The 72,089-nt window shown below is 34.4% G+C and overlaps 1 protein-coding gene and 1 long non-coding RNA gene across 2 annotated transcripts; both read left to right on the plus strand.

Moving 5' to 3' along the window:
* The first annotated feature begins 16,381 nt into the window (after positions 1-16,381).
* Positions 16,382-17,038, plus strand: LOC138340307 (uncharacterized). The gene has a single exon (XM_069292019.1). The coding sequence runs from the start codon at positions 16,382-16,384 to the stop codon at positions 17,036-17,038; it is 657 nt and encodes a 218-aa protein (XP_069148120.1).
* A 49,931-nt stretch (positions 17,039-66,969) lies between these two features.
* On the plus strand, positions 66,970-68,914 carry LOC104645156 (uncharacterized). The gene is made up of 3 exons (XR_011213456.1): positions 66,970-67,985; positions 68,065-68,545; positions 68,631-68,914. It is a non-coding gene; the product is annotated as an uncharacterized lncRNA (long non-coding RNA).
* Positions 68,915-72,089: the final 3,175 nt, after the last annotated feature.

The following is a 72,089-nucleotide window of genomic DNA, read 5'->3' on the forward strand; positions in this document are numbered from 1 at the left end:
CGTTATTCTATTCACCCAGGGTCAATGAAAACGTATCATGACCTCAAATGCTTATACTGGTGATATGACCATGAAAAAGGACATAGCGGAGTTTGTTGCTCAGCGCCCGAATTGTCAACAAGTCAAGATCGAACATCAAAAGCCTGGTGGATTATTACAGGAGATAGAGATCCCGACTTGGAAATAGGAGATGATTAATATGGACTTCATTACAAGCTTACCTCGCACTCAACGGAAGTATGACTCTATATGGATATTATAGATAGGCTGATGAAATTGGCCCATTTTCTTCCAGTCAGGACTACTTATTCGGCTGAAGATTATGCGAGGTTATATGTCAGGGAGAGTGCGAGGTTATATGTCAGGGAGATAGTGAGAGTTCATGGGGTTCCCATGTCCATTATATCAGACAGAGGAGCTCAATTTATAGCCAACTTTTGGAGATCGATTCAGATGGGATTGGGGACACAGGTGAACCTTAGCACAGTATTTCACCCTCAGACTGATGGGCAGGCTGAGCGTACTATTCAGACATTAGAAGATATGTTGCAGGCCTGTATTATTGACTTCAAAGGTAGCTGGGATGACCACTTGCCGCTCATTGAGTTTGCCTATAATAATAGCTAGCATTCTAGTATCCAGATGGCATCGTACGAGGCCTTATATGGGAGGAAGTCCAACTCACCTGTTGGTTGGTTTGATGTTGGCGATACTAAGTTAAAAGGCCCGGATATGATTCAGCAAGTTGTTGACAAGGTGAAGCTTATTCAAGAAAGATTATTAGCAGCCCAGAGTCGACAGAAGTCATATACAGATAATCGACGTCGAGATTTGGAGTTTCAGATTGGTGACTGGGTATTTCTTAAGGTATCACCCATGAAGGGTGTGATGAGATTCGGCAGGAAGGGGAAGATCACTTCGAGATACATAAGGCCTTATCAGATTGTTTGTAGGATAGGCAAGGTTTCCTATGAGTTGGATCTACCATCTGATTTGGAGACGGTACATCCAGTCTTCCATGTATCGATGCTACGTAAATGTATTGTTATCCTTCTAGAGTATTCCCTTTAGATGATGTTCAGGTAATAGAGGAGTTGTAATATGAAGAGAAACCCGTAGCTATACTTGATCGCCACGTTAGAAGGTTACATACTAAGGATGTGGCTTCCGTCAAAGTGTAATGGCAAAATAATAATAAAAAGGAGATGATTTGGGAAGTGGAAGACGAAATGAAGAATAAGTATCCTTACTTGTTCCCCGTACCTGCAGGTAATTCAATTCCTAGCTTGACTATATTGATTGATAAACGAGATTATGTAGTAAGTTGTGACTCTGTGAGACATCTGTAAGTTACGAAATGCAGGTTGATAGTTATAATTGTTAGACAGACCTCGCTGGAATTTTTTCTGTAAGACGCTAACTTAACATTCGAGGACGAATGTTCCTAAAGAGGGGAAAATGTTATGCCTCGTATTTTTATACGTAGTGCGCGTCATGAACTAGTAGATGTAAGTCCGAGGAATGAGATTTTATTTTAAGTTCCAAGTGATTAAAGAAATATTAGACAAGGATGTTAATTACAAAGTGATATTAAGTATGATTTGGCTAATGTAAGTGCCATTAACTTTAAGTGAGAGATTAATTAGTGGCTGATTAGGATTAAATTAATCTAGTGGGCCCCACCACTCAAGGCAAATTAAAAGAAATTAGATTGGGAGCTGGCCTTAGTGGGGCACGTGTAGAGGGTGGCTGCCTCCACTTCATATTATAAATGAGGTAGTGAAATGCATTTAAAGCATATCATATTTTTCACCACTTGGCTTAGGCAGCCATGGAAATGGAGAAAACCAACCATGCAACTCTTGACCAGCAGCTGCAAATAATTTGGTTAGTAATCTCTTTGCTTGGTGTGTTAGTTCCTTAGAATGCCTTTGTTAATTAGTCATTAGTGTTAAGAAGGGGGCGTGACCAGTAGCTTAGGAAATTTTTTTTAGTTATTGAATGTGTAAAGTATGAACGGAAACCATAATCGGATTATTAGTGGTGTCATGTTAGTGTTTGGGCTGTTTTGATTAAAGCAAACTGCGGGAATTCTATTTTGGTGTTATGTATATGTTAATGTGATTATGGGTATATACTCTAAAGGATGAATACGATAAGGTAGGTGTGTTACGAACTATAAAATGAGTTATCGCTCGTTGTGTCGTTGCTTCGTTACTATGGTTGCCGAGACGGAACTTTTTTTTGGGTGGGGGGGTTGTTTAATATGATTCATTGGGTTATATGCGTTATTGGTATTGCTGTGGATAATTTGGGTTGGTGTCGGATTGGGGCGAAGTAAGGAAAATAGGGGAAGTGCTACCGAATTTTCGTTAGATTGTTAGCTAGCTTACAATAAGTAGTAAAGCGCGACGTTTATCTAATTGTGGCACGATTGTTTCTTGTTATAGATTAATAGCTTGAGTAGTAAATATTGGACGTGCGGCTCGACTATACGGTATGTAACGCTATCCTTTCTTTCGTTGTTTGACATGACTTTTAAAAATGAGCGAATAATGGACAGGTTTGATACTTACTTCTACAGCGTCTAGGTGACGTATATTCTTGTTTCCACAACTAATCCTCTATGTATCGGCTATGTATAAGTCTATGGTGATATCTCATATCTATGGTAGTGCTTCTTAGAGTCATTGAGGTTTTACATTTTCATATCGTATTAAAGGTTCATAATCTTGATAAAATGTTTATCTTTGGTAATACTCCTTACTGGTTCACGTTGATTGTTCTGTTGAGTTATAAGAAATGACTTTAATTGCATATGGTTGCTCATAATATTCTGCTCGTGCATAGAGTCATTTATCATTTCACCGAGTCCCGGGCCGGGTAATGTTCGTGCGGAGTTTCTTGCATATGTCGTCGAGTCTCTCACTAGAGGGTCGGGTATGTATATTATATATATGATTGGTGATGTGGATGGTTATGATGATGATGATGACGGAGATGATGTGATGACTATTTCACCGAGTCCCTCAATAGAGGGTCGGGTACGTATGATGTATATATATGATGATTATTTTGTCGAGTCCCTTACTAGGGACGTTGGGCACCTTATATGTTAAAGATATGCATGATTTTCACTTAAAAGGTACATGTCTAGCGATATCTTGTTTCGACTTATCATGTTGGTATCCTGTCATCTTTACCTTATGCTTTACATACTCAGTACATTGTCCGTACTGACCCCCTTTCTCGGGGGGCTTGCGTTTCATGCCCGCAGGTGTAGACGCACAGTTCGGTGATCCTCCCGCCTAGGATATCTACTCTACTGATTGGGAGAGCTCCAATGTTCCGGAGCATGTCGTTTTGGTACATAAATTTTTGTGTAGTCTTTTGCTTGTCTATTGGTATGGCGGGGCCCTGTCCCGTCGAGTTTCACTACTATACTCTTACAGGTCTGTAGACATTATGTGGGTTGCATACATATGTTTTGGATAATGGTTTGGACATGGTTTGTTTGGGATGTCCGCTTGTACAGGGGAAGCCTTGTCGGCTGCGTACATCATTGTGTATTATGTAGTGGCAGCCTTGTCAGCTTCCGTATGCTATTTTGCTTTGGATAGTGGCGGTCTTGTCGGCTCACGTGTGTTGTTACGGTTGAATGGTTATGACTCCTTGTGAGACAGGTCCACTTTATATATATATGATGTTGGGGTTGTCTTGATTTGATTAAATTCCGTATTGTCTTAGTTTCAGTTGGTTATACTTAGCAGGTTTGCATGTGAGTGTCCAAAACGGGCACTAGTCATGGCCCATCGGGTTGGGTCGTGACAGATGATATGGTATTGCTAGGTGTCTCATCACATTTGGCTAACAGGTCTTCCATGACTATTTATGAGCAGACGATGTTTTGAAGGTTGAAGATGTTTAATCTTTCGACCTATACGGGTTACTTGAATGAGTATGAATATGAATTTATTGTTACCTTCAATGGGAGATTGCAAAACCCTAGATTGGTTGAATCTTGTTGAATTGATTACACGATGTTCCAAATAACAAGTCGTACCAAGCAGTGATGGAGGGATTATATTAAAATTAAGTCAATTAGATCATCTCCACTATCATGTTTCTAGATAAGTTTGTTTCATGATATGAGAGGCAGAGATAGAGGGTTGAACTTGAGTGTTTACAGCAAGATGGTATGTCAATCGCATAGTTTGAGGTTATATTTCATGCCTCGACTAGGCACACTTTTATGATACTTCTTACCGAGACTGAGAGAGTGAGAAGGTTTGTTAAGAGTCCGATTATTTTGATTCATATGGAAATTTCTCAGGTTACCGTTTCTGGTGTTCCATTTCAGAAAGTAGTAGATGTTGCTAAAGAGTTGCAAATGATTCGACGTAAGGGATATGAGCAGTGTGACGGCAAGAGGACCCATCATTCATGTCACTTTGGTACTGCTTCTCCTAAATGTTGAGGTTACTCGAGGAGAGGTTATTACTTTTAGTCTAACAAACTCATTCATGTTGTGATACTAGTGTCTAAAGGTGATTATATTGGGCATAGTTCTTCTAGTTTGATACATACTTCACACCTTCAAGACCTATATAGGTCATGGGGGGCATTGCGATTACTTAGGTTTCTCTCATCATCCTACGTCTCATATTTATCATAGTACCCTTATTTAATATTTTCTTAAATTAAAGTTTGGAATTAATGAACATAAATTATTTTCTAGGCTAATAATTTTCAAGTGTAAAATAGGAAGAATAGAGTCATTTATGCATTGATTTTGTAGTTTGACAAGTCTTAAAGAACATCTATTTTTAATAAAGACAACATGTTTTATAGGAATGAAGGGAGTATTTTTCTATTCATTTTTACCATATATTTCAACACTACTTAATTTCTTGACTATTAATTCTCCTAATTTAATCATCCATCTTAGGGCTCCTTAATAACTAGTCCTCTTAAAACTTCTTAGCATATGTTTTAGGGCTATCTAATTATTACTCTCTTTGTTCACTTTTACTTATCATGTTGCACTTTTGAAAAATCAGTTTGACTAATTTTTAAAGTTAAATTTAGATACGTTAATTTAATTATTTTTAAAAAAAAATAGATGTTCAAAAATATAAAAGTACTATAAATTCTTACTTTTTGGACATCAATATGATTAAAATATATATCGTAAAATATTGATAAAAGTTTTTATGATTTGACTTTTAAAAAAAAAGGATTAATTGTGGAAGGAGAGTAATTTTCTCACTACTTCTTACCATATATTTTAGGACTACTTAATTATTAATTTTCTTAAATAGTTCATTCCATATATTTTAAGACTACTTAATTATTAAGTTTTCTTATACTCTTACAATATGATTTTTATATTTCTATACCATACAATTTAACACTCCTTAATTTCTTATTTCTCCTAATACTTTTTATCATATACTAGTGAATTCATCCGTATATAAATTACTTAAATACTATTATAAATACTAGTGAAGTATTTATAAATTACTATGACAATATATTTATCTAATATTATATTTAGGATATTTAATATATGTAAATCTAATTTCCGTTTCGTAATATTTTTCAACAATTTATCCTTACATAAAGAAATATATAAAATAAACAATAATATCTTGCTATAAATGAGCACGGACATACAATTTGATTCAACAGAGGAAAAACATAAGAAAATTACCTGTGATGTATATATTTTTTTAAAAGTGAAAGAACACAATAATTATTCTCAAACTGTATTAAAAAAATCAGATACGTATATTATTTATCAAAGTAAAAAGAAAATTAAAGAAAGGGTAAGGTATTTTGAGTTTGTTAATTTTAATTAATATAATTTATATATAAAATGAGTAATAATAACCATCAAACAATAAATAATGGTTTAGTAGTGAAAATTCCTACGCACTTATGTCAATCAAAAATAAATATAAGTAATATATGTTGTGCGCACATAATTTCTTTAAGAATAATCTCATTCTCCCTTCCTCACTCCCGTTACTTTATATTTATCAATTTTCATGTCATGCCATGATTTTTGATAGTTCAAAGAACTTAAACATAATAAAAATCAATAAAATTATGTTTCAATCATTAATTTCTCGTACGCAGTCAATTATGCATTCTAAAACTCCATCAATAGTTAGCAGACTTTAAACATAATTAAGCTACTCATATGACCAAAAGGAAACTAATTATAAATTTAAACATGGTTAGTACTTATAGTAGAATTCAAATCATAATTGAGATAAATTCATGAGTGTAACGACCTGTTAGTCGTTTTGAGCAGTAGAGTTTATTTCTGGTAATTACAGTCTGAGTCGACGGATCCCACGACGGACCGTCATGGGCACGACGGACCGTCGAGGGTGTCGTTCCAAAACACTTAGAATTCTGAAAAATTGGATACTGAGAACAACTCTCTGAACTTCGCGACGACATGGCAGGCCGGACCGTCGTGGGCACGACGGACTGTCACAGGCCCTTCAGTAAATTTCAGTCTCTGAACTCTGTGACGACTCAGCAGGACGGACCGTCGCAGGCACGACGGCCCGTCACAGACTGCGTGACCCTGACTGGGTCGGATTCCTGTTAAATATTTTAAAGGGCGTTTTGGACTATTCCTGCTTATAATTATAAAGTTAGTGGTTTAATGTTAATAATTTAATCACTTGGGGGTTAAAAGAGAGAACCTTGAAACAAGTAGTGGGGTATTTTATCATCTTTTATACTTAATTATATGCTAATTAGGGTAAAAGAAAGAGGGTTTGAATAAGAAAAAGAAAAAGAACAGAGAGAGAGGGAGAAACGATCAATTGAGAGAGAGGAAGAACGCAGCTTTGGGAAAGTAGATTGCTTCACTTCAATTCTTCGGTGGAGGTAGGTTATGGTTTTTATGCTATTTCATAGTAAACTCCCAATAGCGAATGATATGTATTGGGTAGTATTGTAAAACCCTTCTATATGCTTAATTGTGTCTTTTCATGATGTGACGATATAATTGTGATGAAATAAGTATGATGAAGCTATTGAATCCTAAATCTTGAAAACCTCTTGTTAATGATGATGCCTTGGTATAAAACAAGGCTTGATGAACTAAAAGAATGAGGTTAAGGGATCGGGTGTCACGAACCGACACGTAGTATTAGGGGGATCGGGTGTCACGAACCGACACGTAGTATTAGGGGGATCGGGTGTCACGAACCGACACGTAGTATTAGGGGATCGGAGTGTCACGTTCCGACACAAGAGGAATAAAGAGAGGAATCTTGAATTATGGTAATATACTCAGATTTAATGAACCTATTTCCCAAATGAGTATGGTATAGAGGCTTGCGTCCTAATGGGTGTACTTGGCGTTATTATCAATGATTCTTGTACTTGTTATTGCTACCTGTTGAGTATTGTAGTTGATTTTATGATATTATCTGATATATATTGTTTTCTATTTTGAGTTGATCGATGATATCTACTAAGTACTCGTGTTTTGTACTGACCCCTACTTGTATGTTTTTTTTTTGTTCATTGTGGAGTGCAGCAAACGTACCATCATCTTCAATTCAACCGCAACTCTAGCCAGTCTTCATCATGTCAGATTTCAGGGTGAGCTAAAGCTTCTACCTTTGACTGGATCTTCTTCTTCATGTCTTGATGCCTTGAAGTTGTGGCATAGACTAGCTATTATTTATGTTTAGTTTCTTAGATACTCTTAGCTTTAGTAATTTGAGGATAGATGTTCTTGTGATGATGACTTCCAGATTTTGGGGATAATAATAAGTGTTTGAGTTTTAGAAGTTATTAATCTATTTTTATTAATGAGTTTTAAGTCTTCCGCATTGTATTTTGTTTATTATGGTTAAATGTTGGGGTTTAGATTGGTTGGTTCGCTCACATAGGAGGATAAATGTGGGTCCCACTCACGGCTCAATTTGGGTCGTGACAAACTTCGTATCAGAGCCTTAGGTTCGTTGGTCTCATCACACAAGAACGAGTCTAGTAGAGTCTTAAGGAACGGTAGGGGGACGCCTTTACTTTTCTATGAGAGGCTATAAGACTTTAGGAAAATTCCATTCTTTCTTTCTTTCGTGCTATTACTTGGATCCAATTGGTATCTAGGTGATACAAATTGGTATCTGACCATCTTCACTCTATTTTGCAGATGGTTAGAACTAGAGCAACCACTACGCCAACACCAGCACCGGCAGGACAGAGTGCGTCTGGGCCAGCCACTGGGGATGTAGCTCGAAGAGGAGCAGTGACAAGGGGTCGTGGTAGAGGTCGTGGGAGGACGTCCTCTAGAGGAAGAGGACAAGCATCTAGCCCATCTGGTACTAGGGTGGTGACTCCTCCACCGACTGAGGAAGTAGTACGAGAGGGTGAGGAAGGGGAGAATGAACAAGTGCAGAATGAGGAATTACCACCCCAACCTACCCCAGAGATGATCAATCAGGTTCTTGCTTATCTTAGCGGGTTATCTGATCAAGGCCAGATGCGTCCAGTGTTTTCTACACCAGCACCTCAGGTTCCGAAGGTACAACATGCAGCTAGTGTGGCTCCCCGCATGGATGCCTCATTGGAAATAGGCACGTTTCCTCGGTTGACTACAGGGCCTATAATGACAAGTGATCAGCATGAACTTTTCAGTAAGTTCTTGAAATTGAAACCCCCAGTCTTCAAGGGTGCTGAATCTGAGGATGCCTATGATTTTCTGGTTGATTGTCATGAGCTACTACACAATATAGGTATAGTAGAACGATTTGGCGTTGAGTTTGTGACTTATCAGTTTCAAGGGAACGCCAAAATGTGGTGGCGGTCACATGTTGAGTGTCAACCAACAGAGGCACCACCTATGACTTGGGCATCATTCTCTAGCTTATTTATGGAGAAGTATATACCCCGTACTTTGAGGGATAGGTAGAGAGATGAGTTCTTGAGCCTAGAGCAAGGTAGGATGTCGGTTACTGCGTATGAGGCTAAGTTTCGCGCATTATCCAGGTATGCCACCCAGCTTTGTTTCAGTCCACAAGAGAGGATTCGCCGTTTTGTGAAGGGGTTGAGGTCAGATTTGCGGATTTCAGCCTTACAGGTAGCGGCTACAGTGAAATCCTTTCAGGAAGTGGTAGACTTCGTGATAGAGGTGGAGGGAGTGAAGCCGGATGACTTCACCTTGGCATCGACATCTAAAAGGTTTCGTAAGGGAGGTGAGTTTAATGGTTCTTACTCCAGAGGGCAGGGTTCAGGAGGTTATCCAGCCCGACCTATTCAGTTTTCACTACAGGCTGTAGTTGAGGGTCCACCGCAGACCGGTGAACATTTTCTGAGTTTGGAAGTTATCCCCAGACTCAGTCGTTCTCACAAGGACCTATGCTTGAATCCAGAGAATGGTATGGATGTGGAGAGACTAGACATATTAGGAGGAATTGTCCAAAACCGAGTTACAGACCCCCAATAATCAGAGGTAGAGGTGGTCATGGAAGAGGCCGTTATTCAGAAGGACGTGGTGGACGAGGTAATGGTGGTCACCAGAACGGCCGGGGTAACGGGCAAACTGGAACTACTGCAGCACAACATGGTAGAGGCAACGGGCAGACAGGTGATAGGGCCCATTGTTATGCTTTCCCTGGGAGGTCTAAAGCGGAGACATCTGATGTTGTCATCATATGTAATATTTTGTTTAGTGATTGCATGGCTTCTGTATTGTTTGATCCTGGATCCACATTTTCTTATGTATCTTCCTCATTTGCTAATGGTCTTAATTTACATTGTGAATTGCTTGACATGCCTATTCGTGTTTCTACTCCGGTGGGTGAGTCTGTGATAGTTGAAAAGGTGTATAGGTCTTGTCTTGTGACTTTTGTGGGGAGCAATACTCATGTAGACTTGGTTATCTTAGAAATGGTTTACTTCGATGTAATTCTGGGTATGACTTGGCTTTCCCCAAATTTTGCAATCTTGGATTGTAATGCTAAAACTGTAACGTTAGCCAAGCCTGGGACAGATCCGTTAGTGTGGGAGGGTGACTACACTTCCAATCCGGTTCGTATCGTCTCCTTTCTTCATGCTAAGAGAATGGTTAGTAAGGGTTGTTTAGCTTTCTTGGCACACCTCAGGGATGATACTACCCAAGTACCTTCAATTGAGTCGGTTTCGATAGTCCGCAAGTTTTTAGATGTGTTTCCTGCAGACCTTACTGGTATGCCACCGGATAGAGATATTGCCTTCTGCATCGATCTTGAACCGGGTACTCGTCCCATTTCTATACCCCCTTATAGAATGGCTCCCGCTTAGTTAAGGGAGTTAAAGGCCCAACTTCAAGATTTGTTGAGCAAAGGCTTCATTAGACCAAGTGCATCCCCTTGGGATGCTCCTGTTTTGTTTGTGAAGAAGAAGGATGGAAGCTTTCGGATGTGCATAGACTACAGACAACTGAATAAGGTAACGGTTAAGAACAAGTATCCTCTTCCTCTCATTGATGATTTGTTCGATCAGTTACAAGGCGCTTGTACCTTCTCAAAAATCTACTTGAGATCTGGTTATCATCAATTGAAAATACGGGCAGCAGATGTGCCCACGACTGCTTTTCGGACCAGGTATGGGCATTATGAGTTCTTAGTAATGTCTTTTGGGCTTACGAATGCCCCTGCTGCTTTCATGAGCTTGATGAATGGGATTTTTAAGCCATGTCTGGATCTCTTTGTCATTGTATTCATTGATGATATACTGGTATACTCAAAGAGGAAGAAAGAACATGAGGACCACTTGAGAATTGTGTTGGAAATGTTGAGGGAGAGAAAGCTTTATGCCAAATTCTCTAAGTGTGAGTTTTGGCTAGATTCAGTGTCCTTCTTAGGGAACGTAGTTTCTAAGGATGGAGTGATGGTGGATCCATCTAAGATTGAAACAGTGAGGAATTGGGTAAGACCTACTAATGTGTCAGAAGTAAGGAGCTTTGTTGGTTTAGCTAGCTACTACCGCCGATTTGTCAAGGGGTTCTCTTCTATTGCTTCCCAATTGACAAGCTTGACTAAGCAGAATGTTCCATTTGTATGGTCGGACGAGTGCGAATAAAGCTTTCAGAAACTCAAGACTTTGTTGACTACTGCACCCATTCTCACCTTGCCAGTGGAAGGTAAGAACTTCATTGTTTATTGTGATGCATCTTATTCGGGTTTGGGTGCAGTGCTAATTCAAGATAAGAACGTAATTGCTTATGCTTCAAGGCAATTAAAGATGCACGAACGCAATTACCCGACCCATGATTTGGAGTTGGCCGCGGTAGTATTTGCATTAAAGCAATGGAGGCACTATCTATATGGGATTAAGTGTGAAGTCTATACGGATCATTGTAGCCTACAGTATGTTTTTACTCAGAAAGATTTGAACTTGAGACAGAGGAGATAGATGGAATTACTGAAGGACTACGATATCACTATCTTGTATCATCCGGGAAAAGCTAATGTTGTGGCAGATGCTTTAAGTAGAAAGGCAGGGAGCATGGGAAGTCTAGCCCATATGCAAGTTTCAAGATGCCCATTGGCTAGAGAGGTCCAGATTCTGGCTAATGACTTAATGAGGCTAGAAATAAATGAGAAGGGAGGATTTTTGGCCTGTGTGGAGGCGAGATCTTCCTTTCTTGACAAGATTAAGTGAAATCAGTTTAATGATGAGAAGTTGATTCGGATTCGAGATAAGGTGTTGCGAGGAGAGGCTAAAGAAGCAAAAATCGATGAGGAAGGTGTTTTGAGAATTAAGGGAAGGGTATGTGTATCCCGCGTCGATGATTTGATTCACACTATTCTTACAGAGGCTCATAGCTCAAGGTATTCTATACATCCGGGTGCAACCAAGATGTATCGTGATATAAAGCAACATTTTTGGTGGAGTAGGATGAAGCGTGACATTGTTGAGTTTGTTGCTCAATGCCCGAATTGTCAGCAAGTAAAGTATGAACACTAGAGGCCCGGAGGAACACTTCAGAGAATGCTCATTCCTGAATGGAAGTGGGAGAGAATTGCAATGGACTTCGTGGTTGGTCTTCCAAAGACATTGGGGAAGTTTGACTCTATTTGGGTAATTGTGGACAGATTAACTAAGTCTGCTCACTTCATCCCGGTCAAGGTGACCTACAATGCAGAGAAGTTAGCCAGACTCGACATCTCAGAAATTGTTCGATTGCATGGAGTTCCACTTTCCATCATATCATATAGAGGTAAGCAGTTTACTTCTAAGTTTTGGAGAACATTGCATGCTGAATTAGGTACTAGGTTGGACCTTAGTACTGCATTTCACCCTCAGACCGATGGTCAGTCTAAGCGAACAATTTAGGTGTTGGAAGATATGCTTCGTGCATGTGTGATAGAATTTGGGGGTCATTGGGATAACTTCTTACCCTTAGCGGAGTTTTCATACAATAATAGCTATCACTCAAGTATTGATATGGCTTCTTTCGAAGCATTGTATGGGAGGAGATGTAGGTCTCCCATTGGTTGGTTTGATGCATTTGAGGTTAGACCTTGGGGTACTGATATTTTGAGGGATTCATTAGAGAAGGTGAAATCTATTCAAGAAAAGCTTTTAGCGGCTCAAAGCAGGCAAAAGGAATATGCAGATCGAAAGGTTAGAGACTTGGAGTTCATGGAGGGTGAGCAAGTCTTGCTGAAGGTTTCGCCCATGAAAGGGGTGATGAGGTTTGGAAAAAGAGGTAAGCTAAGCCCGAGGTATATTGGACCATTTGAAGTACTTAAGCGAGTAGGGGAGGTGGCTTATGAATTAGCCTTGCCACTAGCACTCTCAGGAGTGCACCCGGTATTTCATGTGTCTATGCTGAAAAGGTACCATGGGGATGGAAAATACATCATTCGTTGGGATTCAGTTCTGCTTGATTAGAATTTGTCTTATGAGGAGGAGCCTGTTGCTATTTTAGATAGAGAAGTCCGCAAGTTGAGGTCGAGGGAGATTGCATCCATTAAGGTTCAATGGAAGAATCGGCCGGTTGAAGAGTCCACTTGGGAGAAGGAGGCTGATATGCAAGAAAGATACCCACATCTGTTTACAGATTCGAACACTCCTTTTCGCCTTTGTTTTTCTTCTCATGATCGTTCGGGGATGAACGATGGGTAAATTGGTATCTATTGTAACGACCTGTTAGTCGTTTTGAGCAGTAGAGTTTATTTCTGGTAATTACAGTCTGAGTCGACGGATCCCACGACGGACCATCATGGGCACGACGGACCGTCGAGGGTGTGTCATTCCAAAACACTTAGAATTCTGAAAAATTGGGTACTGAGAAAAACTCTCAGAACTTCGCGACGACATGGCAAGACGGACCGTCGTGGGCACGATGGACCGTCACAGGCCCTTCAGTAAATTTCAGTCTCTGAACTCTGTGACGACTCAGCAGGACGGACCGTCGCAGGCACGATGGCCCATCACAGATTGCGTGACCCTGACTGGGTCGGATTCCTGTTAAATATTTTAAGGGGCGTTTTGGACTATTCCTGCTTATAATTATAAAGTTAGTGGTTTAATGTTAATAATTTAATCACTTGGGGGTTAAAAGAGAGAACCTTGAAATAAGTAGTGGGGTATTTTATCATCTTTTATACTTAATTATATGCTAATTAGGGTAAAAGAAAGAGGGTTTGAATAAGAAAAAGAAAAAGAACAGAGAGAGAGGGAGAAACGATCGATTGAGAGAGAGGAAGAACGCAGCTTTGGGAAAGTAGATTGCTTCACTTCAATTCTTCGGTGGAGGTAGGTTATGGTTTTTATGCTATTTCATAGTAAACTCTCAATAGCGAATGATATGTATTGGGTAGTATTGTAAAACCCTTCTATATGCTTAATTGTGTGTTTGCATGATGTGACGATATAATTGTGATGAAATAAGTATGATGAAGCTATTGAATCCTAAATCTTGAAAACCTCTTGTTAATGATGATGCCTTGGTATAAAACAAGGCTTGATGAACTAAAAGAATGAGGTTAAGGGATCGGGTGTCACGAACCGACACGTAGTATTAGGGGGATCGGGTGTCACGAACCGACACGTAGTATTAGGGGGATCGGGTGTCACGAAATGACATGTATTATTAGGGGATCGGAGTGTCACCTTCCGACACAAGAGGAATAAAGAGAGGGAATCTTGAATTATGGTAATATACTCAGATTTAATGAACCTATTTCCCAAATGAGTATGGTATAGAGGCTTGCGTCCTAATGGGTGTACTTGGCGTTATTATCAATGATTCTTGTACTTGTTGCTGCTACCTGTTGAGTATTGTAGTTGATTTTATGGTATTATCTGATATATACTGTTTTCTATTTTGAGTTAACCGATGATATCTACTCAGTACTCGTGTTTTGTACTGACCCCTACTTGTATGTTTTCCTTTTGTTCATTCTGGAGTGCAGCAAACGTACCGTCATCTTCAATTCAACCGCAACTCTAGCCAGTCTTCATCACATCAGATTTCAGGGTGAGCTAAAGCTTCTACCTTGGACTGGATCTTCTTCTTCATGTCTTGATGCCTTGAAGTTGTGGCATAGACTAGCTATTATTTATGTTTAGTTTCTTAGATACTCTTAGCTTTAGTAATTTGAGGATAGATGTTCTTGTGATGATGACTTCCAGATTTTGGGGATAATAATAAGTGTTTGAGTTTTAGAAGTTATTAATCTATTTTTATTAATGAGTTTTAAGTCTTCCGCATTGTATTCTGTTTATTATGGTTAAATGTTGGGGTTTATATTGGTTGGTTCGCTCACATAGGAGGATAAATGTGGGTGCCACTCACGGCTTAATTTGGATCGTGACAATGAGAAAGTAATATCTCTTTAAGATCTACTCCATTTTAAAAGTATTAATTTGAATTAAAAGAAATTTTAAACTTACAACAATCATATAAGTTAAACTTAAAAAGTTATGATAGTAATATATAAAAAATGAAAGAATGAAATACATATATCATTACAATTTTAATCATAAAAATAGAAGGAAAAATGAAATCAAGTGTGAGCTCTTGTCGATATCCACTTCACAAGTTTATCACTGTTCAAGAGTTTTCTTCTTTTTACTCAAGTCAAACAAAATTATGAGTATAATACATTAGTGGAAATAAATGATAACTTTGAATCGGATCTTAAAAAATAAAAATTAAATTTATATAGAAAAAAAGGAGACATATCATAAGGTGTCTTATCTTTTATGTTAAATATTTAATAGTTATGATTATGAAAAATTAAAAATTATGAGAATTATAAATATTATAATAGAAAATACTGAGCATATGAGTTATGACTTATAATGGTATAAAAATATAAAAGCAAATATGATGAGAAATCATAAGTAAAGAAAATATATAAATATATCATATCAATTGTATTAATCGATATATTACTTGAGCTTAATTAATTTATTACTATTGTATTTAATAAATTAAAAGAGAAAATATACTAAAAATTTAGGAAAAAAAGATAAACATTATTATTGGCTATAAAGTTTTTATAATTTGACATGTGAAGAGTCTTAATGTAAGTGTTTCTTCATTAATAAAATATGAATTTGTTATAAATAAATAAGTTATTATTTTTCTTAAATAGTCCTTACCATATATATTAAGACATTCTAATTATTAAGTTTTTAAATACTCTTACCATATAATTTTTCTATTTCTCTTGTCATATGTTTTAGCATTTCTTATTTTCTTATTTCTCCTGATATATATGTCTTATTATAGATTTTAAGATTCCTTAATTATTAATTTTTTCTAATATTTGTAGCCATATATTTTTAAAACTCCTTAATTATTCATTGTTCTAAAATTCCTTGCCATATACATTTGAAGGCTTCTTAGTAATAAATTAATCTAATGTCCCTTGCATATATTTATGGATCCTTAGTTATTAATTGTTATAATGCTCCTTGTCATATATTTTAAAACTTCTTAGTTATCAATTGTTTTAGTATTTCTTGCCGTATATTTTAAAACTCCTTTGGATTATATAACAAATGGTGATCAATTAAATAAAATCATATTACATGAAATTTAAAAAAAAGACTTAAAAGAGAAAGGAAATTTTAATAAACAAAAAAGGGAACTTATTTAATAAAGCTAAATGATGTAATACATGACAAGTAATTATATAAAGAAAAAGCATAAATTGACGCTTAAAACAATTTTGGCCTTTTACAAAAGAACTTATAGAGAAATATATTTAATATAACTTTTCAAGTTGATAGATATTCTAGAAGCACATGTGTAATTCCATAAGGGAAGCACACTTTCACAATCCTATAAATAAAATCCAGCAGCAGCTCAACAGAAGAAAATAAACAATTCTCTTCACTCGAAATGAAAGAAAATGAATATTTGTGCCTCAGTTTCAACAATATTGGATTTTCATCAGATATCGCTGCAAAGATCACTGATGAATTTCAGGCGGAGGAGAATCATAGCGAAGAAGATTTTGAATTCTCTTTAGTCTCTAATAAATCGAATAAATTCATCCATGACGATCAGAAAAAAGTGCAGCAATCAATTTTCCCTCTTTTCAATCGGAATCTATTGCTAAGCGATTCAGATTTGAAGGATAAATCAATTTTGATTCCTAAGAAGGATTTGTTTCTAAAAAATAGTGAATCAACATCATCGTCGGAGGCAGATGAAGTGGAGATGATACCTGCCGGAACTTACTCTATGAGGAAGCCGAAGATAAGCGAGTCATCGCCAGGGAAATGCAAAAAGAGTAACTCAACTGGATTAGTATCGAAGCGATGGCCGAGGATTCGAGATCTGTTATGGAGGAGTAATAGTGAAGGAAAGGAAGAGGATAGTTTTGTATTTTTCAAACCAAAAAAGGCAATAGAAAACAAAACAGGAAAAGCAAAAATAAAAAATTCCAGTGAGGTTGTGAAGATGGCCGAAAAATTGAAGCAGACGAAAACCAACGAAAGAAAAAAGGGTTTATCGGCGGTGTCTGCAGTGCGTTATGTTAAGAATAAGAGATAATCATATTTACCTTATAAGAAAGAGCTAATAGAATTTTTTACTATTGGTTTGAGTAGAAGTTATCGGTCATTCTAACATGCAAATGCTTCTTTGCATATATTGCTATAGAGTTTTTTACATTCAAATGCTTCTTAGCTATAGAGTTTTGTCATGTTCCAGCATAGGATTTTATCACCAACCATTTTGAAATGGATGTTCCTTTTTTTATATGAAATTAAAAAGAAAAATAGAAAAATAAATTAAAATGAATAAAGTAATATACTGATATAAAAATATATGTAGTATTGCTTTATATTTTCATTCTAATTGAAATTGTAATTAATTATGTTGTATTATTTATTTTCTCCAAATTACTGTATCTGTTCATTTTTACTTTTCATTAATTTTTTAAATAGATTTTTATTTTTATTTGTCAGTTTTAAATGTCAAGAAAAAAGACAATTATTTTTTTTCATGTTTTACCCTTAAAAATTAAATCATATTCTTCATATCATTTTTCAAAACTCAAAAACTACATATTAATAACTCGGTCCACTTTTAATTGTCATATTTCTTTGTTAGAGTCAAATGATAGCAACTTTGACTAAGATTTTGCGTTTTATTTTTTCATCATACTAATTATCAAAATAAAAAAATAGAATTTATAGTGCTTTTATATAGTTTTTTAATATCTATATTGTTTATTTAAAATATGAAATTAATGTAATCTAATCTAACTTTGAAAGTAAAATTCACTTTTGAAAAACACAACGTGACAATTATAATTAAGTAGACATATGAAGTAATTAATAGGGTCAAATAGTATGGTAAAATACTTATATCAATAATTATTTTCTTAATAATTGTGAGCCAAATCAAACAATAACAAGTAAAAATAAAGGAAACAAGTGCATCGAAAAATGTTATTTGTACATCCGGTGATTATACTAAAAAGTCAAAGTTGGATTCCTAGTTAGGTTATGAAATGAAAAATTAACATTTCTAAGTTATTATGAGAATCTTCCTACTTTATTCTTGTTTCTCTTAAGTAAGGTCCTTATGTAAGTGGAAATGAATTGATGGCAGCCTAATTTTACTAACTATTTGCATTTACTAAGTACAAAATTACTTTGAAATACTTACATATAGTAATCCCAAAAATATGAATACGCCACATCAGCTATCAGAAGTTCTCTATTTTGTTTTATTATATGACTCCTTCTTGTTAAATATATATATTCCAAATAATTTTAGATTTTTGAATTTAGAAGATCTTTAAATTTAAAAAGATAGTCTTAAAAACGCTCTTTAAAAACTTAGTTGCCAAACCCTAGAAGTTTGAATTCTACGACCGGAATAGGGATTTGGAATTTGTTGTTGTTGGGAAATTCTCATATGAATGGCTTGATATTCACGAATTGCAAAAGATTATTCATAAACAATGTGAATTGAAGGGGGATGTGAACGCAGCGCTATTATGCAATCGATGTGTATTACATAAGGCATCGAGGATGGAAGACTATCTTAACCTTTATCAAAACCCATCTTTTACACAGCTCACAGAAACGACTATTGCCTAATGCAGACCTTTAAATGAGATTCTTTGTTTGACCCAACGGAAGAAACATCAATAGAGATTGCATTAATATCGCTATCAGCTCTACAATGATCAAAATTTCATTGGAAAAGAAACAATTTTCTCATTGGTTGTTACAGTTGGAAAGCCATTCCAAGTTGATATGGCTACTAATAACAACAAAACGAGACCATGTCACGTGAGAGTAAAGGTGAAAGTAGACCTTTTGGGTGAGTTTTCCAAGAGAGTCAATGTGGAATCAAGAAAAAGACAAGGGAAATTGTGGCTAAATCGATTACCATCAAATATAACTATCTCCCTAAATATTGGAGAAACTATAAACTATATAATGTATAATGAAAAGAAATGTTTTGTATCACATCCAAAATTATATCCAAAGAAGGAAGGGGTGAGGAAAATGAGGAAGATAAGAGTTAAAATAACAACAAAGAGATCAATACAGGACATGACTGAAAATATCAATAAGATAAGAAAATAAAGAGATCTATAACTAAGACATACAAAAGAATTATGAATAAGCAGAAAGAGCTATGAAGCTACTGGTAAGGGCAAAACCACAATAAATAGTATAGCAAAACCACAAATATGTACATGACGATAGACAAACTCTTATTCTGAAGTATTAGATTAGTTAGGTCACAAAATTCTTTTGAACGATTAATTAATCTGAAGAAAAGAAATAAATCTGCATTCATTTCCCTTATAGAAGTTTAAAGGTCCTCAACAAAATATATACATATAGAAGAAAACTCGAAATGACAAATGTTATGACATAGCTCTTCCAAAATTTAGATGTGCAAGATCATGTTGATGGATATAGACCAACTCAAACTTCACCCCACTTTATTACCACCTTAATGCTTTAAGATACATTGATTCATATGCTAGGACTCCTCGAAAGAATGACTAATGAAAAAATACTTTGTCACCTCTAATGGCTCACACACTTGTTTTGAAGGTTAGACTCCATATCAAATAGTTGCTTCAAGTTCTCAGAATCCGGGGTTTCAATCGACTGCTATTATAGCTCCTCGATTATATAATATGATATTGTTAGGTGTTGCATCACATTTGGCTAACATGCCTTCCATAACTATTTATAAGCAAAAGATGTTTGAAGGGTTAAAGATGGTGAATATTTTCATCTATACGGATGACTTGAATGAGGATGCATCTGAATTTATAGCCTGTAATGAAAGACTGCATGACCTTAGATGTGAGTCTTATGGAATTGACTACACGATGTTTCAGATGACTGACCTTATATACCAAGCAGTGATGGAAAAATTATATTAATAGTATTTCAGCTGGATCACCTCCACCACCATGTTTCTAAATAAGTTTGTTTCACGTTATGAGAGGGAGAGAAAAAGAGTCGAGTTCGAGGATTTGCAGCAAGATGATATGTCAATCGCGAAGTATGAGGTTAAATTTCATGCTTCTGCTGGGAATGCTTTATTGATCCTTCTCATTGAGACTCAGAGAATGAGAAGTTTTCCTAAGGGTCTAATTATTTCGATTCATTTGGGAGTTTCTCAGGTTACAACTTCTCATGTTTCATTTCAAAAACTGGTAGACGCTGCCAAAGAGTTGGAAATGATTCGATGTGAGGGATTTGAACAACATAAGGCCAATATGGCCCATCATTTAGTTCATTTGGTTGGTGCTCCTCCTAAGAGCCGAGGTTACTCATGGAGAGGTTGTCACTCGTAGTACCTATGATGCCGCGATACCAGCTGTTGAGGCTGATTATATTAGGCATAGTTCGTTTAGTTTGATACATACTTCACATGCTTCATCTTTCTAGACCTGTAGGTCGGATACACACTTCACATGCTTGATCTTCTAGACATGTAGGTCGTGGAGGGCATTATGGTCATTCAAGTTCTTTTCATCAGCATATGTCTCATATTTACTGTTGTACCCTTATTTAATATTTTTCGTAAAGTCTAGTTTTCAATCAATGAACAAGAATTAATTTATTTTGAGTAATTAATTACTTTTACCAATAGACATGAATTATTTTCTTAGTTTTTCCATGTTCGTTGAATGTATATTTTATATGCTAATAACTTTTAAGGAAAATTTGGAAGAATAAATTCATTTATTCATTGATTTTGTGAAAGGATAAATACTGAAAAATACCTAATTTTAGTAAAGACGACATGTAAATAGGAATGGAGAAAGTATTTTTCTATTCTTTTACCCATATATATTAACACTACTTAATTCCTTAACTACTAATTCTCCTAACACTCTTTTCGTTCAATTTTATTTGTCAAACTTGACTTGACACACCAATTGAGAAAATAATTATTGATAATGTATTTTATCAAATTATTTCTATTAAATGATGTCTTGAAAAATGATTTGAAAAATAAGTATTTAATATTGACGGTAAAACATGAAAAAAATATTATATTTTTTTGATATCTCAAAAGTGACAATAGAAACCAAAAAAATCTATTTCATAAATAAGTGACTAGTAAAAATGAATGTAAGAGTCCTTCTTACCATCTATTATAAGACTGCTTAATTATTAGTTCTCTCAAAATTTCTAACCATATATTTTAGGACTCCTTAATTATTTGTTCTCTTAAAACATCTTACCATATGTTTTAGTACTATTTAGTTATTAAGTTTCTTAAAGAGTTCTTACCACATATTTTAAGAGTATTTAGTTATTAATTTTCTTAAATAATTCTTACCAATATATTTTAAGACTATTTAATTAAGTTTTTTAATATTATTTACCAAATAATTTTTTTTTATTTCTTTTACCATATTACCATATAATTTTTCTATTTTTGTACATGTATTCCTTACATGAAATGATATAAAAGGGAAAGGAAATGTGATAAACAAAAAACGAAACTTATTTAATAGAGCTAAATGATGTAATACATGACAAAAGAAAATGGCAAAGTAATAATAAATATATAAATATAAAAAGAAGCAACTACCAAGAAATGTATTATCAACTTTCCAACTTCACACTAAAACCTTCAGAAGTGACGTGTGCAATGATGGAGCCCTCCAGTCTCTTTTTCCATCAATGGAAGTGCACCAATATATAATACCCAGCAGCAGATAAGAGAACAAACCATTCTCTTTCCCTCAAAATGAACCGCAAAACAAATATGAAGGAAGTTGGAGTAGATAAATTGTTGTGCCTCAGTTTCAATAATTTTGTACTTTTATCAGATATCGCTGTAAAAATCTGAGTTCAGGTGGAGGAGAATCGTAGCAAAGAAGATTTTAAATTCTCTTTTAACTTCTAAGAATTCGGATAAATCAATCGTGAAATTAATCTATGACAGTCAAAGTAAAGTTCAGAAGCCAAATTTTCTCTCTTTTTAATCGCAATGTATTTCTAAACGATTCAAATTTGAAGGATGTTTATAAATCAATTCTTATTCCGTTGAAAAGTCGAAGGCAAAAGAATTGGAGACGATAACTGCCTAAACTTACTTTATGTGGAAGCCGAAGATATGCAAGTCATTATCAGGAAAATGCAACAAGAGTAAATCAACAGGATTTGTATCGAAGCGATGACCAAGGATCCAAAATCTGTTACGGATCCAAAATCTGTTACGGAAGAGGACAGTTTTGTATTTCTCACACCAAAAAAGACAATAGTACAGAAAAAGCAAAATCAAAAAGTTTCAGTGAGGTGGTGAAGGCAGCAAGAAAATTGAAACAGACAGAAGTGAGGGGAGGAGAGAAAGGTTTGTCGCCGGCGGTGGCTTCTCAGCAAACACTGTATTATGTACGAAATAGAGCAGATAAAGAAGGTAATAAGAATAATAGAAAATCATATTTATCTTGCAGGAAAGAATTAATTGGATTTTTTGCTATTGGCTGCCTTGAGTAGAAGTTATCGGTCATTCTAACGTGCAAATGCTTCTAAGCATAGATTGCTATAGAGTTTTTTACATGCAAATACCTCTTAGCTATAGAGTTTTTTCTTGTTCTATTATAAGATTTTATCACCAACCATTTCGAAATTGATGTTCCTTTTTCTTATTCTGAAATTAAAAAGATTTTGATAACTCCCTCTGTGTTGGAAGTTGAGTTTCATTTTTTTTGAGACACATTTAGTTTTTCCTAAGTCAATGATTGAGAATTTTCGCACATAATTTTCAAAAAATTTCAAATTGAATTTATATATTTGTAACCTCAATAAAAAATTTAATTAGAAAACTAGCCACTTTAAGAAATAAAACACTTCCTAACAAAGACGACTCCATATACAAGGAGCCTCAAATTCGAAACCTCTTAATTAAGGATGAAACAGTATTTATCAATCCACCATAGATGGAGTATAAGTTACTCTCCACCTGTTGCTTTTTAATTAGTCACAATTACTTGTACTAATATTTTAAGATATATTCAATATAGGGTGTGTTTGGTATGAAGGAAAATATTTTTTCTCGAAAACAAGTAAATTTATGATTTATTTTCTCATGTTTGATTGCTGAGTAATATTTTTAGAAAATGATTTTTAGTGTTTGATATATGAATGAAAAATATTTTTGATAAATATCTTTTATTTCTACTAGAGTAGAAAATAATTTTTGTAATTGAAATTATTTTCTTTACAAAAATAGTTTTTTTGGGAGGGGGGATGGAAGGGGGGGAGGTAGGGGGTGAAAAAATAAAAATTTAAAGTTGAAAATATTTTTAAAAAATAAAATTACTTTTTTTGGGTGGGGAGCTGATAGGGGGTGATAGGGGGGAGGGTATGATTGAAATAACAATTTTTGACGTTGTGAATATATTTTTGGGTGGTGGTAGAGGGAGAGGATAGGAGTGAAATAACAATTTTGACGTTGAAAATATATTTTTAAAATAAAACTTCATTTTATTTTGGGAGTTAGGGGTGGGCGTCGAGGTAGGGATGAAAAAATAAAAATTTGAAGTTGAAAATATTTTTTAAAAACAAACTTAATTTTTTTTGTGGGGGGTGGGGAAGAGGAGGAGGGGTGTTGTTGAAAAAAATAAAAATTTACAGTTGAAAAACATTTTTAAAAATAAAATTATTTTTTGGATAGGGGAGGGGGGGGGGGCTGGTACGGGGTGGCGGGGGAGGAGGCTAGGGGTGAAAAATAAACATTTGAAGTTGAAATTTTTTTTTAAAAGCAAATTGAAAATTTACTTTGGGAGGTGGGGTGCGTTGAGTGGGGAGGTCAAGGGTGTCATGACCCGAGTCTACACCCTGGACGTGGCCGACACTCAAGAACCATTGTTGGTCCCCAAGCGAACCCTCATCCTGGTTGACTACAAGCGGGAGACTAACTTAAGCATGCAAAAGCTTAAAACTGAAATAAAAGTTCCTAAAACTTAAATATAAACTTTAACTCAAAAGACAAACTATGTATGGTCAAATATATATAACTCGCCACAAAAAGACAACTTTAGTCTTTAAAATATTTAATAAAATAAATGATTAATACAGACTCCTCAACTATAATGACTCTTTGAATTCTCTAACTCTTAAAGATGGAAGTCTGGACAAGACCCACGACATACTGACTAAACTTAACGTAAATGAAATCCTCCCAAAATAAAGAGGCTCACCATGGCTAACTCTAACTCTGAAATGTATCAACGAAGCTTCTGTTGATGATTCTGAATACTTGTGTCTTCATCATGAGAAGATGCAGGCCAAATGGCTCAGTACGTGAAATGTACGAGCATATAAGGGGAATTCTAAAGTATAATATAAGCTTGAAACTTGAACAGAAAGAAAACATACCTACCTCTTTTCAACTCAACTAAAATAAAGAATAAAATACTCAACTCAAAGATTAGATACTAAACTTCAAGATATGATAATCGACTCAATGAAATACAGATTAACTCAAGATACTCAACTACTGATACTCAACTAAACTCATTTAAATATAAATTCGTTTAAAAGAAGTGCAATATAAAGAAAAACTGTTTAAAAACATGATGCTAACTCAAGATAAAAATATCATAAAAACATATCATGCTCCCTCTCAAAATCTATTTGTGCAATGCATGAATGAAGTTCTCATACCCCATTCATACTAAAAAGAACCCCTTGAGGAATCATGTAATTAATACTATAGGAGTTTCTCTAACCGACAACCACTACTATGAGCTTAAGTGGAGATACATTGTCTCACCTACACTGCCAAAACTGTCTTATACTTTGTCGTCACATAGAACATCCTCAACCTAGTGGATCCACTGGCTTAACTCACATGATCATCTAAAATGTATGATCTGTTAATACCCATGATGGCTACATGGAGACTTCAGTTAATATAAACTCTCATCCCCACATCGGTGCTCAATACTACTCCAAATATATACTTTAGCTCATGATTTTAAAATAAACTCCTTCCTCTGGGTTGAGATAATTTGTTGAATCCTTTTTAGTTTTAAAAATCCCTCTAGGAATCTATGTTCCTTTTTCTTGTTTAAAACTCTTCTGGAACTCTTAGTTTATTCTTAACTTAAATGTGAAGACATTTATAAACTCTTAGGGAATACTTAGTTCCCATATACTTCTTGTAGAACAGAACTTCAACTTTACTCTTTCTCAACTCAGTGCTCAAGTCTTTAAACCAAGTTTTCAAACAATTTGTAAAAAGACTTCTTAAAATAGGTTTCATGTCGAACTATGAACATGAAAGACACAATTCAAGGTTTTAAATAACCATGCATAAAACTCAATAAGTGAACCCAAAAACTCCAGAACTGAAAGAGTCAATGATACTACTCATCTAAAGAAATGCTAGAGTCAGAGGGTTCATGCAGAATTATGGGCATGAACTACTTAACTCAAGGACTTAATGGGTAACACGTAATAGTCCCATGATCAGGAATATAATCTCAAAAGTAATAAAGAACTCAATGCTCAAGACTTTGAAATTTGGAGATACTACTTCTCTCAATGATACTCAATTCATGGAGTTCATGCAGAAGTCATGGGCATGAACAACTCTACTCGAAGGTCTAAATAACTAGATGCAACTCATGTATACAAATTTTCTCGTTCTGTTACTTTCTTTAAACATAGTTCAAATCAATGATGGATCTCAAAGAATTCACAATTGAACTTAAAGGCTTTTTGAACTCTACTATTAACTCTCTTCTGAATGTGAATTATGAATTCAAGAGCTATGTAGACTCATGAATACATGTTTCTCACTTTCATGCTCACTAACTTGAGTCTTAAAACAAGTTACTAGAACATGTAGAAGACTCCTCAAAAGGACTTTTTTAGAGCGTTTGAAAGAATTCTCAAAAACTTAAACCCTCAACTCTACCTTGAATTTAAAGTATGAATTCAAGGTCATGATCATGTTAGAAATTATATTAGATAGGAAGAACAGGGTTCCTGAAGAATCTTGGATAAGAACATGAATAGAAACCTTGAAACCCTAGCTTGAAGGTCAATGATCAAGAAAAATTTTCTTGAGATTCTTGAATTAGTTTCATAAAATCTTTATGGCCAAGAATTATGATTTCCATTAGTAAAGATGAAAATCTGATTGTTTTAAACCTTTTACTAGTCAAGAAATATGTTTTTTTGGAGGTAAAAAACCAAACACAACCTTTTTTTTTAATCTTTTCCCATCAGCTAATTCGTAACAACATTGTACAAGTTACTAAAGTAATCATAACTTTTTAGTCAGAAATTAAATTGACACAAAATTGGTGGCGTTGGAAAGAAGGTTTAATTACTTTACTTGGATAGGTTATGTCTCAAGTAACTCCTAACATTCACCAACATGGGTTGTGGTGCACTGGTGGGAGTGCTCCACCCTTAACCAGTGATCTCTGGTTCGAGCCTTGGGTATGGAGAAAATTCTGTTGGCAGTGGGCCGTGCAGTGCGCCATCCGAATTTAGTTGGAGCTCCAATGTGAACTCAGGACACCTGGTGGGAAATAAAAAAAAACTCCTAATAATCTAAGATATATTGTTGTTTAAAGTTGACCTAACTAGAATCTTACATCAAAACTTAATGAAACTTCAATAATACATATGAAGAACTCTAATCTTTCAACTTTAAGAATGAAATTTGCGCTGAAAATAACATGATTGGTGTGTGGGTGAACAAACCCAACACTATGGAAGCTTAAATCCCTCTTAGGGATTAAAATTATGGAGAAAATCCACAACTAAACTCAAGAACGTCGACGAACTTCTTCATTATTTCCTCTTGTCTCCTCTTTTCTCTTCGTTTCTCTTCTTGAACTCCCAACTAAAATCCTAAAAGTATATTAGGATTATAAAGCTGAACCTAAAAGTATTTCGCCTCTAAAATATTACTAAAAATGAATTAAATCTGATTGGGTAAGGAAAGGAACAAAATACCCCTCATATTTTCGGCTAACTTTTCTTAACTAGACAACCTAACTTCAAAAGGTCACATCTCACTCATCCGAACTCGAAACTTAGCAAACTAGCGGCTTTGGAAAGAGAATTCAGAGATCTTTCCTATAGTATCTTGTAGCACACCTAGCTCATCCTGTGCTAGGAGTTATGATCGTTTGAAGTTGACTCAAAACTCATACTTAAGTTAACTCTCCAAATTTAAGATTCTTGTTATTTTCAATATAATTCATTTTGCAAACTAGTCAAATTAATTTATAAAAATTGCAAAAAATACCATATAAATTTACATGAAGGAAATCATATTTAAATCATTAGTACACCATTTTCTTGAAATTATAGATCATATATGAAAATTTTGATAATTTATTTATTACAAACTTACTTGAAAAAAGAGCAGCCAATAGAACATGAGCTAAAATAGGCTTAGAGTTGTTTAAATGAAATGACCATTACTTATTATTAACATTCATTCTTGACTCACTTAATACTAAAAGTTTCTTATACTCCTTATCATCCTTATTTATTAGTACTTTTTTTAATCACTTATTTATTACTTTGGAAAGTGCTAAGTAACCAAACAAAAATTGGTCGAAATTTAGTCAGAATAGTGAAAAAGATTGTTATACCTTTTTCTTCCTAAATAAAATTTACTTTTTAATATTTTCTAAATAATATGAACGTTCAAGATGAATTTTTTGGGTCTCGTGCCTTTTTCTAGTTCTTTTTTTTTTCATTTTACTTCTCCTTCTTGACTTTTTTTTGTCTCTATAAAAAAACAAGAATATGGTGAACATAAATAATTATATTTAAGCATTCAAATTGATTAAATTCATCATATGGAATGAAGCTGATAAAATATTTATTAGCGTAATTTTTTTTAAGAGCACAAAAAAATATCATTAATTTGATTTAATGTCAAATCTCTATGTATAAATAATTAATATGTCACTTAATTTTTTCTAATATGACTCTGTAACGACCTGTTTAGTCGTTTTGAGCAGCAGATTTTATTTCTGGAAAAACAGGCTGAGGCGACGGACCCCACGACGGACCGTCATGGGCACGACGGACCGTCATGGGCACGACGGACCGTCATGGGCACGACGGACCGTCACAGGGTCTCGTTTCAAATCACTTAGAAAATCTGAAATTGGGTACTGAAAATCGACTCTCTGAACTTCGTAACGGAATGGCAGGACGGACCGCCACAGGTGTGACGGACCATCATAGACTTTTCAGAGAAATTGAGTCTCTGAACTCTGTGACGGGGCAGCAGGACGGACCGTCGCAGGCGCGACGGGCCGTCACAGACTGCGTAATCCCAATCTGGGTCGGATTTCTTTCTACGTTTTAAGGGGCGTTTTTGACTATTCCTGCTTTAATTATAAAGTTAGTGGGTTAATCTTAATAAGTCTAATTACTTGGGGGTTAAAAGAGGTAACCTTAAGTTAATTAGTGGGTTATTATTGCCATCTTTAATTCTTAATTATATACTAATTAGGGGTAAAAGAAAGAGGGTTTGAATAAAGAAAATAGAAAGAACAAGAGAAAGAGAGAGAAAGTTGAACGAGAGAGAGGATCGAACAAGAGGAAAAACACAAAGCTTGGGAAATTGCTTGCTTAATCACAAATCTTCGGTGGAGGTAGGTTATGGTTTTCATGCTATTCGTAGTAAACTCTTAATAGCGAATGATATGTGTTAGTAGTATCGTGAACCTTCTATATGCTTAATTGTATGCTTGCATGAATGATGTGATTATGTAATTATGAATAAATAAGCATGATGAAGCTATTGAATCCCAAATCTTGAAAAGAAACCCTAATCTACTTTGTTAATGATGATGCCTTGGTATAAAAGAAGGCTTGATGAATGAAAGTAGTGAGATTAGGGGATCGGGTGCCACGTTTCGGTACCAGGATAGAATATGAGGATCGGAGTGTCACGTTCCGACACCAGGATAGAATATGGATCGGGTGCCACGTTCCGGTACCACGATAGCATATGAGGATCGGAGTGTCACGTTCCGACACCAGGATAGTATATGGATCGGGTGCCACGTTCCGGTACCAGGATAGAATATGGAGCGGGTGTCATGTTCCGACACCAGGATAGAATATGGATCGGGTGCCACGTTCCGGTACCAGGATAGTATATGAGGATCGGAGTGTCACGTTCCGACACCAGGATAGTATATTGAGGAGCGGAGTGTCACATACCGACACGAGGGGAATAAAGATAATGAATCTTGAAAGATGTTAATATATTCAATCTAATGAACCGAATTCCCAAATGAGTATGATGAGGAGGCGTGAGTCCTCATTGATGTGCTTGGTGTTGTAACCAAGGGTTATGGTAACTGTAAATGCTGCATGCTAAGGATATTAGTTGATTTTGTGATATTGCTTAATATATACTATTTTCTATTTTGAGTTGGCCGATGATATCTACTCAGTACCCGTGTTTGTACTGACCCCCTACTTTTATGTTTTCTTCTTTGTTATTTGTGGAATGCAGCAAACATACCGTCGTCTTCAACTCAACCGCAACTCTAGCCAGTCTTCATTACTCCGAATATCAGGGTGAGCTAATGCTTCTAGCTTGGACTGGATCCTCCTCTTCATGTCTTGATGCCTTGAAATTCCGGCATGGACTAGCTGTTTATGTATTTTAGCTTCTTAGATACTCTTAGACTTAGTAATTTGAAGTAGATGTTCTTGTGATGATGACTTCCAGATTTTGGGGATAATAATAGTTATTGATTTTGTTAATGAGTTGAAGTCTTCCGCATTACTTTCTGTTTATATTATATTGAAATGTTAAGGTTTAGAGTAAGTGTGGGTGCCAGTCGCGGCCCGGATTTGGGTCGTGACAGACTCATATTTAAATACAGTCTCTATATTTCAAACTTAAACATTTACACTTTATGTGCTATAAGAAATATGCACTTACACCTCCAACTATATTTATCTATAATGAATTTACACTTTATTAATTTCTACAATGTTTTGATGTTTATCATAATAAAGTGTTTTGAGCTTTGCATGACTTTATTAAAATACTTTTAAATAATACTTACAGAATTATTTAAATATGTATTTTAAATTATTTAAACACAAATTTCATAAACTCACTTAGTTAAAAATCATATCAATAACAATAAATAAGTAATAGTTCAAATATTATCAAGCCAACATAATATAAGGGTGCAAGACTATAACATATTTGATATGATTGTAGTCAAATAGGGTCGATACAAATGAACTATATGATTTTTTCAATATTTTTATATCTACCATCTCTAAATGTTCCGAGTTTTGGTTGTCACTATTAATATACTTTTAGATTATGTTTTAAAATATTCAAATAAAAAGCTTATATTTATTTAAACATAATAATTAATAAAATTATATACTTAGATGCCATATTAGTAAAAATATATGAATAATCATCTATAAGTTACCAAATCGACGTAATATAGTGTTGGTACATGACTATAATTAACATTAAGTGTGTGTTTGGTATGAAGGAAAATGTTTTCCTGGAAAAGAAGTAGATTTTGGACTTATTTTCTCATGTTTGGTTGGAGTAAAAAATATTTCCTGAAATGATTTTAATGTTTGATTTATGTATGAGAAATGTCTTTGAGAGACATCTTTTATTTTAGGGATAAAGCCCAAGTACCTCCTCAATCTATGCCCGAAATCTCAGAGACATACTTATATTATACTAAGGTCCTATTACCCCCCTGAACTTATTTTATTAATAATTTTTTACCCCTTTTTAGCCTACGTGGCACTATCTTGTGGGCCCGACGATGGTTGACTTTTTTTTCAAACTAGTGCCACGTAAGCTAAAAAGGGGTAGAAAACTACTTATAAAATAAGTTCAGGGGGGTAATAGGACCTTAGTACAGTATAAGTGTGTCTCTGGGATTTCGGGCATAGGTTGAGGGGGTACTTGTGCATTTTTCCTTTATTTTACTAGAGTAGAAAATAATTTATGAAATTGAAAATATTTTTTAAAAACAATTTTTTTGGGGTGGTGGTGGTAGGGCCGGGGGAGGAGGTAGGAGTGAAAAAATAAAAATTTGAAGTTTATAGTATTTTCAAAAAAATAAAATTAATTTTTTTGGGGGTTGGGGATGGGTGGGGGCTGGCGAGGGGGAGGGATGTAGGAATTTAAAAATAAAAATTTAAAGTTGAAAATATTTTTAAAAAGCAAAATTATTTTTTGGGGGAGGGAGGGTTGGCTGGTGGGTGGGTGGGTGGGGTCAGGGATCGGGTAAAAATAATAGTATTTTAAAATTGAAAATATTTTTTTAAAATTGCAGTTTTTCCTAAAAAAAAATGTAATTTAAATGGAGGAGAGTGTTGAAAAATGATTTCCTTAATTTTTGAAGGGAAGTCATTTTTCTTAATTTTGAGGAAAATGAGTTGATTTGGAAAACATTTTCCAAAACTTTTGTCACAATCAAACATGAGAAAATTGGAAAACATTTTCCAGAAAATATTTTCCTTCATACCAAACACACTCTACCACGTTACTCTCGGGGATTCTCAGCAATATATAATATACTTTAGCAAATTAAATTTGGATTCTGCAATTTACAATTGAATGATTAATGATTAATGTGGTTCTTAAATAATTGATCAACCGTTTATCCATCGTATATATTTTTCTTTTAGAAAAATAATAATATAATATTGAGATTTAGATGTTTTAAATAAATATAAAAATAATGCACTTTTTTGTGATGTCTTGAATTAAGAAAGTCATCTCTTATTATAATTGTCTTAATATCAAGAGTTGACTACTCTCTTTTTAATATAATACTAACAATGATATAGAATAATCAAACGAGGTTCAAGATATTTTTTACACTTCATTACTTTTTGTTTGGTCTTCACGATAATACCATTGTGGAGATTATGTTGGATTATTGTTAGGAAAAAGGATTTGATATACTCCTTTATTTTGTGATATAGAGATAATAGTTTGAGTTTCTTAATTCACCGGTTAATTTTGGTCTTAATTATCTCCTTCATGAATATATTTGTTTATAATTATTTGAGTTTATTGTTCCTATTTAATTTTTTGACTTTCGTTCTTTAGTGTGGAAAAGAAATAAAATGAAATAGTAAACGAAATAAAACTGATTTTTTATAATAAAAAAAAAGCAAACTAAAATTAATTTTTTTGCGGTCATATTGAATTTTATTTTTATAGTTTAAAAAAGTTGATGCATCTATAATTGACTATGAAAGAAGATGAGTGAAAAATTAAATTTGATCATCAACATAGTACATCAAAATTAGTCATTGAATTAATACAGATAAAAACAAAAAAAGAGACAAAAATTATATATGAAGAGGATCAAATATACCTTAAAATTTTGCGAGAATAGTCAAACATACATTTTATAATTTTTACTTTGTAAAAGTTTTTAATAAGTTTTCACTTCCGTCAGCCAAAAATGATCTTATCTCTTCAAACATACCTTGAAATATTGCGAGAAGGGTCAAATTTACCTTGTATAATTTTATTTTATCAAAAATAATTTGAATCAATTTTTTCACTTCCAACAGCTAAAAAAGATTTTAACTATCACAATGTTATATATGTAACAATTGAAATAAACATGAGTCACTTTCTTTTAACAAAAAATATATTATCTCTAAATCACAAGATTGAGAAATATAATTTATTATTGTTATTAGTATAGTAGTATTATATAAATGGTCAGTATATATGCCATTTTTCATTAATAATTTTACCTCTTAAGTTATTTTATGAATATTGAATTTCAATCGAGTGTGAGTTAATTTTATTTTAAAAAATTTAATATTATTAGTGCTTATTTTTCCATTTAAATTTCAAATTTTATTTCTTAATTGCGCATTAATATTTGTGCTCTTTATAATTTATATTGAAAAGTAGAGGGAAGAAAAGAAATTATTGAGGCCATCATTTTTAGCCTTTAAAAAAAATTGAAATTAACATGTATTTATGAACGTTATGAGATTTCGGGAATAAGTGTCCGTTTGGATTGACTTATTTTAGGTGCTTTTAAGCCAGAATAGTTTTTAAGAAGTTTTAAAGTGTTTGGCTAAAGTTAAAAAGTACTTCTAAGCACTTATTTTAAAGCCAAAATAATAAAATAAGTCAAAAACCTAAATCCTAACTTATAACTTTTGATTTATAAGTCATAAGCCAAAGATCAATCCAAACAGGCCCTAAGTCTATTCCCCATTTATTGGGAAACTTTGTCATGTATTAAAAAATAATTTATAAATTTAAATTTGAATAAGTATAAAAGTTTCAAAAAAAAATAAACTTGTTAATAGTGTGAATGTATCATTCTGGCCACAAGGATTTTTCCTATTACTTTTATCAAATAGCTACTTTTTCTTATCAGAATAGTAAATATTTACTTATATTTATAACCAAGGGTAAAGAAAGAAATAATTTATTAATTATGTTTTATTAATGACAAGTATTATGAATATCTTTTTTTAATGATAATATTTAGAAATAAAATTTGACTGTCAAAAATTTTTTTAACCGCATATAAAGTTAAAATTAATAAAATAAGGTTAAAGCAAGTGAAGTAGTCTAATCACTTTTATTTACCAATTATGAGCTAATTATACAAGCAAACAAAAATTATAATCAAGATTGAAAGTAAAAATATACCTAAGATTGGAAGTAAAAAATTAGGGGTGGGAATAAATACCGGAAAATCGAAACACCGATCGAATTGAATTTTTTTAGAATTTTGGTTTCGATTTTTCGATTTTCAATTTGGTATTTCTTTTACTTTTTTATATTTTTTGGTTCGATTTTCGGTACGTATTATTTTGGTTTATGATATTTTGGTTTAAATCGAAATATTATACTATAATTTATATTATACTTATATTATATTAATTAATAATTATTGATGTTAAATAGTCTTTTAAAAAAAGAAAAAAGAATGTAAAACCCTACGTAATGTCCCTATTCCTAATTTAATTTTTAATATTCATCTTGCAGCCTCCTCTTCCTCTTGCAGGCAGCAGCTCTTCCTCTAGCAGCAGCAGTCGTCGCCTACAGTGACTTCAAGCCTTCAAACTGTGACCGGCGTTCGGCGGCCAGGCCAGTCAGGTTTGTTTTTCTAATTTTCTTCTTTGTTCTTGACTTCTTTTACTTTTTTCTTTCTGATTTTGTTTTTGTACTAGTTAGTGTGAGTTTATTGTGAATTTTTTTATATAGATGGTTGAACAAAATCAATTAAATATGGGTGTAGCTGATCAAAGTCGAATAAGTATGGCCGATTCTACAGATAATACACCTAGTAATAGCAATGATCCGTCAATTGGCACAGAAATAACAAAAAAGAAAAGAAAATCTCCTATTTGGCAACACTTTGAAAAGGTTTTGAAAATGGTGTATTAGTTAAAGCAAAGTGCTTACATTGTAAACAATACTATGCTACCAATACAACAAGAAATCGAACAAGTGGACTAAAAAAACATTTGACTTATTGGTGTAAAGTGTATAAGCCTCCGACTGTTGCACCCTGTATTTAAAAATTATTAAATATTCAAAGTAACAATTTAGAGACTTGGAAATTTGAGCAAGAGCTATGTAGGAGAGCTTTAGTTGAGATGATAATTTTGGATGAACTACCTTTTTGTTTTGTTGAAAAAGAATGCTTTAAGAAGTTTATGAGGAAACTCCAACCTTTGTTTTATATTCCTTCTCATAGAACCATAACAAAGGATTGTTATGAATTTTATGGTGAATTGAGAATAAATTTGAAACAATCTTTAAGAGAAATACAATCAAGAATTTGTCTCACAACAGATACATGGACTTCGGTGCAAAGAATCAATTATATGTGTTTGACTGCTCACTTTATTGATAGGGATTGGGTCTTCATAAAAGATATTAATTTTTTGTCCTATCACTAGTCATAAAGGTGAGCATTTGGTTGAGTCTATTAGTAACTGTTTACTTGATTGGAAGTTGGATAACGTTTTTACTGTTACAGTTGATAATGCCTCTTCAAATGATGTGGCAGTTTTAGAGTTGTCCAAAAAATTAGATATGTGGGGAACTAATTTTATGGAAGGTAAGCATCTCCATGTGAGATGTATGACACATATACTTAAATAATTGTGCAAGATGGTTTGAAAGAAATTGGTCCTTTTACCAAAAGGGTGAGACAAATGGTGAAATATGTTAGATCATCTTTTCAAGGACAAAAAACTTCTTGAAATGTGTTGAAATTCAAAAGATAGAATGTGATAAGATGTTGTCTTTAGATGTGCCTACTAGGTGGAATTCCACCTATTTGATGTCAGATAACAGAAAAGTTTGAGAAGGCTTTTGAGAGCTTTGATCTTTATGATGGTAATTTTAAAATTTTTCTTGCTACTGATGTTTGTGAACATGGAAGTATCACAGGTTCATTCAATATGAAGATTGGGCTAATGTGAGGAATGTCACAAAGTTTCTTGAAAAATTTTATGAGCTCACTTTGAAAGTTTCAGGTTCACGGTATGTTACTTGTAATGTTCATTTTGAAGATATATGTGAACTTAATGCTGATTTGAAATTATGTATGGCAAGTGATGACCTTGATTTGAGTAAAATGGCTTCCGGAATGAAAGAAAAATTTAAGAAATATTGGGATACTCCTGAAAAAATGACCAAAATGATATTTATTGCTTCTGTTTTGGATCCTTGCAATAAATTTGTATGTTAGTTTTGCTCTTGAAGAATTACTTGGGGAATAAACGGAAATGTAGTGAATACGAAAGTAGAGGCTAACTTGAGGGATTTGTTTGCGATATATGTAAGTAAGTATGGAAAAGATTCCAAAAGTCAACCATCTTCATCTGACTCATGTGATTCTTCTGCTTGTGGTATTTCTCAAAATGTGTCCAAAAATTCTTTGAGAACTAAGTTGCACATGAAGAAACAAAAGAAAGATTTGGAAAGTTTAGGTGTTAAATCTGAGTTGGATAAATATCTTATTGAAGACCAAGAGCCTGAATCTGGAAATTTTGATATTTTGAGTTGGTGGAAAGTTAATTCTCCTAGATTTTCTGTACTTTCACAGTTGGCTCAAGATCTATTGTCTATTCCTATGTCGAGTGTGGCATCGGAATGTGCATTTAGCACCGGTGATCGTATTCTAGATCCCTTTAGAAGTTCATTGACTCCCAAATGTATGTAATGTCTTATTTGTGTCCAAGATTGGCTTAGACAAGAAACCAAGCCTATTTGTGTTGAAGAAAGTTTGGAGTTTCTTGAAAAATTGAACTTGGTAATACTTTTTATTTTTATTTATTTTTGAAAAAAATAAAATACTATTTGTGTTGTATCTTGTATGACATGTTTCTTTTTCTTATTTATAGAGATGGCAAATAGTGGAAGAAACTCTTCCATTGTTGATCTATGATTGACTTGCAAGTGGTGAGTTTAATACATCATTTATTGAATCATATCATTTTTTAATCTTAATAGTAGTATTACAACATTTGATTTTATCTTAAAAGGTCCAAGGGTCAAGACAATGAAGAAATAATTTTGTTGGCACGTGAAACTTGAAAGTTGAAAGCGATCTCATGGAAGAAAGTCAAGAAACTCATTATTGTTGTTTGTTATTGTTGACATTTGAATTGAAAGTAATCTCATGGAAGAAGACAAGAAGTTTAAAATACATTGTTTGTTTCTTATTATTGTTTATTATGAGCTCATGAAAGACTTTATTGTTACTTGTAATATTGTTATTATGTTGTATTTCTGAAGATATTAACTACAATCTACAATGCAACTTTTGTTTTAGTGTCATTGTTAATTAAATTGTGTGTTTTAGTGACATTGTGAATTGAAAATTTGTGGTGTTAATGCCTAATGACATATTGATATTTGGTAGTAAATTAGTAATGCACTTCTTTGATGTATTGTCTATTTTTACTAGCCCATTAAGTTGGAAAATCAAACAAAAAAGTTGTAAAGTTTAAAATTTTAAAAAGCCTACTAAGCAGGCCCATTAAAAAATCGAATCAAATTAATAAAAATTAAACCGAATCAAAATATTTCAATTCGGTATTCAGTACACAATTTACAAAAACCAAAATAAAAAAAATAAAAAAAACGAAACCGAACCGAAAATATCGAATGACCATCCCTATAAAAAAAAATCTACCATTCTCTATTCTCATGCAAGAGTTTGTAAGGCTCGTGCTGAAATCATTATATTGAACGTAAAAAATATACTGATGCTGGCATGAGCCTTGTGTAAGGCTCATTCTATCATGAATCTTACAAGATTATGTCAATATAAGCCTTACAACATATCACTTAACAATATTCATTCTTCCATTTAAATGTTGCCCTTTTGATTTAATACTAAATTTTGTAACACTTATAAAAATAATTCACAATTTTTTTGTCCTTTAAGCTCCGAAACCCACATTATTCTATCTTATCTTATATTACACTACTCTCCAATTCACTCTATAAAATCTTTTGAATATCTAATATAGAGTTGTTCCCTTCTCGACTTGTTATATGAGAAATATTGCAGTATGAATGGTGAAAGTGATGTGGGTGTGTAGTGAAAGAGAGTTGAGTTGATTAAAGAATATTATAAGTCATTTATTAAACACTATAAAAGAGAATAATTTTATGTTAAAAGAAGATATTCTCATAATTGTGGAGTTTGAACTCTTCAACTAATTAGTAGTTATTTGAGTCATGCATTATAATTGAATTATTGTATCCCAAGCTATACTATTGAATCAATTATAAAAAGTGAGTCTGAATCACTTTGATTGAAAGTGTATTAGTAAAATCACTTTGTACTTTTTAGGCTATTTTCTTCTTTTTTTTAAAAAAAAGAGTCTGCTCAAATTCAAATATGTTTGAACTTTGATCGAAACAGTTAATTACAATTTCAAATTTTGGGAAGGACATTTATCTCCATGTACTATTTAATTTAATAGTATATTTTAAAAGTATATATATGTGTCCACGTGGACATCATAAATATTGCATCATTATGTCACGGTCGTGATGACACTCGTCTTATTCCACCAAGACAAATCAGTCTAAAACTCAACAATTACAATAATATGCGAAAAAATTTACAATCAACTTAAAAATACCCGCCAAACCTGATTGTCACGTGTACAAGCCTCTAAAGTATTACAATTGATTCAAAAGAAAAACTCAATTCTCAAATGAACTTGTTTCTAGAATAGAACAATATCATAATTAAAAGAAAGCATGATGAGACAACATACAGTTAGCTCACAAATCTCCAAGAAGCCTCGTAAAAGAAGAGAATGACAAGTATAATAAAAAAAATTCAGATTCATAACCTACAAAAATTTGTAGAAGCAAGTGGTGAGTACCTAACCACACAGTACTCAACAAGTAAATCCCTACCACAAGCTAAGGGAACAGAATATGGGTATTCCTACCACCCCAACCGAACCTCCACAACTATAACTTGCATAAAAATCAGCCCAACCTAACAATTCACAATTTACATAGCACATAGCTCAAGAGCAACACTTAGACGAATACATATCCTCCACCACAGCACTTTAACAAATTATATATCCTCAACAAAAATACTTCAACAAATTATATATCCTCAACAACAAGCTCAATATTCATCAATCACATGTTCCACAGAAAGGCATTCACAAGATCAACAAAACATAATTTTAGGTTCACTAATGATAAGTATGAGCAATGCAATGGAATGCAATGTCAAGTATAATGATGCATGTCTGACCTAGTGATACACACCCGTTCTCTATCAGTCCGGGACCCATGGAGGACATATCTGTCCATGCATCTGTCGCGGCGCACGACATAACACTCGATAATAGTTACCATTGCGGCGCGCGATATGTCCCTCAAAATATAGTATTCATCGCGGCACGTGATACGTCCCTCAAAATGGTACATGCTCTTTAAGTTCTCATTCTTTCTCAATGCACAAAACACTTGTCACAACCATGTATTAGAATAATGCAGATGACATGCTCATACAAATAATAAGAAGATGACCATTTTCATAATATTGCACAATTCACAACAACACAAACATGATATCACATCAACAATGATTCAACAAGCCTTCAAACCATTCTCAACAGATCACACATAAACAATAAATCACGTTGCCTTTTGTTACCCCTTTTTATTTCTTCATTAGAATTAATAATGTGGACAAGTCAATCCATCACCAATCCCGTTACTCCCAAACATATACCACAAGAAAATACACGCATTGCATACACTTAACAAGAGTTTAGAAATCCACTAGCCTTAATTAATTGAACAATCACTCCAATTCTTGACCTTCCCCTTTCACTGGACTTCAAAATCCATGAAATCTGAATGTTTTATCGTCCCCTTAGGTTGTGCCGCCATAGTATTCTTTCCCGGAAGCTATGTTTGTTCTCGTTAAATTGTCACTTACCACTATAAAAATCTTATTGACTTATTTTAATATGGGTCAAATAGTATAAGGTATTAAATATATTATGACATTGACCTGTTAACCACCAAGTAAATAAATAAATTATTTATTATATGACCATCAATTAAATAATCGTAGTTATTGAATAATTCAAAATTTCCAAATCAATTCCACTAGCCAAAAATTACTTGAATCAACTATTAAGAGGGGTAAAACGGAAACTTTTTTTTATGAAAAATTATAAGAACGACAATTCGGTTCATTACACATTATAAATAGTAAGTTATCTACGTGAGCATGTATATATCGTTAATATACACTATTAAATAGTACAAGAGTAATATGTTATGCTTAAAATTTGAGATTGTTATAACAACTTTAATTAAAGTTCAAATATTTTTCAAACCCTTTTCTCTTAATAAAATCACTTTTTACGTTTTAGGTTATTTTATTTTTTTAAAAAAAAAAGAAGTTCAAACTAAAACTGACAAGTGGTGGATCATATATGTTGATTTTGTGAAGGTCGAGTGCAAGTATATATTTCTTGAAAAATGAATGCAATTTATCTAGTTGACTACTCAATAAACCCACACTTTTTTAGTTTATTTAGAAAGTTTTTCCTTTTTAACAGGAGAAGACTTTTAAAAAATCTGAAAATTATGAATGGGTTGTTAAATATTGAATTTGTATTAATTTGTGATTGTGATTATCCATACATACTATAAAGGTGGAAAGTTAGAAAAGGTAAGCAGACTTAATAAATATAACAATCATATTGGAAGCTTCATTAAATAAAGTGTACATTGCACTTATCCCTTGGACAAAAGAAATCAAGAAACATGTCACATCCTTTGATGTTACATCGTACAATGACATTTATTAATGCATTTCATCTTATAATTATTTGTTTTTTTTTTTCTAATAACAACCATAGTTTATATTATTTCATGGCACCTGTGAGTTTTCTTAAAGAACATATTTAGTTCATCATTACTTTTGAATTTTCTGAAAGTTAATCACTTATCTCCTAAATATTATAGACGGCTGTTAAATGAAAAAGAACACGTGACTAAATTATGGGGATCCAAATAACAAGATATTATGCATAAATTAACAAAATAGATGCAGAGCGATAATAAATCAGATAATAATAAATTAGACTTATATGATTTTGCTAATTGACTTAAATTCAAGAAAACTAATATAAAACTGTTAAGAGAGTAATCTTTCCATGAACAAGATTTTTTAAATGTAATTGCGAATGCTATTGTGTTGTTGTGTTCTAAAACTTTTCTCAAAAAATAAAAATAAAAATTGATCAAATATTGAAGAAATCTTTTCCACAAAAATAAGTAATTCTAATTAATTATATAAAAATAACACCCTATACACATTTAAGGTTATATATATCAAGTTATAAACATACTTTTAAAAATAAATTACTTATAGCAGATTATTATCGAGTTATAGCATATCAATTAAAAATATATTTAATTAAAAATAAATTATAAGTAATTATTTAAATACTAATTAATATGTTTAAATATTTATTTTTATTTTTTACAACTAACTTTTTATTTTTATTTTTTTAGATAAAATAAAAAGAAAAAAAACGTTTATGTATAAATTGGTAACCAGCACTAATTATGGGATTTGAATTAATTTTGATTAATAATGGATAATTAACAAATTAGCACATGTTAAGGAATTCAAAAAGGACTTAAATTATTCATCCTTAAAATGCTCAAATTAGTTCAAATCAAATTAAAACATGATTTTTTTTCTCTTTTTCACCTTTTAAAGCTTTTAATATAAATAATAAATTATTATTAATTAAATTTTACATTATATAGTTATCTTTTAAAAAACAAAATCTAAATAATAGGGATTTGATTTTAATTAATTCCCTATTATACGGTTGCCCAATAACTATCCACCCCAATCTCAACCAATACATACATAGACATCTTTCCCCAATACACTCCATCTCTCCCCAACACGCGAAGATATTTTGATCTTTCCCAAATCCTGCCTCATTCATCATCTCTTTCCAACACGCAAAGATTTTTTGTTCTTACCCAAATCTCGCCTCACTCATCTTCCCCATTATCCCTCTCAGATCAGTTCACCCAAAATCCAAGCATCCCTCTTAGATCAGTTCCCCATTTAGTTCATACAGAATGTCTAGGAAAGGTAGTGAAACCCCAAGTAAAAGTAAAAGATTGGTCGATAAGACTGATGACTTTCATGTTCCTTCATTCAATATACTGTCACAAACTCAAGCGCAGCAATCAAAGGGAAAAGAGAAGTGTAGTTCAGTTAATTCGAAGATAGAAAAAAATAAAATCAAAGAGGCATTGAAAGTGATCGATCAACAAGAAAGTTTTCAAAAAAAAACACCAGGGATACAAGTTACAAATAAACCCAAAAAAGTTGATAAAGTCAGTAAAAAGATTATTTCAAATTTGGATTACAATGTGTTGTGTTAGTGTATTAAATTTTTGATTTTATTTGTCAATTGTATACTACATGAAATTTGTATGATTTATGTATGAGTTGAGTTTTTAATATTTTATATTATAATTAAATATGAATATTGAATGATTTAGTGTTGTATGTTTTGTATATGATATAATTTAATTATATCAGCATATGATTTGATACATAATAAATGTATTAGTTTTGTATGATTTTGTGTATGAAATAATTGGTCATTATCGACACAGGAGTGTATGCATTATGTATTACCTTTGTATCATATATGTATGAAATGATATTCTTGTCCAGTAAAATATATGTGTATGAATGATGTATTAATGTTGTGTATCCTATAATTTTGACTATTATAATAAGTATTGCAACTATATATTTTATTTTTTGATTTTGATGTATGAATTGCCATATTCATACTAAATGATATTAGTATGTAGTTTTAAAGTCACATATTAGTTTTTTTAAAAAAATCGTATATGTATTAGTATTGTATGAATTGTGTATGAACTGAGGCATATAATTTGTATGATTTCTGTATGAATTAAATTAAATGTCCATCGAATATATATTAATATTGTATGAATTTTATATATAATTTGTATGATTTGTGTATCAATTAATTGAATGTCAATTTAATATAGAATTGTATATATGATTTTTTCTATGGAATTTTATAGTATATAAAAAGTAATAATTTAGTTTTACAAATTTCATAGGAGAAGAAGGTTAAAACACATTTATCTTTCTGTATCAACATGATTTTGTTTGCTGATTTGTTGACCTTCCTCGGTCAAGATAAGTTTCAGCAATTTTTACAAGAAATTCCATTTGGATTTTTTAATGATATACATAACATAAAAATCCAATGTCATTTGTTGCGTCATACTTTCCTTCTTGAATCTGAAACTGGCAGGGATGACATGTTCATTATCAATGTAAATGGTACAGAGTTACGTTTTGACTTAAAAGAGTTGATCGTTGTAACCGATCTAAAATCTTGTCACGACCCAAATCGGGTCGCGACTGGCACCCACACTTACCCTCCTATGTGAGCGAACCAACCAATCTAAACCTTAACATTTCAATATAATATCAACGGAAAGTAATGCGGAAGACTTAAACTCATTAATAAAAACCAATTCAATAACTTCTAAAAACTCAACAACTATTATTATCCCTAAAATTTGGAAGTCATCATCACAAGAAAACCTATCCTCAACTTACTAAGACTAAGAGTATCTAAGAAACTAAACATAAATAAAAAACTAGTCCATGCCGGAACTTCAAGGCATCAAGACATGAAGGAGAAGATCCAGTCCAAGCTAGACGCATTAGCTCACCCTGAAATCCGGTGTAATGAAGACTGGCTAGAGTTGCGGTTGAGTTGAAGACGACGGTACGTTTGCTGCACTCCACAATTTACAAAGAAAACAAATACAAGTAGGGGTCAGTACAAACACAAGTACTGAGTAGGTATCATCGGCAAACTCAAAATAGAAAACAGTATATATCAGATAACATCATAAAATCAACTAATATCCTTAGCATGCAGCATTTACAATTACCATAACCCTTGGTTACAACACCAAGCACATCAATGAGGACTCACGCCTCCTCATCATACTAATTTGGGAATTAGGTTCATTAGATTGAGTATATTAACATCTTTCAAGGTTCATTATCTTTATTCCACGTGTCGGTACGTGACAATCCGCTCCTCATATACTATCCTTGTGTTGGAACGTGACACTCCGATCCTCATTCTATCCTGGTGTCGGAATGTGACACCCGATTCATATTCTATCCTTGTACCGGAACGTGGCACCCGATCCATATACTATCCTGGTGTCGGAATGTGACACTCCGATCCTCATATACTATCCTGGTACCGAAACGTGGCACCCGATCCATATACTATCCTGGTGTCGGAATGTGACACTTCGATCCTCATATACTATCCTGGTACCGGAACGTGGCACCCGATCCCCTAATCTCACTACTTTCGTTCATCAAGCCTTCTTTTACACTAAGGCATCATCATTAACAAAGTAGATTAGGGTTTCTCAAGATTTAGGATTCAATAGCTTCATCATGCTTATATTAAGCATATAGAAGGGTTTACAATACTACCCATACATATCATTCGCTATTAAGAGTTTACTACGTATAGTATAAAAATCATAACCTACCTCCACCAAAGAATTGCGATCAAGCAAGCTAATCCTCAAGATCTTGGCTTTCCTCTTTGTTTCTCTCTCTCGATCGTTTCTCCCTCTTTTTCTGTTCTTTTCTTTTTCTTATTCAAACCCTCTTTCTTTTACCCTAATTAGCATATAATTAAGTATAAAAGATAGTGAATTAACCCATTAATTAATTCAAGGTTATCTCTTTTAACCCTCAAGTAGTTAAATTATTAACATTAACCCACTAAATTTATAATTATAGCAGGAATAGTTCAAAACGTCCCTTAAAACATTTAAAGAAATCCGACCCCGCCTGGGGTTACGCAGCCTGTGACGGGCCGTCGTGCCTGCGACGGTCCGTTATGCTGCTCTGTCACAGAGTTCAGAGACTCCATTCCATTAAAGGGTCTGTGACGGGCCGTCGTGCCTGCCACGGTCTGTCCTGTCATTCCGTTACGAAGTTCAGAGAGTCGATTTCAGTACCCAAATTTCAGAATTCTAAGTGTTTTGGAATGAGACCCCCATGACGGTCCATCGTGCCTATGACGGTTCATCGTGGGTTCCGTCGTCTCAGCCTGTTTTTCCAGAAATAAAATCTGCTGCTCAAAACGACTAAACAGGTCGTTACAATAAATACCAATTTACCCATCGTTCGTCCCCGAACGATCACAAGAGGAAAAACAAGGGCGAAAAGAAGTACCTGAATCTGTAAACAGGTGTGGGTATCTGTCTTGCATGTCAGCCTCTTTCTCCCAAGTGACTTCATCAACGGGTCGATTCTTCCATTGAACTTTGATGGATGCAATCTCCCTTGACCTCAGCTTGCGAACTTCTCTATCTAAAATGGCAACAGGCTCCTCCTCATAAGACAAATTTTCATCAAGCAGAACTGAATCCCAACGAATGATGTAGTTTCCATCCCTATGGTATCTTTTCAACATAGACACGTGAAATACCGGATGCACTCCGGACAGCCCTGGAGGCAAGGCTAACTCATAAGCCACCTCCCCTACGCGCTTCAGAACTTCAAATGGACCAATATACCTTGGGCTTAGTTTACCTCTTTTACCAAACCGCATCACCCCTTTCATGGGCGAAACCTCCAGTAAGACTTGTTCACCCTTCGTAAACTCCAAGTCTCTAACCTTTCGATCTGCATATTCCTTTTGCCTACTTTGCGCTGCTAAAAGCTTTTCTTGAATAAATTTCACTTTCTGAAATGAATCCCTCAAAAGGTCAGTACCCCAAGGTCTGACCTCAAATGCATTAAACCAACCAATGGGAGACCTACATCTCCTCCCATACAATGCTTCAAATGGGGCCATATTAATACTTGAGTGATAGCTATTGTTGTAGGAGAACTCTGCTAAGGGTAAGAAGCTATCCCAATGACCACCAAATTCTATCACACATGCGCGAAGCATATCCTCCAGCACTTTAATCGTTCTCTCAGACTGACCATCGGTCTGAGGATGGAACGCAGTACTAAGGTCCAACCTAGTACCCAATTCCGCATGCAATGTTTTCAAAAACATAGAAGTAAACTGCGTACCTCTATCTGATATAATGGAGAGTGGAACCCCATGCAATCGCACCACTTCCGAGATGTAAAGTTTGGCTAACTTCTCTGCATTGTAAGTTACCTTGACCGGAATGAAGTGAGCAGACTTAGTTAACCTATCAACAATTACCCAAATGGAGTCATACTTACCCATTGTCTTGGGAAGACCAACCACGAGGTCCATTGCAATCCTTTCCCACTTCCATTTAGGAATGGGCATTCTCTGAAGTGTTCCTCCAGACCTCTGGTGTTCATACTTTACTTGCTGACAATTTGGACATTTGGCAACAAAATCAACAATGTCGCGCTTCATTCTACTCCACCAAAAGTGTTGCTTTAAGTAACGGTACATCTTGGTTGCACCAGGATGTATAGAGTACCTTGAACTATGGGCCTCTGTAAGAATAGTGTTGATCAAATCATCAACACGGGGCACACATACCCTTCCCTTAATTCTCAAAACACCTTCCTCATCCATTATTGCTTCCTTAGCCTCTCCTCGCAACACCATATCCCGAATTCGGCTTAGTTTCTCATCATCAAACTGTTTTCCCTTGATCTTGCCAAGAAAAGAAGATCTCGCCTCCACACAAGCCAACAATCCTCCCTTCTCATTTACTTCTAACCTCATAAAGTCGTTGGCCAGAGTCTGAACCTCTCTAGCCAATGGACGTCTAGAAACTTGCAAGTGAACTAGACTTCCCATGCTCCCTGCCTTTCTACTTAAGGCGTCTGCCACAACATTAGCCTTTCCTGGATGATACAAGATAGTGATATCGTAGTCCTTCAGTAGTTCCATCCATCTCCTCTGTCTCAAATTCAAATCTTTTTGAGTAAAGACATACTGTAGGCTACGATGATCCGTGTATACTTCACACTTAACTCCATATAGATAGTGTCTCCATTGCTTTAAGGCAAACACTACCGCGGCCAATTCCAAATCATGGGTCGGATAATTACGTTCGTGCACCTTTAATTGCCTTGAAGCATAAGCAATTACGTTCTTCTCTTGCATTAGCACTGCAACCAAACCCGAATAGGATGCATCACAATAGACAATGAAATTCTTACCTTCCACTGGCAGGGTAAGGATTGGTGCAGTAGTCAACAAGGTCTGAAAGCTTTCTTCACACTCGTCCGACCACACAAATGGAACATTCTGCTTAGTCAAGTTCGTCATTTGGGAAGCAATAGAAGAGAATACCTTGACAAATCGACGGTAATAGCGCTCCTTATTTCTTACACATTAGTAGGTCTTACCCAATTCTTCACTGTCTCAATCTTAGAAGGATCAACCATCACGCCCTCCTTAGACACCACGTGCCCCAAGAAGGACACTGAATCTAGCCAAAACTCACACTTGGAGAATTTGGCATAGAGCTTCTTCTTCCTTAACATTTCCAGTACCATTCTCAAATGTTCCTCATGTTCTTTCTTGCTCTTTGAGTATACCAATATATCATCAATAAATACGATCACAAAGAGATCCAGATATGACTTAAAAATCCCGTTCATCAAGCTCATGAAAGCAGCAGGGGCATTCGTAAGACCAAAAGACATCACTACAAATTCGTAATGCCCATACCTGGTCCGAAAAGCAGTCTTTGGCACATCCGTTGCTCGTATTTTCAATTGATGATAACCGCATCTCAAGTCAATCTTAGAGAAGACACAAGCACCTTGTAACTGATCGAACAAGTCATCAATGCGAGGAATGGGATACTTGTTCTTAATAGTTACCTTGTTCAACTGTCTGTAGTCTATGCACATCCAAAAACTCTCATCCTTTTTCTTCACAAATAATACCGGAGCACCCCAAGGAGATGCACTTGATCTAATAAAGCCTTTGCTTAGAAACTCTTGAAGTTGTGCCTTTAACTTTCTTAACTCCGCGGGAGCCATTCTATAAGGGGGTATAGAAATGGGGCGAGTACCCGGTTCAAGATCGATGCAGAAGTCAATATCTCTATCCGGTGGCATACCAGGAAGGTCTGCAGGAAACACATCTAAAAATTCACGGATTATCGAAACCGACTCAATTGAAGGTACTTGAGTAGTGTCATCCCTGAGATGTGCCAAGAAAGCTAGACAACCCTTACTAACCATTTTCTTAGCACGAAGAAAGGAGACGATACGAACCGGATTGGAAGTGTAGTCGCCCTCCCACACTAATGGATTTGTCCTAGGCTTGGCTAACGTCACTGTTTTAGCATTACAATCCAAGATCGAAAAATTCGGAGAAAGCCAAGTCATACCCAGAATTACATCAAAATCAACCATGTCTAAGATAACCAAGTCTGCATAAGTATTGTTCCCCACAAAATTCACCAAACAAGACCTATATATCCTTTCAACTATTACAGACTCACCCACCGGAGTAGACACACGAATAGGCATGTCAAGCAATTCACAATGTAATTTAAGACCATTAGCAAATGTGGAAGATACATATGAAAATGTGGAGCCAGGATCAAATAATACAGAAGCCATGCAATCACAAATCAAAAGATTAGCTGTGATAACAGCATCCGATGTCTCCGCTTCAGACCGCCCAGGGAAGGCGTAAAAATGGGCCCTATCGTTTGTCTGCCCGTTGCCCCTACCATGTTGTGTTGTAGTGGCTCCATTTTGCCCATCACCCCGGCCGTTTTGGTGACCACCATTACCTCAGCCGCCTCGTCCTCCAGAATAGCGGCCTCTTCCATGACCACCTCTACCTCTAACTATTGGAGGTCTGTAACTTTGTTTTGGACAATACCTCTTAATGTGTCCAGTCTCCCCACATCCATAACACTCTCTGGATTCAAGCATAGGTCTCTCAGAGAAGTGTTGACCGGTCTGAGGTGGACCCCCAACTACAGTCTGTAGTGAAGACTGAATTGGTCGGACTAAGTAACCTCCTGAACCCTGTCCTCTAGAGTAAGAACCATTAAACTCCCCTCCCTTTCGAAACCTTTTTGATGTCGATGCCATGGTGAAGTCATCGGGCTTCACTCCCTCTACCTCTATCACGAAGTCTACCACCTCTTGAAAAGATTTTGCTGTAGCCGCTACCTGTAAGGCTGAAATTTGCAACTCTGATCTCAACCCCTTCACAAAACGGCGAATCCTCTCTTGTGGACTGAAACAAAGTTGGGTGGCATACCTGGATAATGCACGAAACTTAGCCTCATATGCAGTAACCGACATCCTACCTTGCTCTAGGCTCAAGAACTCATCTCTTTTCCTATCCCTCAAGGTCCGGGGGATATACTTCTCCATAAACAAGCTAGAGAATGATGCCCAAGTCATAGGTGGTGCCTCTGTTGGTTGACACTCAATATGTGACCGCCACCACATTTTGGCGTTCCCTTGAAACTGATAAGTCACAAACTCAACACCAAACCGTTCTACTATACACATATTGTGTAGTAGCTCATGACAGTCAACCAGAAAATCGTAAGCATCCTCAGATTCAGCACCCTTGAAGACTGGAGGTTTCAATTTGAAGAACTTACTGAAAAGTTCATGCTGATCATTTGTCATTATAGGCCCTGTAGTCAGACGAGGAAATGTGCCTATTTCAAAAGAGGCATCCATGCGGGGAGCCACAGTAGCAGCATGTTGTACCTCCGGAGCCTGAGGTGCTGGTGCAGAAAACACTGAAGGTGTCCGACCTTGATCAGATAACCTGCTGAGATAAGCAAGAACCTGGAGGTGGAAATTCCTCATTTTGCACCTGTTCATTCTCTCCAACCCCCCCTTCTCTTACTACTTCCTCAGTCGGTGGAGGAGTCACCGCCCTAGTACCAGATGGGCCAGGCGTTCGTCCTCTTCCTCTATAGGACGTCCTCCCGCGACCTCTACCGCGGCCTCTTGCCACTGCTCCTCTTTGAGCTACAGTCTCAGTGGCTGGCTCAGATGCATCTTGTCTTGCTGATGTTGATGTTGGCGCGGTTCTTGCTCTAGTTCTAACCATCTGTGAAATAGAGTGAAGATAGTCAGATTCCAATTTGTATCACCTAGATACCAATTGGATCCAAGTAATAGCACGAAAGAAAGAAAGAAATAATGGAATTTTTCCTAAAGTCTTATAGCCTCTCAAAGAAAAGTAAAGGCGTCCCCCTACCGTTCCTTAAGACTCTACTAGACTCGTTCTTGTGTGATGAGACCAACGAACCTAAGGCTCTAATACCAAGTTTGTAACGACCCAAATCGGGTCGCGACTGGCACCCATACTTACCCTCCTATGTGAGCGAACCAACCAATCTAAACCTTAACATTTCAATATAATATCAACAGAAAGTAATGCGGAAGACTTAAACTCATTAATAAAAACCAATTCAATAACTTCTAAAACCTCAACAACTATTATTATCCCCAAAATCTGGAAGTCATCATCACAAGAACCCCTATCCTCAACTTACTAAGAATAAGAGTATCTTAGAAACTAAACATAAATAAAAAGCTAGTCCATGCCGGAATTTCAAGGCATCAAGACATGAAGGAGAAGATCCAGTCCAAGCTAGACGCATTAGCTCACCCTGAAATCCGGTGTAATGAAGACTGGCTAGAGTTGCGGTTAAGTTGAAGACGACGGTACGTTTGCTGCACTCCATAATTTACAAAGAAAACAAATACAAGTAGGGGTCAGTACAAACACAAGTACTGAGTAGGTATCATCGGCCAACTCAAAATAGAAAAAAGTATATATCAGATAACATCATAAAATCAACTAATATCCTTAGCATGCAGCATTTACAATTACCATAACCCTTGGTTACAACACCAAGCACATCAATGAGGACTCACGCCTCCTCGTCATACTCATTTGGGAATTAGGTTCATTAGATTGAGTATATTAACATCTTTTAAGATTTCCTCTCGTGTAGGTACGTGACACTCCGCTCCTCATATACTATCCTGGTGTCGGAACGTGACACTCCGATCCTCATTCTATCCTGGTGTCGGAACGTGACACCCGATCCATATTCTATCCTGGTACCGGAACGTGGCACCCGATCCATATACTATCCTGGTGTCAGAACGTGACACTCCGATCCTCATATACTATCCTGGTACCAGAACGTGGCACCCGATCCATATACTATCCTTGTGTCGGAACGTGACACTCCGATCCTCATATACTATCCTGGTACCGGAACGTGGCACCTAATCCCCTAATCTCACTACTTTCGTTCATCAAGCCTTCTTTTACACTAAGGCATCATCATTAACAAAGTAGATTAGGGTTTCTCAAGATTTAGGTTCAATAGCTTCATCATTCTTATTTTATCACAATTACATAATCACATTCATGCAAGCATACAATTAAGCATATAGAAGGGTTTACAATACTACCCATACATATCATTCGCTATTAAGAGTTTACTACGTATAATATAAAAACCATAACCTACCTCCACCGAAGAATTGCGATCAAGCAAGCTAATCCTCAAGATCTTGGCTTTCCTCTTTGTTTCTCTCTCTCGATCGTTTCTCCCTTTTTTCTGTTCTTTTCTTTTTCTTATTCAAACCCTCTTTCTTTTACCCTAATTAGCATATAATTAAGTATAAAAGATGGTGAATTAACCCATTAATTAATTCAAGGTTATCTCTTTTAACCCTCAAGTAGTTAAATTATTAACATTAACCACTAAATTTATAATTATAGCAGGAATAGTCCAAAACGTCCCTTAAAACATTTAAAGAAATCCGACCCCACCTGGGGTTACGCAGCCTGTGACGGGCCGTCGTGCCTGCGACGGTCTGTCCTGCTGCTCCGTCACAGAGTTCAGAGACTCCATTCCATTAAAGGGTCTGTGACGGGCCGTCGTGCCTGCGACGGTCCGTCCTGCCATTCCGTTACGAAGTTCAGAGAGTCGATTTCAGTACCCAAATTTCAGAATTCTAAGTGTTTTGGAACGAGACCCCACGACGGTCCGTCGTGCCTATGGTGGTTCGTCGTGGGTTCCGTCGTCTCAGCCTGTTTTTCCAGAAATAAAATCTGCTGCTCAAAACGACTAAACAGGTCATTACAAATCTGGACCAATTTCTGATTTTGTTTCTAATCCATCTATTCCAAATAGATTAATTGCAGAAAATTTCGAAGAGTTTGACAAAGTCCCCAAGTCAAATTTTTACCACAAGTTTAAATTGGAAAACTTTTGGAAGAAGATGACCATTTATAATTAGTTTATATAATTCATATACACTTCATACACATTTAATATATCATTCACTGTCCTACAAACTACTCCAATTAAATAAACACAATATAATTTCAATAAAAAATTAATACAAAAACATATATTCTAATTACAATAGAAACTAGAATATTTTTTATTTAAAAAGGACTTTCATAAACATTTGATACACGTTTCGTATACTTTTCATACACTAATAATACAAACTTCAGACTTCAAATAAGCTATACGTAACATAACCATTTCATTCAAAAAAAATAATATACAAACTGTTTTCAGATAACACAGTTATCAAAAAAATCTAACACTATTCTACATGTAAAAAACATCAAATTAATTAAAATAAACAAATCATAATTAAAAGAAACAAATCATAATTAAAAACCAACATGATGAATTCCACTTTCCATCATGTTTAATTAATATTGACATAATGTTCTTCATCACATCAAATCAAATTGTTTCAAATGCCAAAATTTATCAGGTTACCTAAAAAACGAACTGAAATATGCAGATCTGAAAATAATCGTGAAATTTTGGGAAAAAATGACTTCTACGTTGATGCCAATCTGAAAATAATCATGAAAATTTGGAAAAAAGATGAATTGTAACGATGATGCAAATAGATTTCAAAATGCCAATCTGAAAAAGTCTGAAAATAATCGTTAAAATATGGTAGAATTTTTTAAGGAATTAAATAAAAAAATAATAATATCATTTAAACTAACTAGAGATATTTAAGGCAATGATGCTAATCTGAAAATTTTTGATATCCCTAAAAACGTGTTAATCTAATATTAATTTTTAATTAAAATTCCTTAAAACGTGCTAGTGTACAGTTTCAAAATGTGCTAACTACATTTAATGTAACTAATAAAATATCTCATTTTCCATTATTAGTTTATCCGTTTGTTAATTAGGTATATTAATTATCCATTGTTAATTTATCCCTTTTTTTATTAATTGTTAATAACAATTCTTTTTAATAAATTATAATTAATATTATATTTATTAATAAAATGCTATAGATTGAAATATTAAATGTTATACACTGAAATTCAAACTTCAATGCTATAACTTGAGAATATTACTATATAAAATGCTATATACCTAATTTTTACATTAATTATTATAATTGTAGAAATCACGGCAAATTCTTACAACTCTTTCCTTGCCTAAATTTTCTTATACAATAAATTTGATATATTTTTTTCTACATAATTTTTATTATTACTGCTTATCATGGTTAAATAAAAGAGAGATATTTTAAGTGAAAAGCTTTTTACAAAGAGGAGTTAAAAACTATCACCTACCTCTTTAAGACTTAGTTCAACAACTTATCAAAACTCGAATCCAAACTTCAAATAGATTTATAACTGTCCATGAAACCCCTTAAGAACTATTTCCAGCGCGTAGTTCTACCTCTACCCTCTTATTCATCGATGCCATAGTCATTGACAATATTTAAAATACATTAATAAACTATTCAGCACCTAATGAGTCTGTTAATGCAATCAAGATCCTATTTTGGAATAACTCCAACAAACTAACTTTTTCAACTAATGAACTAAAGGATAAAAAATAATCACAAGTTAAGGGATACGTCTTTGGGGTATTGTCCAACCTTCAATGTATATGTTGTATTGTTGTTATAGGAGCAAGTACACGCCTTCAAATTTAAGTTAAAATTGATTAAAAGTCTGACTATATCTTCTGTACTTATTTGAAGTTAATTTCATGTGCATGTTTTATGGTAACTTTCTTTGTATACATTTTAAGTTCCCTGTTGAATTGAATTATCTAGTATTGTCATTCTTTAATAAATCTTGGTGTACACGTGAACAACTTTATTCTTCTTTTATCTTGGTGCACGGAAAAGTTCTTACCTCTTTTTTATTATCTTGGTGATGATGAGTTGACGCGGTCTATTCATGAGGAGGTTGTATAGTGTATGTTATTTGTAGACGACGTAGTAATGATTGATATTAGTGTTAGATTGGAGGTTTGGAGATAGATTTTTGAGTCCAAAGGCTTAAGGTTGAGCAGGATCAAAATAAAATATTTGAAGTGCGAATTCAGTGCTGAGTTGCATGAAGCGATTGCAAGTAAGACTTACCACATAGACATATCAAGAGAGAAAGTTTTAAGTATCTTAGTCCGTAATCTAGGGCAATGGGAACATCGATGAAAATGTCACACATCGCATTAAGGCAACATGGATTAAATGAGGGTTTTCTCCTGGAGTCTTGTGTGATAAAAAGGTTCCACAAACTTAAAATTAAAGTAAGTTCTACCGAGTGTTGGTTAAACGTTCTTGTTATATGAGATGGAGTATTGACCAGTCAAAAACTCATATGTTTAGAAGTGTCACGATCCAAAGTAGACCCTAGAGGTGACATGACGTCATATAAGACCTCGAGAGGCCCTACACAAGCCACTTATCACACATCGTAAGAGAAAATAGAATTAAAGAATTCAAAAGAGATAGTCTTATAACATAACGAGTTTGATAAACCCAGAAGTCTAACATAAGTCTCAATCGACATCAAATACATCATAAGGAAAGTGATTAGGATGTAACTCATACATCACATACAAAGTCCGAAATGAAAATGACATAAAACAATAAAGGTATCTGGTACTCGAAACATGAGGACGTACTCGCCACTCTTCGAAGCCAATGAAACTAACTAGCCACGAGTATGGGAGGTAGGAGCGTCAGACTCTACATTAGTTAAACATGTTGGGCTATTTCACATGTTCCAGCCAAAGGCCCATGGCCTAATCCTACTTGGAAAAGGATTGGAATTATTCTCTTTATTTGGTTTCCAATTCTATTAAGAAAAGGATTGGAATAGTAATCCTATTTGTAGTTGGTTTTGGCTTTGTAACGAAAAGCACAACTCTATAAATAGAGGATGGTATTGAGAGAATAATTAATTGCTCATTGGTATTGTCTTTGAAAGACATTAGAACATAAGAAAGGTTTTTGAGAGAGCTTTCAACAAGAGAAAAGGAGAGAAAGAAAATGGTTCTTTTGCTGCAGCCTTTCTCCGACCAGTCACGTTCAGATCGTGTTTCCCGGTTAACTAACCGTTGGATCGGGCTTAAATTTGGACTGAGTGTCCCTGACATCTTGGTGGTTTATTTGAATGGTGAAGATCGGATTCGGAGATCAGCAAGATCCTATTTTAGGTCCCGAACAGAAGCTGGGTTTAGGTGGTGTTTCTTTCTATTTATCTTTTGTTGGTGTAGCTATTGTTTATTCTCTTTTGGCACTTGTTGTGTAGCCATTAGAAGAATATTTTTAACCCTCTTATTGGTATAGTGAAGCAATTCAGATCTTGTCGATCTCGTGGTGTTTACCTTCGGTTTGAAGGGTTTTTCCACGTTAAACTTGGTGTTCTTTATTGTTAGATTTTCGATTTCATCTTTTCGTCGCAACAAAACAGTGTAAGCACAAATATACATTAGTACATGGAATTTACTAAGTATGGGGCAGTATGCATAAACATAGACGTGATATCATGAATGGCTTAAACATGCGGGCACGATCATTCTTTGACATTTAAAGACCTTAAAGAAAAAATGACATGTGAATCATGAAATATGGTAAAATACATTAGATAAAGGACATAAGAAAACTTTGAAGAAACATAATCATTTTGTGAGATATTAGATTTAACCAACAATAAGACCATAAGAGCTATATTATGAAATCTGGTCACTACAAAAAAAAGCCCACATAGCAGGGGTTTATTTTACATATTGCGGGGGTTAGGAACCCCTACAATTTGTTGTAGCAGAGGTTTCAATAACTCCCGCTATTAGGTCTGCCACAATTAATCATTGGAGGATTTTTCACTATAACTCCCGCTATTAGGTCTGCCACAATTAATCTTTGGAGGATTTTTCACTAACCCCTGTAACAAGAAGCAGGGGTTATCTTGCAGCAGTTTGAACCCCCACAGATTCATGGAAAAGGAATCAATTATAGACACACCAGTGACTGAAACCATTCAATTGAAACTAGATTTAGGCAAACTAAATTCCTTTGAACAAAAACTATGAGAAACAACACATATAGTGGATGGCCATGAGACACCTATATAACTAATTACGATTTACGTATATGAAACCACTTTGCCTAGAACTTAGGAAAGGCCAAAGCAACATTCATCTTGCTGGAACATATTAAGCACATGGAAATTCCACAAATCAGAATTACTTTGATGAAGTAGATACTCAGAATTCCAGCCCCAAATGCTTTATAAAAAATAATACGTTTATTTGGATTTAAGGGTGTGAAAAATATTTTTCGGTTTTCTTATGTTTGATTTATCAAAATTTTGAGAACATATTCTCTACAAAAATAAATTCCTTAACAATAAGGAAAATAACTTCTTCACTGAAAGTAGGAAAACATGTTTCACAAATTGCTTCGACATTGATTGTGTAATTCCAACCCTCCAACATCCTTCATCGTGATACACTGATTACCCCTACCCCTGCCCCCATCTCCAATAGTATTTGTCTAGATTATATCTACATCCTATTTTAAAATAATATTTTTTGGTTACATATCAAACTCACAAATTTTCTAGATAACACCATCATTCAAGAAAACATTTTCCTCAATAAGGTAAAGGTGAAAATGTTTGGGTTAACATATATATACAAGCAGGAACAACTGAAAAGAAGAAGTTAAATCACAATATCTTCATCTTAATATCAAATACCTATTCAGTCGTCTAGCAAACTGAGATTAATTACACATAAAAAATGTGTGATAAGATGCATGTTTTAGGATTCAACTCTATATTGTTGTCTAAACAAGTAGAGCAAGCACCATATTTCTCCAACATGACCATATTCACTATCAACAATCAATTAAGAAGTTAATTTTCTGATAAAAAATGAGTTACTATCAAGTCATCCTCCATCTAAACCTTATTTAATCTGTTTATCCACATTGAAACTCTAAAAAATTGAGATTTAGGGAAAATTCAAAAAGTACAATAGCAAGAAACCTTAGTGGAAGCTTCTTCATGGTGTCGGACATACAACTGCGCAGAGTCATCTTTTGCTCCAAATTGACAATTACACGAAACTGTTCTAGAAAAAATTCAAAGTTGAAAAACAAAACTCAGTTTATTTACATAATGATAATGTATGAAATTGATGAAAGATAACTCACAAATCTAGTGCCTCACCTTCGAAGCTTTCAGTGTCTAAATTAGGGCGCAATCATTAAATTGAAAAAGTTGTAGAAAAAAGAGATCTATCAAGCATACTGAACCTCCATTAATGGAGGTGAGATGAATTTTGTTAACTGTAAAGAGATGATATGAAGAAGATTGATTTGGGGAAAGAAAGTATCTTATTCCAAGTACTATCATCCATATATATATACATGTATAAGAGATCAAGTAAAATATCTAATCTGTAGAATTTAATCCTAACCGACTCAACTAACTTTGTATGGAACAATTAATTTACTGTATCTACCAATCTGATCCTCTAACTAACTCAAATAGTGCATCATCTCAACATGCCCTCTCAAGTTGGAGGTGAGGATGTCACAGCCAGATTGATTAGGAGATGATCGTGTTTAATTCATGTGAGAGCCTTGGTTAGAATGTCGGCCAACTCATTGACAATAGAAATGTGGTGCAAAGATATGAATCCATCTTGTAGCTTATCACGAACAAAGTGATAATCTACCTCAATATGTTTAGTTCGTTCATGAAATACTGGGTTTCGAGCAATATGGACAGCAACTTGACTATCACAAAACACTGGTATAGGATAAGAACATGGAATGGTTAGTTCAATCAGCAATCTTCTAAGCCAAACCAATTCTCCAACAACATTCCTAATGGACCTATATTCTGCTTCGGCAAATGATAATGACACAGTTTCTTGCTTCTTAGACTTCCAGCTAATAGTACAATCTCCTAGTAGAACAAGGTATCCACTGAATGATTTACTAGAATCTGGACATGAAGCCCAATCAGAGTCACAATGGGCTTTGAGGTCATAGGTTTGAGCATTTGACAAAAATAAACCCAAAGTAGGATCACTTTTCAAGTATTTGAGGACATGTATGGCAGCCTTGAAGTGGGGTTCTCTAGAAGACTGCATAAACTGGCTTAAGTGTTACACACTATAGGCAATGTCCAAACGTGTGTTGTTCAGAAAGTTTAGTTTTCCAACTAACTTCCTATAGTGAGCGATATCATGTAATAATGCCCCTTCTGAAACATACAATTTTATAGAACTATCAAGGGGAGATTAAACATGAGAGTATTCAAGACAATCAAATTCCTTGAGTAGATCTACTGTAAACTTTCTATGAGAAATAAGAAGGCTATTAGTCTGGTATAGAACTTCCAGTCCAAGAAAATAGTCCAATTTGCCCAAATCTTTGATCTAAAATTGAAAGTGCAGAAAAGACTTAAGGTCTTGAATTTCATGAAGATCATCTCCTGTAAGAATAATTTCATCTACATACACAACAACAAACACAATAGAGGATGACGTGACTTTGTAGAATAGGGAATAATTACTTGATGAGTGAACAAAACCTTTTGTGTAGAGAGCTTTAGTGAGTTTCTCATACCATTGCCTTCTAGCCTGTTTCAAATCATATAAAGATTACTTCAACTTACAAACCAAATTAGGACTATCAACATGCAACCCTTGTGAAACTTCAATGTAAACCTCTTCATGTAGGTCACCATGTAAGAATGCATTGTTAACATCTAATTGAACAAGCCCCAACCCTTTTTGACAGAAACACTGAGTAATGCCCTGACTGTAGTCATTTTGACCATAGGTGAAAAATTTTATGTGTAATCAATCCCTGCCTGTTGGGTATAACCTTTCGCCACAAGCCTTGCTTTGGACCTTTCAAAACTGCCATCAGCTTTGTGTTTGATTTTGTATACAATGTTGTTGTATTGGGCCCTTAATTTTCTGTCAATTCTGTATGTGGGCCAAAGCCTGTTAGGGCGTAGTTTAGCACTATATATAGACGCTATGACAAACCCTATTCTGTAATTCCGTTTTTTCCTCTCCATAATAAAACTGCTCCCTTTTTTCCCGTGGACGTAGCCAATTTATTGGTGAACCACGTAAATCTGTTGTCTTGTTTTTCGCGTTTATATATTTTCTCGTATTATCTCAAATTCCGCACAACAGCATTGTTAACATCTAATTGAACAAGCCCCAACCCTTTTTGACAGAAACACTGAGTAATGCCCTGACTGTAGTAATTTTGACCATAGGTGAAAATTTTTATGTGTAATCAATCCCTGCCTGTTGGGTATAACCTTTCGCCACAAGCCTTGCTTTGGACCTTTCAAAACTGCCATCAGCTTTGTGTTTGATTTTGTACACCCATTTACAGCCTATGGTCTTCTTGCCTGCAGGTAAAAAAACTAAATTCCAAGTGTGATTAGCATGTAGAGCATCAAATTATTGGGTCATGGCTGCTTACCAAGCAGGGTTTATAGCAGCCTCCTCATAAGAGTTGGACTCACTGTCATGTGAAAAACTTCTCAAAGACGGCTGATTGGCACAACTAAGGACAGTGAATGTAATGTTATTTCTATTGGCAAAAAGAGCATTCAAAATACTGGTGGGTCTGGTTGAAACATGGTCTGTCAAGGTAGGCATTTTGCAAACATAGTCTTGGAGATCTGAAGGTTTGGTATGGGTTCTAGTAGATCTTCTAAGTGCAGGTGTGAGGTTAGGAGGAACAGGTTGGGTGAGGTGTGTGGTGGTTGAAGTAGGTGAAGTAGATGATGATGTTGAACTGACAGGAGATGATAGTGTTGAACTGGCAGGAGAATTATCACTTTGTCTAGTTGGTGTAAAAGTTTCAGTACCAGATAATGGTGAATGCATGTCTTACTTGTGATTAGGGACACATATAGGAGTAGTATCCCAATGAGATGGTAAGATAGAATGTGGCATACAAGAGGAAGGATAAGGAGTGACAACAATGGAAAAATATGCTCATAGAATTGTACATCCCTAGATACATGTATCTTTTTAGTGGCTAGGTTGAGAACCTTGTAACCTTTTGTGTGAAAAAAGTACCCTACAAACACATGAGGTGTAGCTCTATCTTCAAATTTATCTCTGTGAGATTTGAGAACTATGGGATAACATAAACAGCCAAAGGTTCTTAGGTGGGAATATGTGGGTTTTTTTCATATAGTATCTCATAAGGGCATTTATTTTTTAGAATGACAGAGGGTAGACTATTTATTAGATAAGTGGCCGTGAGAATACACTCTCTCCAGTATCTAAAAGGTAATTTGGATTGAAACATGAGGGATCTAGCCACTTCAAGGAGATATTTATGTTGTCTTTCCACCACACCATTTTGTTGTAGTATGTATGGACAATATTTTTGGTGAATAATGCCTTTAGAATGATAGAAAATAGAGGCTTCATTGCAAGTAAATTCCAGTCCATTGTCTGATCTTATGGCCTTTATGGTCACATGGAATTGAGTTTCTATTAATTGGACAAAAGATTTGATGATTTGTAAGGTATTGCTTTTGCAGCTTAACAAATGTACCCAAGTTGACCTGTTGTGGTCGTCAACCATGGTTAAAAAATACTTGTAATGGTCATGTGTTTCCACATGATAGGGTCCCCATAGGTCTAGATGTAAAATATCAAAAGGTTTATTGGAGACTCTGTTGCTGGTAGGAAAAAGTACTTTGGTTTGCTTGGCCATAGGACAAATTGTGCAAATAAAAGGTTGTTTGGGAGCAAAACTCATAGGGATGTTAGATATACTTCTCATTTTCACAAAAGGTACATGGCCCAACCTATTATGCCACAAGTAATAAATACAAGTATCTAAAAAAGATGAACAAATTGAAGACACATTTGATGAACCAACAACTTTATTGGGAATAGGATTGTTGGTTGTGCAACATGTATCTTTATTGTTGCCAGTAATCAGATCAACAGGCTTTCCACAATCAGACATACAATAAGAATGTTTACAATCATATGCAGAAGAATGAATTCTACAAGTAGACACAAAACAAGAATTACAGACATTACGAGAATTTGAAGGATTCATTGCTCTACCAATCTCTAGAGGCCTCTTCATTGAAGGGCCCTGCAACATACACGAATAAGCAGAAAAATTAACAATGGATTTGAGGTGAGTTGTTAAGGAATGAATAAAGATGAGGTTATATTTGAAACTAGGGACGAATAATACTTTCTTTAGAGTCAAAATTGGGCTCAAGACAGCATCACAAATCTCAGTTACTTTCACTTTCTAACCATTTGACAATGTGACTAAAAAAGGATAAGGTAAAGGTCTAGTGTTGGTGAGGAGTTTTCTATCGTAAGACATGTGATTTAAAGCTCCAGAATCTAAAAGCCAATACTTAGCAGAAGAATTGAAGCATTTACATGAAAGATTACTCATTATCTCTTTATAAGTAGAGCAAGCCAATATACCTTCAAAGTTTGTAGCCCCACCAAGATTGTTTGAGAACTCAACATCATTTCCTAGTCAAAATTTTTTGAGCAGCTGTAAAAGTTGGATATGTTGTTCCTTTGTCAGGTTTTGGCCTTGATGCTGCTGTAGTTATGATCAGTCTCAGATCCGACTCCTTGGACATTTGTTGTTAAACCTACATTTCCCTCTTTTGTGAACTTAAAATCTGCTGGAAACCCATGCAACCTGGAACATTTCTCTCTAATGTGTCTTGATTTTTCGCAATAGTCACAAAAAATATGACAAAGTCTGTTTGTGTGTGGCTTATGTGATGAGTGATTAGCTCTACCACCATTAGTGCTACTCGTACTACCATTTGTTTGTTGAGCGTAGTTAGTCCTGAAATTATTTTTTCCATTATTGTATACCGCAGCATTTAGAGTGGATTCCACGAGAGAGTGATTTGGAGGTCGGACTTCTCTTTGCTTTTCTTCTTGAATAAGAATTGAGAAACCATGTGCTATAGATGGAAAAGGGTTCATCATTAAGATATTCTCCCTTACCACAGTGTAGATCTCGTTAAGCCCCATCAGAAATTGAATCAACTGTTTGTCTTGTTCAGTTTTGTGCACATTTATCTGCACTCCACATATGCAGGCACAACTGCATGAATCACTCATATACAATGCATTTAGCTCTTTAGAAAACGCCTCAATTTTGTATAGTATCCGATAATGTCAAGTGTTCCCTAAGTTAGATCAGTGATCTCTCTTTGGAGTTGATAACGCGCTTGCACCATTTGGTTGATTATATCTATCCTCCAGTTCTTTCCATAGTTCTTGGGCAGTATTCACGTGTTGAAGGCTATCTATGATGTCCTTTGAGAGTGAATTCAAAATCCACAAGGTGACCATGTCATCATATCTCTCCCATTGCCCGTAAGTTGGATCTGTTGCAGCAGGCTTGGCGCATTTTTCATTGAGTCAACCCCATTTTATTTTTCACTGCCATACCTCGCAAAATTCCTCTCCTCCAAGATCTGTATCCGGTACCATCGAAAACAATCGGCACAAGTGTAGATCCAGCACTTTCAACTGGATGCAAGTAGAGTGGATGATCAATTGAGTTTCGGTGGAAACCATGATCAATGAATGATAGATTCGGAACGAAAACTATTGATTTATGTGAAGTAAGCTTGAGAGAGAAACAACACAATGTGCTCTGATACCATGTCAAAAAAGAGATCTATCAAGCTTACTGAACCTCTATTAATGGAGGAGAGATGAATTTTGTTAACTGTAAGGAGATGAAATGAAGAAGATTGATTAGGGGAAAAAAGTATCTTATTCCAAGTACTATCATCCATATATATACATGTATAACAGATCAAGTAAAATATCTAATCTGTAGAATTTAATCCTAACCGACTCAACTAACTCTGTATGGAACACTTAATTTATTGTATCTACCAATCTGATCCTCTAACTAACTCAAATAGTGCATCATCTCAACAAAAACGAAGAAGTGATAGAGGAAAAGAGAAGTATGGAGGCAGAGCATTGGAGAATTGATTGGGGATGAAGATGTATGTACAAATCCTAGAACCAAAAATTAAAAAATTTAGGAGTATTTAGCAGAAATTGAAGACGATAACAAGTTAGAGAACCTATGATATGCGGTCTTTAATTAAAAACCTTCGAGAAGATTCTCTTGACTTGGTGCCAAGCATAGAACAAACAATACTGAAGGTACTTTCATTATCACATTATGCCATAAACCATGGCCTCCATGAACAAACAACTATCTGCCATCTCTTACTGCTCCAACCACTGCTAATATGGAAGAACACAGTGGTATCTAAGCCACAATGAATTCTACAGATCTCATTTTTCAGTTTATCTTCGACCCTAATGGCGAGAAAATAGGAAAAGAGAAAATGAGCAAGGCATATAAAAATTAGCGCCTAGATATTATAAAATTTCAACTTTCCTGGGGTTATTAACTCCCGAAATTGTACCAAAAATTGTAGGGGTTAATCAAACCTCCATAATTTGATACAACTTCTGGGGGTTGAGTTAACCTCCATGATAAAACCTCCCTAATTTTTATATTTTTTTGTAGTGGGATATATATCCCTCATACCGAAAGAAGGTGAATCTACTTTTCAAGGTAGAATCCGTACAAATCTATTATTCACTAAAGTGGATTCACTAGTTAGGACATTTAAGAAAATTCTATGGGGGCACGCAATTTGAGACTAAAGATTATTAGTAAAGAATACCCTATTTGATCCTCCACCTCAAAGCTCTCTTGATGCTTCGAAATGAAGCACGGAAAGGAAAAAGGACCAGGTGACCCCTAACAATGACTAAAGTGAAGCACACAATATATTGAACGTTTTGGCTCATTCGAATTCCTCTCCAACTGTGAAGTAGCTCTTGAGAGGTATGAAAAATACATTTTCAACTAAAATAATCATGTAAGCTTACTAGGCAAAGTTGTGTGTCTTTTGGAAGAAGAAAACAAAGTTGAATGAATGTAATGACTGTTAATCATAAGTTGTGTGACCACTTAGCTTCCAGTAAGTCTAAGTTTAAATTCATGTAATCTTGTTATTAAGAGGTTGCATAAATTCAACTCTTTGAGCATCTCATGTTTTTTCTTCTAATTTTCTCTATTGCTTTTTTGTGTATTTCTTTTCGTAAAAAATTCAAGATCTGCAAAAGATTGATAAAAAAATGAAGCGTTTGAGAACGGCTGATGAAGAAAAAAGAAGAAGTTAGCTTCTTTTTTTATTGTTTCTACTAAGAAATCATTAATTTCTTTATGTATGTGTAACGATTCATTTAGAATCGTTTGTTTGGTGGATAAGAAATAACATTTTATAATTAATATAATGTTAGTTCAACATTTGACTATAGTGTTTGTTAATTCGAGGATAAATTTTAGACAGAATAGTCTGGTGGGCCCTCGTACTTGTATCGAATTGTATTATGGATACTCATACTTAGCCTTTTGTCATCTGGACCCCTGAATCTATCCAAAACCAAAATTTTGAACTCTTTTTTTATGTGGTAACGCGCGTGTTGCATAAACCACGTACATGTTGGCCAAAAATAAAAAATAAGAGTCCACGTACGAAATCCACGTGGTAAATCGTCCAACTAAGAATAGTCCAAATCTCATCGAAATTTTGAAAACTTTTATGGATTTTCCTCTTCTCCTTTTCTCTCTTCTCCTCTTCTCCTCTATACGATTTCTCCACTAAGAATCGTTTGTGATTTGCCATAGATTTTCTCAGTTGAAGCTCAGTTCCACTCCGACTATTATTGTAAGTTCTTGCTCTTGTGTTAATTTTTTATTCTTTTCACTTTCTTGTGCATATTTGTTTGATTAGAGGATCAATTATCATTCAAATTTCTGAAATTTTTTGGGGATTTTACTTTGGTTTGGGTGTAATGTTAGTGCTATACACTTTCTTAGTTGATTAATGACTTCGACTGACTTCAATGACATGTTCCGTGAATTCGAGTAGATTCTAGGGTTTTTCCATAAAATTCCAATTTCGACTAAAATTAATATTCTATTTTTGGTCAATTGTCTTGGATATTGATAGTGTTAGTGGTCCATTGAACAAAAATTACAATTATGGTAAGTTCCTGTCTAATTATTACTGGTATTTTCTTAAAAAATTTAGGGCTATTTGTGTTACACCGTGGTATGTTTACCCTTTTAACTGTAGTTGTTTTTCATGTTAAGTTTATGTTTGTTTTTTCCCTTTAAAAGTAGTTGTTTTTGTCCTGGTAATTTTATGCCTTTAAATTTTAACTGTAGTTGTTTTTCATTTGACTTTACAGGCATCTGAAGATATGACTTTAACTATAGTGACACTTCAATTTCATTATAAGGGCTATTTTATATCGATCCTACTTTAAGGTATGACAATGGAATAACTAGTGTTGAAAATATTAATATAGATGTAGATGAGTTTCTTATTATGTTGTTTCGTAAAATAGCATTGGAATTGAGTGTTGAAAATGTTGAGAAATTTGGATGTAGAGTCAACAAGAAGGGTATTTTTTACATGTTAAATACTGATCATGATGTTCTAAAATTTCTTAATGGTTTGAAGGCTGCTGATTTTGTTGATGTATATTTTGTACATCCCATTAGTATACCTTTAGTTGTTGAGGAGATACTTGAATTGCCTAGCACTAATGTTGATGTGTCCTCATCTCCACAAAAGGATAGTGCTGATGTCTCCTCCTCCCCACATAAAAATAAGGTTGATTTGTCATCCTCCCCACAAATAGATAGGGCTGATGTGTCCTCATTTCAACCATTTGCTGAAAAAGAAAATAGGAATTTAAACAAAAATCAGTCCCCTTTAATTGAAGAGCAGCCACCTTTAGTTGAAGAACAAGATACTGCTCCTAGAGTTGAAGAACATTCTGACTCTGATTCACTCTATGATCTTGATGAAAATATTGTTGATTTGAGTGATTTGGATGAGGAGTTTCTCAAGCTAGGCAGTCTAACATTCAAGAACAAGTTAAAGAGAAGGCTGATAGAGTAAATCTAGATGAGATACCATCTGGTTCTGTAGGTATAGATGCTGTTTTGAAGACATTTATAAGGAGAGAAGGGTTATATTTGAAGGAAATTTGGGTGGTGATGACCCTTATTTTGATAGCTCGGATCTTAGTAGTGACATTAGTGAAGATGAAGGGAAACCTGTTGGGGATGATGAAGTGGTAGATCCACCACCTAGGAAGGAAAGTAAAAAGGTCTACTTTAATCCAACTGCTAAAAAGGTTTGTATTCAACTGTATATGGTATTTTTGAATAACATTGAGTTCAACGAGGCACTGCAAACTTACTCTATTCAGAAGGGTGTTAATATTAAGTTGAAACCTAATGAGAAGGAAAGTGTATGGGCACATTGTAAGAAAATAAGTTGTCCTAGGTAACACTGGAAACTTCAGTGTTAAAACATATTTTCCAGTTCAAAAGGGTTTTAAAAGAACAAGAAACAAACTGTGTAACCCCATTTGAATTAGTAAACATTACAAATAGAGGATTATGAGTGAGTCTACCATCAAACTACATCAGATTCAATCTTTGATACAAAAGGAGTATGGTTTGTATGTTAGTAAAATAAGTTGTAGAAAGGCAAAACTGAGAGTTATGAATGAACATATGACAGATTTTAGAGAGGAGTTTTCTAGGTTTTATGATTATGTTGAGCAATTAAAGACCACAAATTCTAAAACTAATGTATCTATTAGGACATCCAAGAACACACTTCCAGGAAAAGAGGTGTTTATGAGCATTTATATTTGTCTTGGTTCCTTAGAAAGTGGATGGAAAGAGGGGTATAGAAGGATTATTGGTTTAGATGGTGCATTTCTTAAAGGTGTATGAAAAGGTGAAATGTTAACTTGCATTTCCAAAGATGGAAATAATCAGATGTACCCTATAGCATGGGCAGTAGTTGATAAAGAAACCAAGAAGACATGGTCTTGGTTTCTCAAGTGCATCAGACATGATTTGGAGTTTAAAGAAGGTGAAAGACTAACAGTGATGTCTGATATGCAAAAGGTATTACTATATTATTTGTTAAATTTATTCTTTCATTTTTTGAGTATTTGATATTTAACATTGTTGTAGTCAAATGTTCTTTTTTGACAGGGTCTTCATCTTGTATTTATTAATGTATTGTCAAATGCTTAAATCAGATGGTACGCTAGGCATATATGGGCAAACTGGAAAAAAGACTGGAGGGGTGAAGAAAGGAGAAGAAAATTCCGACAGATTGTTAGGGCACCATTTGAGGTAATTTCATAGTCCAAACTTGATGATTTAAGCGAGTTAGGAGAAGGCATTATAGAAACACTATTTAAGTATAACAAGGAAGCATGGTGTAGGGAATATTTTAAAGAACATAGCAAGTGTGATGTGGTTGAGAACAACATGTGTGAGACTTTCAACAGTTGGATTGTAGGTGCTAGGTTCAAATCAATAATCACTATGCTATAGGAAATAAGAGTCAAAGTTATGGAAAGAATGAATTAAATGAGAGAATTTTCAGAAAAATGTATTACTGATGTATCACCTATGGCTATGGATATTCATAGAAAAAATGCTGAAATTGCAGATAATTGTGAGGTAAGGTTTAGTGGTGATCATGGCTTTGAGATTCATGATCCACCATATAAACATGTTGTTGACCTAAAAAGAAGGTGTGTAGTTGTAGGTCATGGCAATTAAAGGGAATTCCTTGTGGTCATGCACTTACAACAATTCATTTTAAGATTGGGTTGTTGAGTCATTTGTCGACCACTGGTATAAGAAGAAAACATACCTGAAAGCATATAACAAATTTATTCAACCTATGACAAACATTAAGATGTGGCCAAAAAGTGATAGACCAGCCATTGAACCACCTGAAATAACATCCATGCTAGAAAGCCCGAAAATTGGAGAAAAGATAGTGATGAGCCAGTTAAGAAGAAGTTTGGAAAGGCTACAAGGAAGGGAAGAAAAATGAAATGTTCTGTGTGTAAGACTTTTGGACATAATAAGACAGGATGTCCAACTCTGGTAAGTTGAGTTTTTATATCTCTTTGTTATTAAATTTTATACTTTGGTAAGTTGTGCTTTAATGCCTCTATGCTTGTAGTAAAATGTTGGTGCTGGAACAAGTGATGCAAGTGTTGGAACTTCAAATGTTGCCACTAGAACTCCACGTGCAGGTATAGGTGAAGGTCCAGAGGAAGTTCCATGTGCAGGTACAAGTGAAGGTCCAAGGGAAGTTCCATGTGCAGGTCCAAGTGCAGGTCTAAGGGCAGTTCTAAGGGCAGGTCCAAGTGCAGGTCAAAGGGAAGTTCCATGTGCAGATCCAAGTGTAGGTCCTAGGGTAGTTTCAAGTGAAGGTCCAAGGGAAGTTCCCTGTTCATATCCAAGTGCAGGTCCTAGGGCAGTTTTATGTGAAGGTCCAAGGGAAGTTCCATGTGCAGGTCCAAGGGCAGTTCCAAGTTTCACTCAACAATCAACTTCTAGTGCAACTGGCCAAAAAAAGAAAAACTAGCACAACTTTGAGAGGAGGTGCATCTCTTGACTATAAGAAACCAAGACAAAAACAAGCGAAGACAACTGAGAGGGTATTTATTTTATCATTTAAACACATTAAATTGGTTTAATTGATATTATTTCATCTCTGGGTTAAGACTTTTGTTATTCTCTCAGTCTGAAAATATTTATAGGGTATTACATAGTGCTACATTGACAAGTTCAACTCCTACCAATATTGATCTTGGTTATAAACCCAAAGGACTAAGGTGGAAGGGAAGAGCTGCAATTACTCAAAGGCAGCTACGAGAGGAAAGTTACAGAAGCACTCAAGGCACACCAAGCACTCAAGTCACTCAAGGAACACATTAGATTTCACTTTATTTAGCTTAATGACATGATCCCCAACTAACTTTATTTTGATTAATGACTTGATCCCAACTGTTTTGTATATGAATTTGTGTTAAATTGCTATTGGGAAGACTTTGTTTTTCTTGTACGAATATGTGCTTGAATGAAGTTATTCAGATTTCTTACGTAAATGCAATTAATTTCATTATCAAATAACACATAGTACAAATCAATATATATATTAAATATAACAGCTACAAACCAAATAACAACAATCATAATAACAGTGATATCAATACTAGTTTTTGATCCTTGTCTTCATTGCCTTCGTTGTCTTCTATGTGTTCCTTGTCTTCCCTGTCTTGCTTGCCTTGAACTCGTTGCTGAATTGTTGATGTTGTATTGTTCATTAGCATCAGCCCATCGGAAAAATCCACACCCATTGCCGGATGATTATTTTTGGCAGCCCAAAACATTCTTTCAAGATTAGTTGGTGTTCTTGATGTCTTTAGTTCAACATATATTCCACAGTAGCAACATCGAATTGTCATCATGAAGACCAACAAAAATACAATAGAATCAAACAAAAAAAAATGATACGAGTAGGTTGAAGGAAAAAATAAAAGACGCCAAAAATAAAAGAGAATTTTTTTTACAAGAGATTGAGAAAAAAAGAAAGAAAAAAACTCAAAAAGGAATTAACAATGGTGTTGAGTGAATTAAAGAAGAAGAAATATCTTTTAAAGGTCAAAATATGACCGTTAGTTCCTTTTTAAGGCGTCTCACGCTCTTCCTTCGACTGAATCACACATTCCATGTGGGTTAATTCCACATAGGATGCCACATCAAAAAAAAAGTATTTAAAATGTTGGTTTTGAATAGGTTCAGGGGTCCAGATGACAAAATGCTAAGTATGAGTATCCATAATACAATCCGATACAAGTACGAGGATCCACCAGACTATTCTTCCTAAATTTTATATTAAAATAATGGTGTTAAATATCACATATAGAAGGTGAGATTTAAAATTAGAAGTTTATGACTCAAAGTTCACGATTCAAGTGTAACTCCTTTGATTAAATAGGTCCAAAATTTATTATATGTACTTTGTTTAGGAAATTTATAATACATATGTACAAAGTCCTAGATAATTATTAGCTTTGCAGTAATCATGACCTGATGGATTCAAGATTTTGAATCTACCATAGTTCATTTGAATTTACTCATATGCGTTGATCCTCCTTAATAATAATTAATTTTTAAACAATTTATAATAACTAATTTTTATAAAAATTCAAATATATTTCATGTTTATTTTAAAGTAGTTTTGGTCATTATATATATATATATATATATATATATATATATATATATATATATATATATATATATATATATATATATATATATATATATATATATATATATATTTAAAATTACAAATTTGTTTTATATAATTTTGTACATAATTAGTATATTTCGTCAATATTCGAAAATCATCTTAAAAAGATTTTATTTTTAGTAAAATATTTTGACAATTAATTTGGTTTATATAATTGTTTATAATTAAAATGATTATTTTATTTCGTCAAGATTAAGAAGATCGTTATGTTAATTGATCTTACTTTTTAGCCAATTTCACTCATTAATTCAATTATTCAATTTGGCTATGTTTGGGACTTCAATTGGCTATAATATAGATTGGTATGGTGAACGCAAATTCATTTCTAGCCTAATTATTTTAAGAAGCCAAATGTTGGGCCAAATTCTAGCAGGCCATAAAATCCATTTTTCATTAATTCGATTCCTCGTATACAAATATTTCCTGGTTAATGTGTGTTCTTTTTTACTTACTAACTCGTTTCTTTCTTCTTTTTGTTGTGAAATCTGCCCAAATTCTCCTTGCATTTTCTCGTTGGAAATGTTTCCCTTTATTGAGTCCAAAAATAGCCACAAACAGGTTGAAAGGCAGTACAGGGGCTGGAAATTGAATATACGTAAAAGCTAAAAACAAGTTGAGATACAACCCATATACAGTGGTAGACATAAAAAAATAGGGCAACTTTCACATATAGCAAATAAAAATTCATATTTGTATGCTATAGCAACGTTTGCATAATTGCGCTCCATAACAAACATAGAAACTGTATAATTCGCTATACATATACAATTGAAGCAAATTATATAAAACGAAGTGTATAAAACAAGAAAGAGAAAGACACTTGGGCATAGAACTATATAAAAACGAATTGTATTATTATAAGTGTATAGAACGATTATATACAATTTGAACTTGTATAAAATGAGAAAGAGAGAAAGATAAAAGAGACTTGACAAGGAATATACAATTGAATCGAATTGTATAAAACGAGAAAGAGAGAAATTAGATACAATTTGAAAATTGTATAAAACGAGAAAGTGAGAAACACAAAAGAAACAGGGCAGGGAATATTTTTATTGTATAATTATAAGTGTATAGGACGAAAATATATGTATTTGCATGTGTATATACAATTTTCTCATGCTTTATACAAACAGAAACACAATTTATACATTTCGATTCTGTTTGTATAAGTGAGAAAGGCGAGGGTGGCGAACGAATTTGGGAGAGTGGCGAGTGAGATCTGAAAGAGGGGAGAGAGGGAAACAAAAATATATGTATTTAAACAATTTTCTCTGCTTTATACAATTAGAAACAATTTTAATACATTTGTGTTTGTATAAAAAGTGAGGAAGCGAGTGAGAGATTGGTGGAGAGTGGCGAGCGAAATATTTGGGAGAGAGGCGCTTGACAATTTTTTGCAAGCGTTTGTTATGGAGCACAATTAAATCAAACCCTAGCTACTCCATTTATTTTAGGTTATTAATTTGCTATTATATACAATTTTCCTTAAAAAATATACACATATTTTTCAGAGAAGTGGTCCAAAAGCCCAAGGGAATTTCAGCAGATTCTTTGGAAGGATTGGACCAAAGCCCATTGTTTGGGCAATTTGTTTAGTCTTAAGACAGGACTTAGGCCCATCAGATTTGAGAATTTGGGAAAAATGGCCCAAGTTCAATTTTCCCTATTTTCCTCTTTATTTATTTGTTATTGATTAACTAACTTTATCTTTTTATGGTTTAATTTAATTAAGTTTTCCAATATAGTCTTTCTTAATCTTGAAATATCTATTATTTGATTATTTATATGTTTAGCTACATATAGTTTATTTTGTGTAAATAAGAGTTATGCCGTCTTTTACTTAAAAGTAACAATTTAATATTATTTTTCTTTACTTAAAC

Source organism: Solanum lycopersicum, chromosome 12, assembly GCF_036512215.1.
Source record: "Solanum lycopersicum chromosome 12, SLM_r2.1".
In the NCBI taxonomy this organism is placed as follows: Eukaryota; Viridiplantae; Streptophyta; class Magnoliopsida; order Solanales; family Solanaceae; genus Solanum; species Solanum lycopersicum.

Bases quoted from the DNA above. Each gene is read 5' to 3' on its own strand.
- LOC138340307 (XM_069292019.1), top strand. From the start codon at position 16,382: ATGAAAGAAAATGAATATTTGTGCCTCAGTTTCAACAATATTGGATTT.